This window comes from Paralichthys olivaceus, chromosome 19, assembly GCF_024713975.1.
Source record: "Paralichthys olivaceus isolate ysfri-2021 chromosome 19, ASM2471397v2, whole genome shotgun sequence".
NCBI lineage: Eukaryota > Metazoa > Chordata > Actinopteri > Pleuronectiformes > Paralichthyidae > Paralichthys > Paralichthys olivaceus.
Genome location: NC_091111.1, coordinates 7,738,759 through 7,803,244, shown reverse-complemented (window position 1 = coordinate 7,803,244; position 64,486 = coordinate 7,738,759). Strand labels below are relative to the sequence as shown.

Here is a 64,486-nt window from a genome sequence, read left to right as displayed (position 1 = left end):
AGGAATTCCTGCCCTCTAGGGGCCAAACACCATCAATGCACATCTGGGAGAAAGGCAGCGGTGGCCAGCTGATGCGGACGGAGGGTGAAGCTGTTCAGTAAATCCTTAATTTGATCTACTCATTAAGTATATTAAAATTCCTAAATGCAATCTCAGCCCACTGCTAAACCGTGTCATTTTAATGACTTCCACAAGGGACTGCAGGTAAATTATTTATGTTGGGGAAGTAATGTAATAAATTAAATTTAAGAAAACTTCCACAGGAACATCAAAATGTTGTTTAGACCCTTCCTTTTTTGGATCTACCAAAACTGGACTTAAATTATGCAATACTTTAAAAAAAAGATTGAAATCTAATTATGAAACAAAAGGAAGCTGTCTCACCCTCTACAGTAATTTTGATATTGAGCTAAAAAAATAAAAACAAGGAAGTTATGTCATTGTCAATTTAATGATTTCAATGAGGGGGTGTGGGAGATTTACTTGTGTTGGGAAGGGGGAGATAAATCGTATATTTACCTTTGTCCATTCCTTTTTTGGACCCTACAAAATGGGTTTCAGTATTTTCCCCCCAGAATTAATTAAAAATATATAATCATATAACAAAGGAAAGTTTAAACACCCTCTCCTGCTCTCCAAAATAATAGAGTACACTTGCTGAGAGAAAAAAAAACTTGACAGCATCATCCTCCGTAGTAATTTTTCCATAGTCCCAAATTCCTGATCCAAACTCTACTATATTGGGCTGAACTAGACAGATGGGATCTCAGGTGTACCATTGCCCCAATAGGACCATTGATAAAACTCAGGTGACCACTTCGCCACAGAATTCTCCCAAACATTGCACCTAAGGTCGGTCAGGTTGAGCAGGAGAGCTAGAAGTCCCAGAGGCCTCAGGTCAGTCTCGACTTTTTTAAAGTGTCTTAAACAGGGAATCTGATCAAACGTTCAATTTTGTGTCGACTTCTGCTCTCCTGTCTGTCAAAGCGCGATGGTCTCCAGCCCCCGACAGCAAAAAGATTTAAACAACATTTACATCTCTGCCGATAAACGCTGCGCAGTCATTTCTTCTCTAAACTCATAAATTACAAATAAACAGAAATCATCAATCCTGGAGAACAAAGAAACAAGATATAGTTCAATTAGACACAGTATTTCCAAATAAGTTAAATTGAAATCTTAATATATTGTACTGTTTACTCCATTTAAATATTTTTTTTCTTACTTTAAATATAACTATTACAGATCTTGCAAAAATACTACGCTGTGCATTGGCTGTCTGCTTGTTTTAAAGAGTGCCCAGTGCTTCCTGGATTCAGATATGTACACTTCAATAGAAATCGTCTGGGAGTTTTCCTCACTGCTTTTTATCCACAGCCTCAGGTTATACGACGGCATCGGCTCCCTTCATTCTCCTCTCTTTCATTTGGTCAAATCTCAATTAACGCTCTGATGATTTTAAAACTAATTTGTGATACAGAAATAAATAATAATGCATATTCTTTGCTTGATCTTTTTTTAAGTTCACTTTCCAAAAATAGCAAGTCTAAAAATATATTGCATATGCCATCTTAGGAAATCGAGATAATAAAATATTCTTAATAAGGAGAAATTGTAAAGTAGGAGAATATATATTACTTCTTTGAAGAATCTGGGCTTTTGAATAGAAACCAAGAAAAAATACCTATTGAGCAGGATTTGATTTTGGGATCTGGGCTCAAAGTCATGCGCGAATAGAGAGAAAGTTAAAGATGGCTTTAAAGTGTTGGAAGCTTTAACTGCTTGTCCGATAACGATGAAAATCAGGGCATTTGCTGTGTAGGAAAGCAATCGGGTACTCTTTTTTTTTTTCTCTTTTTTAAGGTACACACACTCCGACTCTTTTTGCTGAGTAACAGTAAAACACTTGCAGGTTCAAAAGGCAATGAAAGAGTTGCGGTGTGAAAACCCGCTATAACTCAATTAAGCATCAACCCCACCCCGACCCCCACCCGCAACCCACCCTGCAATCCAAACACACGTCTAACATGGTGCTATGTTCATCCCATAGACTGTGCATAAAGATGGATGACATGAAGGCTCCCCAAATGTAATGCCAAAGTATCTCAAATGCCCTCTAGTGGTGGGATGCAGTATAGCTCATAACCCCTACCTCCTCCATGTTAGTGAATGAATCAAACTAAAAAAGTCAAATAAATAAAGGTGATGATGGTTTCTGGAATATTAGGTAGTTCTTTGTTTCACCAGTAAATTTGGTTTGAATTTGTTCTTCAATGCTTTAAAAACGGGGTGAAACGTCACGATTGACAGCTGGGTATGACTAGCGACTGGTCGAGCATGTGTATCTGCAGGACCTCGCGACCACAGCTCCATTCCCTGATCACTACTGTGGACACTCTGGCCCCAAATGACATCATCAGCACAAGATGGCGGTGTTCATATTCAAGATATTTTGGCTTCGCTTCTGGATACCAGGGAGACATGTCGTCCATCTTTATCTACAGTCTATGAGTCAGGCCTCATCCAGATCCCTTTCTGAAACCTCATCACATCAACAGTGTGGATACATAATACACACATACATATATATTGTATATTTATATAAGTATGTCAGAGTTGATTTAAAAAAATCAAATGGAATGACTAGTAATATACATATACTGTATACTATGTATACATTCCATGGGATTCAACAGGTTGTGCATCAGGTAACATGACAAACACACTGGCCAACTCCTCTACTGGTGAAATTAGAGAAATATACAGTTTGCACTGACAAAAGCAGCCATGACATTGTTACCATTTCCTTCACACACACACACACACACACACACACACACACACACACACACACACACACACACACACACACACACACACACACACACACACACACACACACACACACACACACACACACACACACACACACACACACACACACACACACACAGTATGTTTCCCCCCAGGACGATATTAGTAGCTAGAACAAATGGGAAAAAAAATCATGTTTGTTGTAATTAAGGAATGGATTAGTGCAATATAATAAGGGAACGAGGGCAGAAGTGCTGAAGAGAAGAAGTGCGAGGGAGGAGACAGGGACTCTGGCTTGTGTGACATCCTTTGGTTTGTCTTTGGGGAAAGAGGAGGAGGAAGAAAAATCAGTATGGGTGTAGAATTAGAACGGATAGAATAGACATTTCCCAGGTGTTGTGGCACTTCAGGACGCAAGGTGAGCAGCTAGAGCAAAGCAGGTCAACAACATGAAAAGCGTCTTTCTAACCAGTGTAGAGCTGCAACGATTATTTTGATGATCTAATCCTCATTGAAGCCATTTAAAATAATTAGAGATTTGATGTTTTTTCCTCTACATGATCATAAAAACTGAAAATCTTTGGGTTTTGAACAAGACACTTTTTCTGACACAGGCCATTTGTTGGCATTTTATCAATAAAACCATTAATAGATGATGAAAATACTTAAGTTGCAGCACTAAACCAGTGCATTTTCATGCCACTGCTGTTAACTGATTGGCAGAAAAATCCTACTTCTCAGGAGAGTAAATCCAATCTACCACTTCCTAGTCGTATGTGGTAAGACTAGCTGCCTTAAGTTCTACCTGCAAGTCATAAGGCAATTTACAGGGAACAACTCTTCTTAATACGCCTCTACAGGGCAGAGGAGGGTCTCACATCTTCAGCCAGGGCTCTCTCTCTCTCCATTGGATCCTTAAAGAGCCTATTTGGGACAAGGGCTTCTTCAAAGAAGGGCTGCGCTGAGAGGAAAAACGAGTCTGATGATCAATTGTGGCTTTAGGCACAGTTTGGACTTCAAGTTTGGGGCTTCACAAAAAAATGTGGGGGAAATGTAATGTGTAAAACATCAAAACGAAAATAATAATTAGAATTCCAGCAGGTAAACTTTCATACCCTGGCTAACATGTGTGATGGACTAATTCACATAGAAACCAAACTTGCAACACGCACACAGTTTGCTGTCCTGCACAATAAACCGCAAGATCTTAGTCACCCTGTCTGCAGAGAACTGTGTGCCCATGATCATGATCAAAGAGAAAGTAGAAAGTAGAGCTCTATGTCATGAGTGTGTATAAAGATTTTAGTTCATTTTGAAACTGTGGCTGGATAAATTGTCACAGCCTTCACAGTCTAAATTATTCAAGGGAAACATTGGTATTATTTAAAAAAATATATAGATGATAATGTATTTTTCGTCCTGGCCTTATGGAGCTTCAGTGAGCCCCCCGGAACCAAACCAAACTGTGCCTGTGGTCTAAGTTGAGTGTGTTTCATTAGTAGAATCAGTTTAGTGTCATGACCCTAGGTTAAAGAAACTGTAATCTAGAGCTGAGACTCACATACACCCTTTAGGTAATTTAGTTTAAGCGGAGCGTCACTCAAGATGAAAATGTCAGTGTCAGTGAGCTGAAGCACAAAGGAGAGAGGAGGGAGGGAGAGAGGGAAAGAGAGAGAGAGAGAGAGAGAGAGAGAGGCCCACTTTCTCTAAAGCTGCTTGTTTGGTTTGATTGCCTGAAAGCCTCCTAAAAAACCATCACACACACCCACATTTATCCATTTATCCATACTGACAACCCTCGCTCTGCCCACACACACACACACACACACACACACACACACACACACACACACACACACACACACACACACACACACACACACACACACACACACACACACACACACACACACACACACACACACAAACACACAAACACACACAAACACACACTCACACTGAGACAAACTCAAATCAGGGGAAATAAGACGACACTGTCCATTAGCTGCTCCTCCACCCTGGCTGGTTGAACACCGTTAACATCGAGCTGACAGTGCAGGCTTGTCTTCCCCAGAAGCACCTTAGAGGCAGACCATCCCTGAGCCATTGGTTTACAAATGGAACAAACATGATTGTTGTGCTAAGATGCTTTGGGGGAAACGCGGTCCTGACAGTAGCCAAGTTCAGCCTGGTGTTCAGCATTCCTGGCAGGCAAAGGGGAGGGGGAGACACAACCTTTTATGTAACCTCGGAGTGCTGTGGAAGCCAAAAAAATCCAAGCTGATGGACGAAAGGTCCCCTCCTCACTGTTCCAAAGCAGGAAATATCAGTGCCCTGGCTGAGACAGATTCATCTATCACATTGTAACCCCCCTCTGTAGTTGACTAAAGGGATCTGTGCTTTGTAAAAACACTTTTTGCATCACCAACCCAACCCCATCCTCCCCCTTCCCTCTGACTGTGAGGTCCCCAGCAGAAAAGACCAGGGGTGTTTGCTCCTTCGGGACTTTTGCGATGATTAATTCATAGACAAACCCTCTGCCCTCTACTGGAGGTTCTTCAGGATGCGTCCGTAGCGGAAGTCGTAGACGTGCCGGCAGAGATACACCAGCTCGGGGTCAACGTCTGTGGGCACACAGCGGTGGGAGGGGGGGGCAAAGTCCGGGCGGCAGGGCACCATGCTGGCGCTGCCAGATGGGGCACCTTCGGAACGCCGCTTCACCAAGGCACAATATCTAGGAAAAGGAAAGGAGAGCGCAAAAAAACTATTGACACTGACATTTAATATCAAATATGTCCTCATGTTAGTGTACAATTATTTGAAGAGTACAAGCAACAGAACTTGAAACTGATATTTGCAAATGATTTCTAAGCAAATGTTCATGGCCCAGTGTTCTCCAAAATTCATTTACAGTTGCAGTGTCACTGATGTGTGATATGAAAGTCAGAAAAACAACAACTGAGGTGTTAATTAAAAGGAAACCGACTCTCTGCTAACATGTATTGCTGTGAGCATGTGTTTGAGTGTGTGAGTACTTACCTACAGTACTGGGCTAGTGGGAGAACATAGCATCTGTCTTCTATGCAGGCCACACTATTTTCATCCTGATGCCGAGAGGCGAAAATCTCATTCTGAAAGCAACAGTGGGTGGACAGTGTCACATCAATATAAATGTTTACTATTGTGCGGGCTGAACGCTGAAGAAATGACAAGGTTTTTATTCCATTGTGAGCACAGAGGGAGCCATAATTGTTCATGCAGAATAGGACTGTGTCTGTGTTTTTACGCTTCGAGCTGAGATAAATGCAAACACACACATATGCTGTAAACATGAGAAGTGTTTCACTTTCTTTTTCTGTTTGACTGAGGCAGAGGTATCATCATTGTGCTTACGCTGAAGACTTAACCAACTATTGACAGTTTCAGGTCTGTGAGAGAAAGATAATGATGTCTCCTGCAGCAGTCTGCGTCCAGATATTTGTTTTACTACGAGAAATTCTGTTCAGCTCCTCGCACACAATATCTCAGAACATTATCCCTCACTTATATAGAAATAATTGATTATCACAAAATTTCAACAAAGCAGATCAATAAATATGTAACACAAGTCGTGCAACTGACAATACTGGCTCTGATCTGAGGGAATAATCTTTTCTAGCACACTCAAAAAATAATATTCCAAATAAAAAACTAAAATGTAAAAGCACAAGACGTTATTTGTCTTAAACAGATTATGAAACTTACTCAACAAATCATAGAGAATTTTTGACCTGTCTTTGACAACACTGGGTTGTATGTGTTCAATATAACGGGACAACTGTGATCTGGATATACTGTATTGTACGGCTGGGCAATAAAACAATATCCATAATTATTGCAATATAATTATCATCAATAGTAATACAACAAAAATATATATAGATAAAATGCTTATGCATTGTGTAGGCACAGTGAGGACGTATAACACATCATTTATATATCTCATATTTATAAATTGTGTTGCTGTTCATCAAGTGATGAAGTTTAAAACCACAACCTTCACTCAGGAGCAAATGTTAGTCTTTAAACCTACTGAAATACTGAAGAATTATTGAATTGTATTGAGTTCATGTTTTATAACTAATGATTGAAAACAAGAGCTGCTTAACATCACAGTGACCTTGACCTTTGACCACCAAAATGCAATCAGCTTTAATTTGAGTCCAAGTTGATGCTTGTGCCGAATTTGAAAAAATTCCCTTGAGGTTTTTCCAAAATATTGTGTTATTGGGAAGCAATAGTTGAGACAGACAGAAAACCCCCAAAAAATGCCCCCAGCTGTAATGAAAATGACACTTTAAAATTAAAATAGCTGCAAATGAATCCAAATAACTTGCAGCATAATCTGCTTTAGTGAGGGAATCAGAAAACTTTTTTTCTGAAAAATATCAATTATAAGCAATTATTTCACAGTGTTATGTTTTTGTGTGTTTTATTCATTCAATATTGCACCTTTGGGTCTCCTTAAAGGTCTGAGAAAGCATACTGTTAATTAACTGAATCATATAAAATCTGATAATTATTTGCTTAATTGTACAGAAGACTACACACATAACAGTTTACAGTTAAATTACAGGTAAAGTGGTTTGTGTTTAAGAGGGCACACACAGCTTTTCTGTAAGATGGTACTGTTTTCCTGCTGAACTGTAATTTAAAAAAGGAGGGAAATTAAGTATTTGCTTTGCTCCATTCCAGCCTCACCTCACAGTGTGCACTGGGATCTCGGCCTCCCTGGGTGTGCTCAGGTCGGTAGTACCAGAAAAGACTCATCATCAGCTCTCCTGAGGCAGCAAATTGACAAGAACACAGAACACACAGAGGTTAAAGGTAAACAACCTTTGACAGATACCTCTTCATCCATCCACGCTCACAAACCATTGCATCGTAAATGATCTAGCCCCCTCCTCTTCTCATTTACCTGTTTTGGGGTCCTCCCACAGCGCTGATATCTTGGCAACATATGGGAGGGATTTCTTCCTGGGGCCCGATCGTAGCAGCACTGTGTCTCGGACATGTATCACTTCACCGTCCCTCTCGACTCCTTCATAACACTGCCGTAGGGCTGTCTCATCCTCCCCCTGAGACAGACACATACACACCGGAAAGAACACATAATTATCATTATAGGGAAAAGTAGATTTAGTAATTTTTTGCACATGAAATCAGGAGTTGTGAACAAAAACATGCCTTTTGAGAAGAATGTAATGAAATGCCACATTGAGATGAGGTCACAGTGACCTTGATCTTTGACCTATGACCATCAACATTTAATCTTTTCATCTTATTTTAGAGTTCAAGTAAATATTTGTGCCAAATCTATATATATCTTCATATATTGTGTTCAAGAGCCCAAAAACGTGTGACTTGAGTTCACAGTGACCTTTGACCTCCAAATTAAACCAACTCCTGCGTGTGTCTATGTGAATGTTTTTGTCAAATTTGAAGAAATTCCCTCAAGTTGTTACTCAGATATCGTGTTCAATTTAATGGGACTGATGGACAACTGAAAAAATTATGCCTCCAGCCACGGCTGTTGCTGGTACAGAGGCATGAAAAAGAATCTGTCACACAAAGCTGTGTGGTCAAAACACAATTATCTTCTCCCACATGAGCAGATTTCTTTTTGCCAGGCAGCTGTGTGGATGCTGAGTTTTCTACTAACAGGGTGATATCACGTAACAGTGTACAAGAGAGTGAGAGAGACAACCAACAGTAGCTCATCTTCATTGAACAAAGACACATTCAGAAATACCTACCGCAATGAAGACCTCCCTTTCAGTGGGCATTCCAACAGGCCGCCAGCCGTTGGTGGCACGTCTGCGGCTGATCTTCTTCTGTTTGGTGCTGGTCAAGCTTGGCACGGGTGAAGACTCTTTCTGAGGGAAACGTGTGCGACCTATGGACAGAGAGCCATTGGAGGGCTTGGTGCTCTGAGAGCATTCCCTGGCCAGCTTTAACCTGGCCTGGGGCTGGTCCCGCCCAGACAGGGGGGTCAGCAGGTGGGGTTTAGTCTGGGTGGAGGTGGGCACGCTGGAGAGAGGGCAGCTGGAGATGGGCAGGGATGGGGAAACCAGAAGGGAGGAGCTGTGGTCACCCTGAGGGGAGGTGTAACCCTCTGCAAAGGTAAAGGATTAAAAGTAAATCTTAACACAGATGGCAAGAAAGCAAAAATAAAAAAACAATGATCCAAAAATGTTATTCAAAACTAGAATGGCACAGTAGAGCACATACCTCTGTCAAGACCAAACAATCCTTAATATGTCTGTGTCTGTTTTGTGTGTATCCTAAGATATTCATTATCTCAACATCCACCAGTCAACATGGTAGTTGTCAGAAAGTCTCAACTGTGCACTGCCCTCAAGTGGATGTATTGTTTAACAACCGTGACAACGTTAAAGTTTGTGTGCATCATTTGTCTTATTCCTCCTTGTTTGGTTTATTGGTGGGTGGCAACCAACATCAAGGTGCATTAACACCATCCACGGTATCTGGACATATCATTTTTTATTTATTTATTTATTTATTTTTACATAAAGGCAGCATAAACTTTAAATAAGCTAATGTTACTGCGTGTTAACACAATTAAGTTGATGCTATTCAGCAAAGGTAACACTAACTTTCAAATGAGCACAATATGTGATTGACCTGAAAAACAACGTGCTTCTCTTATCTTATTCATCAGTCATTAATACATGTACTGTATGAACACATTACATATAAGCCTCTTTATCAAGAAACATCTGAGCCAGAGCCTTGAGCTATGGACAACAAAAAAGGCAACAAAAAACTGAAATGTTCACACTTGTTCAGCAACACAACTAGCTCCAGGCACACATTCACCAACAAAGGAATCTTAAGTTCTGCAAGTAATAGCTAAATCCAAGCATAACACAAGGATAAGGGTTTCTTTCATAATAACAGCTGTACAAAGAGGGCTTAAGATGAGTGAATCAAAGAGGCCCAATAACAATGAACTTGCCATCATTTGGGGGAAACGCTCAACCTGCTCCACATTTTACTGAAAAATGCTACATGTAGCTGTTGCAACACTCTTGGGGATAAGTGGTCAACATGATATTACTATTTACTGAAGTGAGACTAATCTTGTGGAATGTGTCAGTACAGATGTGTTTTCTTATGTAGGTCTCTTTAGCTCCTTTGGCCTTGAGTAGCTGTATAAATTTGAGTTACATCTTTATGTCTTCACTTAGAAACCCTAAGGGGCTTTAAATTCTAAAAGAGAGAACTCTGTTCCACTCACCTGTTTTGATGCTGTGTGTACATCCAGTGCATCCTGTGCTGAAAGAGCAACCCCTGCTGGTGACGGGAGGCATGGCTCTGTAGGTGTAGCCATTGATCCCGCAGGCATCACCATAACAGGGCGAAGCCACAGAGTTGCAGTAGGCGGGGTGAGCCAGCCCTGAGCTGTGGGACATCCGTGAACCCAGGAGCTTGGAGCCAGTCATCCGGTTAGGGCACAGACTGGACTGGGCAAAGTTCAGAGGTCGCGGGGCCAGGGATTGTGATGTTGTTCCAGTGTGTGTCGGGTGGGCAATGTGGACGTAGTAGCTGGAGAAGCAGTGGTCAGCGGTGCAGAGGCAGGGGTGGGAGCTGAGGGTTAGGGCTGTGTGCGGATGGGAATGGGTCAGGGACGGTGAGGTTACGAGGCACTCGCGCTTCACAGGGGTCATGGCTGTGTTAAGCGGCTGTTCGTCTGATTCTCGATAGGGCTGCTGACCCAGAAAGAAGGCCAAACGGTGGCAGTATTCTACTGAGCCCTCTGGTGGACAGCAGTAGTATGGGCTCAGTTCAGTTTCCAGCTGCTCCTCTTTCACTTGCTTAAGCGGGTAGGCTAGCATGCTGCGTGACTGGTAGCCTGGTTTGGTCAGTCTATGTGTGCAGTTGCTTGTTTCCCACTCAACTTTGGGCTCAAAGTCCGCCTTCTTCTTGCAGGCTGTGCAACCGCTGTGTGGGGAGGGGGCCTTCTTCCCCTTCTGCTTTTGTGATCGCCCTTTGTGTTTGTGTTTGACTCTAGAGTCCTGTATTGGGGTTGAGACTGCAGCCGGAGCCTTGCAGTCTGATGTGATAGTAGCTGTGGGTGCAGCCTTTAATCTCTGTTTACTGGTAGCAGAGGAGCTGGTTAACTTCAGCAGGGCTGCGGCATTGAGTCCAGCCAATCGTCTGGGGGCAGGAGCATCCAGACTCTCCTGACTCATCTCCCTGCGCACATCAGCACGACTGACTTTGGCCCTCTTGACTGGCTTAGAGCTTTGGCACAGTTCATGTCTTTGAGATGAGGAGACTTTACTGACGTTACCTCGTGAAGCCTTCAGATTTCCAGGGACACCACTTCTGGTTGGCTCTGCATCGGACAAACCCCCTCCATTTGTGGGTTCTATCTGTCTCCTGGCCTGTTTGGCTGCTGGCTGAGGGTCAGAAGGCCTTTCAAGCAGTAGACTGTTCACTGCCTCAGCATTGAGAGAGGCCAGCCTGCGCTTGCGTGGTTGTAAGACAAGAATACCCTCCCCATGACTTGGGCTAACTGACTTTGATTTGTTTTTTGGTGAACTCTTTGCCTCTTTTCTTTCGTTGCGTTTCCCTTTTTTGGGTTTACTTTTCAGGGCTGAATGTCGACGTGCATTGTTTCCTTTCTTTTCTTCAGAACTCTCTTTTTCACGGATGCTTTCCTCTAATCGGGTGAGGAGGACGTGGCAGCTGAGCCCCTCCTCACCTGAACCCCCAGCCCGCCCTCTCAAGGGATACAACTTCCTGTCCAATTTTTTGTTGCGCCGTCGGTCGAGTTTCCTGTTCTGATCAGATTTTTCTCTTCTCCCTCTCTTGTGAGTCATCTTCTTGCCCATTTCTTTCCCCATTTTGGTGACGTCACTTATCTTCTTTGTCCTGCCAAATCTGAGTGAGCGCTCAGGCCCAGTGCCGCCCATAGTGCCACCATGTGGCCCAAGAGGACAGTTGTCCCACCACTCAGCACTGCTGCGGCTCTGCCTGAGGGAACCCTTCTGCCTTGCGTGAGTCATCACATGCTTCTCCACGGGGCCTAGAGATAAGAGACCAGAAAGTGGTAAAAACTCAGTTTGTCCTAGTTTCACCATGTCCGAGCAATGCTCACAATCTGCAGAACAACAACCAGTGATCTATACAGGACTTCAATTCACAATCAGGGCTGTTAATTAGATCCATAGAGAGTCGATTCAGTACTAGACACATTCAACATCTTTGGAAAGTTTTGCTTCTTATTATCACACAGAAGCTGTAACATTTTGTATGGTCATTGCTTAAAATTAAATAAAGCAGAAAGGTTTTTTGATGTGTGGAAATAACTGAGAACATGAAAACAAGACGATGCCAAAAAGACACAAACACAACTAAGATATATGTACTCAAGCCTTTAGTTTAGATTTAAACAGCAACTTCTGATTAAATAAAGAAGCCTAATGAGGAGTAAATTCAGCTGAATGCTTTTGTAATCAATAGCTCCAGCTATTATACACCTGTTTCCTCTCATTACAATGTGCTTGTGTGGCTGTTTTATGTTGAATGAAAGAATCTGATACACTCTGTCATTCATTCACTGCGCTTGTTGCCTTATTGCCTGATGTGCAATCCAGCATGTAAATCAAACCTTGTTAAGGCCAATTGTTTCGTCTGAAATATTGACTCTGACAGGAAAACATCTAAAAGGATTCACTACAACATCCAATTCCACTGAGTAAAATAAGACTAAATAAACAAGCTGACTAAAAGCCTATTTAAAACAAGCTGCATTTTGTACCTTTAATTTCATGGCATCGAATGACTCATTATCTCTATGTTACGCAGAGGAAGAGGATCTTGTGCATACATCGGTATGTTAGAGCGTAACTATTCCCAAAGCTAATTGTAAAATCATTTAGTAATTAAATGTACAACCAGCAGCAGATAATGAGCTCGGGAGTTTTTGTGAAAAAAATGAAAAAAACTAAGAATTAAAGTTAGAGCTGTGCATTTCTATAGTGAAGATCATAAAGATTTATTGTTTCCCTGATGACATGGACAAACTTGTAAAGACTTAGAGCTGCATTTAAAACTGTGCTTACAGTCCTGCTCCCAAGAGAAAACACCAAAAACAACTATATTTTCTATTATTCAACATTCATTTTTTAACTCAAACTGTTTTTTCCAAAATCCAAAGACTCCCAAAGTCCCACCAGATTACTTCCTAATTAGCTATAATCAGTTAATGAAATCCCCTTAAAGACTATTGACATGCATATTTACAGCATGTGCCTTCTAATCTATAAAAAGACAGCATTTGTGAGGTTTTTCCTCAATTGAGCTTGAAATATTCATCATATCAGTCATTCCAGGTCTTATTAGAGCTTTTTAATGTTTCCTAATTCTTTCCATATGCAGTAGCACTTCTGAGTTATGGGTCAGGGCATCTGTTCAGACTAGCGTGGCTGTGTGTGGCACTGAGAGGCCTGATGCACATAACTCTGCAATTTAATCACATTCAAGACCGGAGATTTTGGCACAACCGACAACTCTAAGGCAGGCGAACCCCGGCAAGATTTTTCAAACATGTTTGATTTTGCCTCATCTGAGGGCTTGTGCATCATGAAGGCTCAAATGTGAGTGATACTGGCAGTAGGGTTTAGCTGCAGGGTTAATGATAATTGAGGCAATTTGAGATTTCTTATTTAGTCTGTTAAATTATGTATAAATTGATCAACAACTTAAATAGGAAGAAGCAGCCTTGTGTCTGGATCCACTGCGATTAAATACACTGCACTTCACAAAACACTAAAAACAAGATTTGCATGTAACTAATAGCTTAAAGACCTTGAAACAACAACAGAAAAGAACTATCATTGTTTGATATGTGTGAACCTTCATCTTATCTTTGCTCTGTCACAGGACACCCAACTCTAGACTGCACTTCACAGAGAAGATCTAATCAGTTTCATGGTGGGACCTTGCTGACTGGGACTAAAATGAAATACCCGAATGGCACCAAAAAAATCAAAGGTGTTTTCATTTCATGTTTAACAATCAAACGCTCCTATTTGTATGTTAATTTAAAGTAGTTCTCTGACATCCAATCCAATATTTCTACTCAAAACTGCCCTACTTCAATAGCCTTGAAACCTAGCTTTTATCGTGCCATGAAAGCATGTCAGAATATTTTCCAGCAGCTTTTGTGGGACACTGCTGAGAGGTGTAGGTGGGCACCGAAAGAAATAACCTGTAAGATATTATCTCAGGTGGCAGCGCTCTCTGGTCAAATGGCAATTTGGCTCTTTAGAAACAGCTTGGCCCAGTGATCCTCAGGAAGTAATTTCACATTTATAGCAAGATCAATGGCCCTGCGCTCTGACTCTAATTGGTTAGAAAACAGATCATCAGTTCCTCTCGGAGCATCAAGCAGCTAGCTCACCAGAATCATTTTTTATGGTAAGACTACGGTCAAAACAGCAACGGAGATGAGTTTAAATAATGACACTACAGCATCAGGACACGCAAATGGAATTCAATTGTCAATGCTCTGCCACTCAAACACGAATACCAGCAACACAATCATGCATTTGTGGTAACTGGCCACTTGTTAAATAGCCTTGTGGTTGCAAAACTGGATCAAGACCTCCCCATAGGTCCATACTCCCTGAAATCTAAGGGGTCAGTAATAAATGAGATTGAACTAATCTGATACTGAAATCTGTTTATTTTTTTGTGGTAACAATGAATTTAACCCCTAATTGAGCTTTTAGAAGTAATAAATGAACAAACATAGTATTATAATATACTATGATGTAGATGGGTTACTCACAGTTGCTTTGCTTTTAAGTGTTTATTTATTTTTACTTATCTTTGGTAACAACTAAAACTCATCATATAAATCATCTGTAAATGGTATATTTAACATTTTATGAATTCTTGTTATTAGTTATAACCGTACTTCTTCAGTGGTTTCCAATTCATTTAGAAACTTGCCTGAGAGTGTTTTTAATTTTTTTGGTTTGTCCCGCTTTAATTCAAGTCCCTACATCTGGGTTATAAATCATTGTATGTGTTTGTAAAGCATATCAATATTTATATCTATATATTATATTATTACTATGTTAACTTCAACAAATGTGTTTATTCTGTAATTGTTGTATTGTTATAAAACACCTGAAAAAGGGACCTTAAGTTGGGTAAAACCGTCTTGTTAAATGAAATCACAGGTCAGTTTTTAAGCACTACTGGTACATTTCTCTAAGGGACTCATTTTTTTACATATTATAATATATTTGTGGCAGACGTATCATAATGTCTTTTTTTCTTTTTGAGTGATGCACAACTTTGGCCTTTAAAAGCCTCTGAATGAGTGACTCAGACCCCGGTGCTCAACACTGCTGGTGAATTTAACAGTGCAATAGTTTCACACCAAAATGTAAAAATATTCTTTTAAAAAGTTGAGAAATCTTCCTTGCCCCCTAAAGACACGAAAACTTAAAAGAACCACATAACCCAGCCCCTTTTATTTTAAACCCCTTTATCCACTAATAACTTTAACACAGTCCCTACTTAGTTTTTCTTCTTTTTAAAATGCTGACATCTTATGAGCCTCAAAAGCCGTCAAATGAGACATATCTGATGACACACCACTCATGCAATGAAGGGTCACATACAGGCTCATTTTAAAGAATCACAAACCACTGAGTTAACCAACACACGTACACCTTCTGGAATAAAACTCAAACTCTGCACCAGATCACTGGGACACGGAACTGTGCATGCCACAGTCACAAACACCTCCACTGCTACACCTGCACCTGCAGTTAATGCTCCATCCACTTGTTGTTTTTTCCTCTTTTTTTAATGTTCCTGCTTTTCAACTTGCAGGTGGAGGCAGCCCACATCAAAAATAAATAGCCAGCCCTGGTAAAGAGAGCCCACTGGGTCACAGAGAGAGGGCTCTTCTTTTACATGCTCCATGTCACAGCTGCTGACAGGCAGGTTGAACTGGAGGCGTTGGCATGTTGAGGGTTTTTTCCTTTTTTTTTATCAAGAGCAGATAAAAGACAAGAAGAATTTCAAACATTAGCTGGCTGGGATTGTTCTTGTTTTCCTCCCAGACTTGCAGCCTTGAGCTTGATCTACATGCACTGAGGTGTCGGGGGTTTGCATGCATGCATGCATATACATCCACACCACATGCATACACATATACATTAACATGTATAAATGTGGATAAGGAATACAGTAGGATGGGAAACAGTGCAGTTTGACGTAGCTTGCCCATCTGAAGTAGCCAGCCCAGGCTCTAAATATGGGCTGGAGAGGGGAGGGGGTGGCTACCAGAACACACACACACACACACACATCAAGCAAATATAAAGGGCAGTCAGCCCCCCACCCCCTCCTGATCACATTTACTAGACGGATCCCTCATTACCGACAAGGCGGCTGTTCGGATCCCCGGTCCTGGTGGCGGAGCCCCGTGAGGACACGGCACGTAGCGGCAGCCCCTGCGAATCGCTTCTGGTGCACGAAGCGGAAAAAATGGGCTCTGCGCTCCGCTCCTGGACGGCTGGGCAGTCAGAGCAACTTCAAACATCCAGGGCCGAATAGCAGCGAAAAATAATAATAATAATTTTTTAAAAATAAGAAGAAGAAAAACGAGAATGTCGCCACAACTTACACGCCGACACGCTTCCCCCTCTCCTGCCCTGCTTCGCCTCGCCTGCCAGCAGCGGAGCCGTCGAACAAATCCGCGGCTCTGGAGGAGGAGGAGGTGCGGGAGAAGAGCCGGACTGGTGCGATGGCAGAGCTCCGTGAACTGGGAGAGCTGGGGAGGAGTGGAGGGAGGACGGTCGGTGGCGCTGCCTGCGAGATGAGTGCGTGTGTGCGCGTGTGTGTGCTCTTCCTGGTTGGGTTTCCACCGATCAGTAGGAAAAACTTAATCCAGCCTTCCTGCTCGACACCCCCCGTCCTCCGGTGACGGACAAGCAGCTGTGTTTTGTGGAGGACTGCTCGGTCGGCGAGGAACTAAATATTCGCAGTAATCGAGGTAACTTGCCTCCAACACACGGAGCTAGTACATCACGGGCGATGGATGTGACTGCCCTCCTCCTCCTCCTCCTCCACCCTTACGACGGCAGCCTCACCCTGTCATTCGACGTGACCGAGCCACGACCAGCCAACCACCGCTACACTCCTCAAACACCGTCCGGAGACGTTCGTGTGGAGGTGAACGCGGAGGGAGGCCATTAAAACCGATATCAACAGTGTCCCATGTGGTGAGAGGGACACATGGTTTTTAAATGATCCCCATTGAACAAAGTTATGATGAGTTGATCTGCACTACACTCAAGCGTGACTCCACCAGTTCATAAACAGAAAGTAAGGTGTAAGGGGTTCAAATAATCTGAAATGCTTGAAAAATAATAATAATTGGGATCCATTTAACATTTCCTGAGAGATTGGTGAAATAACAACCAATCTGGTATGGCTAGAAAAAGTGAAAAACAAAACTTGACCTTGATCTGCTCTTTCTTGGCCCATGCCCCATCATACCATTGAGATCCCTTACATAGTTCTTTTATTATCGTGCTGAACACCCACAGAACAAACAACCACCCAACCAGAAATTAAATCAAGCCACACCAAGCTGCACAAACTAAACATCAGTCCCCTGAATGTGCCTCTTGCAATGTTAAGGAAAGTGATAGAAAATTCCTGCATCTGTCCCATTGTCTGAATCTTGGCCAGAATTGAATGGATTCTTTCTTGGCCCAATCTTTCAACCAAGTTTCTCTGAGATCAAACCAACCAACCAGCCAAAGAACGACTACAAACAAACAAAATAAATTGGAACTCCGTAGAGCACAAATCTCCACCAAGGCTTAACACTGACGAGAACATTCCTGGACCCACCCCTTTGTCCAGATCCAAAGTGAAAATTAATGGATTCTTTCTTCCACCAAGTTTCTGTCAAGTAGTTTTTACATGATCCTGTTGACAAAGCCACCGATAGGGGTTAAAACATAACCTCCTGAAGGTAACAATACATATCCTAAGTTATGAAGCTGACATTCATCATTAAATGGAGGATATATAGAATAAAACTCTATATAAGCAGCTGGAGTCGAAAAGAAAAATAAACCAATTAGGCTGCAGATCAAGTTCAGATGGGAGGACGTATGTGTTCTCTCTACATGTGGAAACACAAGCAAACCCCATTGTGCATTGTTTATCTAATGACAATACACATACTGTCAGAGGCAGACTCTACACAGGCTGCAAAATCACACTATAAAAGTTACTCACAAGTAAAAATCACCGTAAAGTAGTTTTATCACTAAAATATAAAGACATGTGCATAAATTAACATGGAAGCATCAGTTTAGTGCTGTACCTGGTGGAAGTGGAGCGTATAAATATCTTTTACAGCTTTATAACAATCATACTTAAGAGGCTCAATAAAAGAGCTGTATTGAAATAGTGAGACAATAAGTCTACTCCCTCCTCTTGTCTTTATTGTCGATAAAATGCTCTAATCATATAGATTTTTTAGTTTACAAGGTTTTTTATAATGTGATTTTTATTTTTCAACAAATAAGATACTTCTCCACAGGAAATTGAAGCATGCCTTCACTTATTTAATGACTTTTTAATATATTCAGTATATCTAAAATACCCACATTGTGTCAATATTTAAATGAAACTCAACACAGGTCTCTAAAACCTCAAATCCCAAAGGTAAAGTCAGAGAACATGACCTCGGCATCCTCAACTAAAGCTACAGCCCCTCTGAATTTTTTATGTACTTAAATCTGTTAAATAAACCCGTAACTCGGCTGTCAAATAAATGTGTAAAAGAGAAAAGTACGATATTCTCTTTAATGTGTAGTGGACAAGTGTAAAATAGCACTGAAAATACTTGAGTAGAGTGCAAACACCTCAGATTAGTAGTGGGTATTAGAGTACTTAAGTTACTTTTCACCACTGCTGACTGAGCACAGGGAGGGAGAAGTACAGGAAAGATTACTCAAGTTTGTGATGATGTAATCCATTACATGAAATAGAGTAAACTGCCTTTTGACAGTGGATTGAGGATGAATCTAGAGTAGTGAAGGCCACGGTTTAAAGTCACACCTTTTTAATACGGTGGAACCACTAATGTTTTGACATGTAGCATTACAGGAACAAAAGGCAACAGCAGAGCTGATTAAATTATCTGCACCCTACTAATAGAAGTCTCCCATAGAATGGAAAAGTCCTGGGTGTTGCTCTCAGGCGGGTGGCTCTAACTCAGGAGATAGAGCCGGTGGTTCAATCCCCTGCTCCTTCACTCTGCATGCTGTGAATGGTCTGGGATAAAAAAGCACATCATGTAGTAGCACTGTTTGAATATGTGTGAATGGGTGAATGTAGCTTTGTAGTGTAAAGCACTTAAACATCGATAAGACTAGGGAGTTCTATATAATACAGTGGATTCACCATACTGCTCTACAGGATCGTCCACAAGTGCGTCATCATCTTACTCAGATGATGACTCATTTTAAGTTATTAAAACTTCATCATTTCAAATCCTGCCTGTTGGCCGTGTTTGATATTGATCTGATACATTACCGAGCATATATGTAAATGAAATAAAATCAATATTCCTCATAATTACCCAGAATATTTTTAATTCAAGTTACTGACTTTTTAATTTGCCTTTCAGTTTGATGACAAGTACAGCCTAAGATCCACCTTTCTCAACACAGTCTACACCGGGAAAAACATGTCATACATGCACTGAGCTCCGCCGGAGAAATGTACGCGTGAACGCAACTGAACAACTAAGAGCCTCTGGACTTTCTCTGGCCAGCCCCCTAATGTCAAGTCTGCAGAAGGAGATCCTTTGCAAGATTCACCGTGAGCGAAAATGAAAGAAAAAGGAAAAACACTATAGAAAACAAATATCTGTCATGAAAAAGTGGTGCCATACACTTAGAAGAGACCCACGAAGATGTCAAGAGAGCCTAAAATAATCAATACATTATGTCCTGCCTCTGTCTGCTGCACCACCCCTCAACTGATCGCCCCTGACATTTCTGTGTTGTTGTGAACGTGTTTAAGGGAAGAAACGCCGGCTGTGCTCTTCATGTGTGAAAGGCAAATTCTGGAGATAGTTTTTAGAACATCCTGCGGAGGTCATGTCTGAAAACGGCTTTTGTTTCTCTACTTGTTAAAGACACTTAGATGCTCTTGATCATCATAATTAAAAGTATCTGTCTTAATTTCCCCTGGCCTGTGTAGAGCATTAATTGATGGTTTTGCCCCTTTCATTCCAGGGTTGAAAGTCATTTTTGGTAAGAGGTTATATAATTTAAAGAATCCAAACTTGCCACCAGTGACGGAAGCCAGTCTGCTACCAATCCAAACCCAGACTATTTTTAATGAAAGAGCTTTGATTATACGTGTACAGCCTTACTTAATGAAAGAGTTGAATACACAGTTATTACTTTTAGGCAAAGTCTTCAAAAAGGTGCCTGTTACAGGAGGAGTCTTTTTCTGTTTGGGAAAGAAACCCAAGTGATTGTCACATTGTGCAATATCAGGTAGTCAATAGCATCCAATCTGTTCTATTGTCACATTAAACATGAATCACTGTCTTAAAGACCATTTACATATTTTATCATACAACTAATGGACAATGAGGATTTTACAAGAAATCACATCAGTGCTGTAGAAGCTGTAAAACAAAGAAATGATCTGGTCTGTATTGATTATCGTCCCCGGGGACGAGGTGGGAGGTCATCAGCAGAAATACAATTTTGTGTTTAAAGTGACCCTCAACCCTCATAATCTACATTCCCACTACAAAATACTCGTTCTGTGAAGACCTGAAGGAAGGAAGGCTGTGGTCAGCCTGGATTCATGGCGATTACAATTGTTTCTAATAGTGACTCATTTTTATGGCATGGAAACATCAACAGAAACCTCTAATACATCCTTATGTTCAGCATGTTCTTAACGTTCATATTCCCCCAGACCACAGGAGTTATGTTCTTACTGAATGATTCTGCAGGACAACCAGGAAGCTGTGGTGTTGAAAGGAAAGCATGTGGCGGTCATGTGTTCAGCTTGGACACTGGTCATCACAGTTTATGCCACATAGCAGAACAACTATTGATGTCTGGGATTATTTAACTACTGAACAGACATGTGCTTTGGGAGGTGGTAGAGACCAAAGGCTTAAAGTAGAGCAATATCTCTTTTACACCAAAAGACACAGGGTTTTTAAATGCAGGTAAACCTGCAAAAAAAAAAGCGGTTGACTCCTTTTCACATACATGTAGCCAGTAGAAGAGTTTGCCTTTCTGTTTTTATCACGGCTGTGTTTGAAGTCACGAGTGCAGACAACTGAAGCACTCTCTCACCTTGCCCTCTTGCCTAATAAGCGTGTTCACCTGGGTGTCATGTTTCCATCACACCTCAACAGAGCTGCTGCCGTTAAAAACCCTTAAAAGTCTACTGCAGAGTCACACGACCCGGGAGTGAATGCTGATCATATCCATTCACACTGCAGACAAGGCCACATGTTAGTGGGTCATAGCCTGGTTTTTAAACAGTTGGAAAGAGGGTTGGACTTAAATTCGTCAAGTGAACAGAAACACAAATCAATCAATATGGTTTTTAACCATAAAGATGATATTTTAAATCTTACAAGTTGTAATGCAATAGGAATAATGAATGAAATGTAAAGAAATTAACCTAGAGCGGGATGATATGGGCAAAAATTATATCAAGATAAAAATGATCATATCAGTCAAAACGATAATTATCATCAGGATAATGTCAAATTATTATTTCTATTAAGTTGAAAGACTTTTGGTTTCTTAATAAAGACAAGAAATCTATGAAAATCATACTCCAATAATTATCGATATTGTTAAATTATTGATATTTTTTAATTGCCCTGCCCTGGATCAGCCAAAATCCAATATTTAACATTAAGTAAAGTTGATTTAATATAGCATTTAATGTAACTGAAGCCTAGTGTCTCAAAAGCTGAACTGGAGATGATAATTCATGCTCTTATATCTTCCCAACTCGATTACTGTAATTCCCTTTTTACGTGCCTCAGCAAATGGTCCAGAACACTGCTGCAAGGCTACTGACTGGATTCTGCAAGATGACCCATATCACACCCATTTTATATTTACATTGGCTTCCTATTAAATTCAGAATTTATTTTAAGGTTCTTGTTGTAAAATACAGAGAACTCCATGGCCAGGCACCTTTACACATGTCCTACCTGTTGCTACCTTACATCACCAGCAGGTCTTCTGATCTGATCTCCCTCCCACACGATTAAAAACAAAAGGTGATTGCATATTTGGAGCCATGACTTAGACATTATGGAATGCTTTTTCTATTGACTTAAGATCGGCGGTCTCTATGGACACCTCCAAAAAACCTATAAATTAGTTTATGTGTGAAAATGCTTGGAGTGTTTCTTTTAACAACTGTGTGACTTGCTTTATCAAGGGTGCTACATAAAATGTACTTACTTGCTATTTCACAGACAAGGCTTGAAGTTTTCTTTGAGGTGAAGGGTGGAGAACCACTTAGTGCACATGGAGCATGATTGAGTTTAAGTTTGATAGTTTACCATGCACCGCACACTTAGTGACACAAAAATGTAATGCGTCGCTGCCGAGATTCTGGGTTTTGTTTATAGAAGAGGTAATTGAGTGAACTGAAGGAGAAGGTTGGAGGGTAACGGAGCTGCGCGCTTACACTGTAAGAAATTCAGGATACATGTCAGAGGACGTTTTGAGATTTTGGATATGATCGAAGCTGTTATGATAACTGTGAATCATCACTGTGGGAGAAAAATGCGTGTTTCAACAGCCATCTTTCAAGTCTCTTAAATGTTTTCGCATGAGAAGAGCTGATCTGTGTTGTAAAAAAAAAAATCACGTGGTCCCTGCAGCGGTTGCTCCACCTCACACCTAAAATATGAGGATTTGTGACTGTTGTTAATGCGTGCGTCTGTGCACTGTGTTGTGCATGTGTGAAAGGCAAACTTTCGATAAACGCCATGGCCAATTCTCCGGATTTTACTCACAGGTCGAAACGACTAAACAGAGCAGCTGTTACAACTTTAATTTTAGCATATGTCAGAAATAGATGTTCATGAAAACACTCAACTTTCAATGAAAAACCTTCTATATTCTTTATTTTTTTGGCACCATAAAAAAACATTTAAAAAGCGCATTCACTGTCATGCAATGTCAGTAATTATATGAAAAACTGAAGATTTATTTGGGACAAAACACTGACAAGGACTGATTATGAACTCACTTACTCAACGTGTATTGGTCGGCTGCAAACATGAAAAGACGCGACCTAAACACGCTTTTACTTAGAATGTATTGTAAGAAGACCATGTAGGTGAATATTTTTCTAGAGTTTCTTCCAAGAAAAGCAGAGTGTTCGTCCCACTTCTAAATGCCATTTTAAACAGCTCATCATCAGCACTACGGTGAACCCCAAGCATGGCAGGGCATCAAAAATTAATTCAATAATTAGGCCACAGCTTCTATAGTGAAAGGGCCACCATGGGTTAATTAAGAAATTAAACATATAGCCCTGTAAAAAGGACGGAGTCACGGGCATCAAGCCCCGACACTCACAAGGTGCAGTGAAGTATGTAAAACAAGAAGTTGTATTCATTTTAGATCATTTAACTCATAGACTTGATGTTTAGGTACAAGGTTTCTTTAGAGCAATGACACTGAATGAACATAAACAGGCCACTTATGAAACCAAGTGACCGAGACTTTAATCCCATCGCCTCTCTTTTTTAGGTACTGATCAAACAGCCAATGTAAACAGGTCGGTGCACAAGATGCTTAAATAAGCGTTTACTACCCACTTTAATTTAATGAATGGAAATTAAATTAAAGAACCAATAAGATTTGACAGAACTCTGATATTGAGAGTAGGTTGTATCATGTAGCATCATTAAATATAAAACTGCCAATACACCATCTTGTTCAAAATCAGCTACACACCTCCACACTGTACGTTACATAGAGGCTTGTAGAAAGGCGGCCTCCAAAAATCCAATACTGTGTTATTTCTGTTGAACAGTGCAAGAAGTAAAATTGGCCTTTTTCTCAGCTCCAATGTTACTTCAATCTCAAAATGTTTTACACGAGTTTCTACTGTGTCTGTCTACATGTTTGTTTGAAACAGTGTGCAATGGTAATGGTTTTCTTTCATTTGGTGGGTGTGTGTTGCGCAATCAGCGATGACATGTATAGATAAAGTTATCTACTGCTGCTTGGTGTTTGCATCAATGGAAGATGTATGAAGCAGCTTTTTCAGACAGCAAAAACACAGTGTGTGTCGTCAAGCTTGTTTAGAAGAGTTAAACTTGTACTTAAACCCATGTCATCTACTGGCAGTGTTGAACGCACTGCTGTTTTTGTTTAAATAAACATTTCACGACATTTCATCCAGGCTGAACGCAGTGTTTCTGATCACATTAACGATGGCTCTGCTCTGGAATTAATTTTATTATTAACACCCGTGCTTCTCTTGCTGTCACATGTCTGCTGAGAAAAAGACCCATTACAGCCAATGTATTATTAACAATGCAAATGATGTTATACAGAACTAGAATAAAATAAATGAAAACGAGTATATGCATTGAATAAGATGTGGACCCTCTACAGAGATGTTTCCAATATCCAAGACAGGAGATTGGTCCAAAAACATTTCAAACAGCCCAATTTTCTTTGAGGATTTAAGCATTCAGATTTGTATGTTGGCAGAAATCCATTGCTAATCCACAGCTGATTGCCTTTCCAGTAATGGCTCAGTTATTAGTCTTGCTTGGCTATTTAACGACAGGTCTGAGGTGTGAGTCATTAAAACACTTTTATATTAAGTTTTACGACATTTACAGTTTAGTGAGGTGGGGTGTGGTGGTCCGCTGCATCGCTCTGAACGAGTGCAGCATTGGGGAAGTATAAGTCCGCCCACTGAGGAAACTCCAAAAGATTAACGTTCAACTACAATAAACTGGGGTGTCAAAGATCGGCCCGGCAGATCAGTTTCTTTTTCATCTACACTGCAGGATAACCTCATGTCACAGTTGAAAAATTAGACTTGGTAGGAAAAACAAAGTTTTATATGACAGAGTGAACAAGATAGATGTTAATACACAGGTCGGGGTGACTGTTTATCAAAACTGTTTAATCAAACATGAAAAAAAACTCTAAATGTGTAACTAGTTTAGGAAGTTCTCCTTTAACTGAGATAGTAAAGCCAGCACTTCCTCTAACATTAAACAAACATTTTATTGGTGAACTAAATACACTTACTCAAATACTTACATAAGTACTTATAAGTACAGTCTGTAGTACTTAACTTTACTTGAATGTTTAATTTCTCAACACAACTTCTTCTCCACTACAACTTCACAATTAATGTTGTATTTTGTGCTTAGTTACATTAATTTAACAGCTTTGATTACCACATGTCTTTTGAATTAGGTTTTCACATCAAGTTTAAAAAAAATATGATCAGATGTTTTTGGCCTGTGATCCCTTACAAAAAACAGCCCAGTGTCTGGTTTGTCACTTTTCTGTCCACCAAAGACACATCTCCCCTCAAAACTTTGCACAGCAGGGTCTTATTGAAATAACTGTCTGAGGCCCAAAGAGGTGGAGTTATCCTGAATTTCACAGTAAAGAAATACAATCTGAAAAAATGAATTGAAATTTGTGTAATAGAATTAGTTTTTTCATGGTTTTTGTTTGCACTCACTCTTTTCTTGTAAAAAGAAGAAAAGAAGAAAAAAAACCTCACGTAAAGCCCTTTTGCACACTTGTATTTTACAGTGCACATACTGTATGTGCTGAGGATCATACAAACCCAAGCCTGGAGCCTCAGGGGGTTATCTATGATGTCATAATGTCATCATCCATTATGAGCTCATTGCTTTTTACGACCTAATTGACAAACTGTGATTTGGGCTAATTGCTCTGGCATTTCTGAAGCCTCTTCATTTACCTGAGCAACACACACGTTTGCACAGCTATCCTTATTGGGACATTGTTTTGACTTCCCAGCCTAACCTAAACCACATCCCTAACCTAAACCATGAAATTAGGTTTTTCCTCATTAAGACTTGGCTTTGGTCCCCATGAGGTGCGTTGGTCCTGACAAACTCAGTGTTTTTACTGGAAAAGGCCTTAAAGAGTCAACAAAAACAAATCCCCCCCCCCACACACACACACACACAACTCAATTAGTCAAACCCTTAAAGGCTTAATATGCATCGCATACAAATCACAGCCCCAAGAAATGCCACAGGCAATAAGTAGCATAAAGTTAGGAGCCCCTTGTGCCTGTGTACACGTACACACACACACAGTATCCATTTCTTCGGGGGGCATTGACTTCATCGAGACTTGTTCAAACCTAAACCTTACTATTTGCCTAACCCTAACCTTAACCTAAGCCTAACTCATTTACCTTACCTGAACCCTAACCCCAATCTTAACCTAACCTCAACCTAACCCTGACCCCTAACCTAAACTTAATCCTGACGCTTCACCTAAACCGAACCTCAAACATAAAACAGTTCTTCATCTTGCAATTTAATGATTTATGTTACATGGACTTGTTTTTGTCCCCATAATGAGAGTGTGTAAACTGATTTAGGTCCCCACATCATAAGTAATACCTGGAGCCCCCCTCCCCACACACACACATGGACTGATACCCAGGTGAACACACAGCGCATCCATCATAACATCAGTGATCTCAGAGGCCATGTGTTACTATCATCGACCCTGTTTGAGTCTGTGTGTCAGACATGAGACTTCGGTGGAGGCTGCTGGTGGCACAGAGGGGGGGCAGACAGAGGAGGGGGCTGGCTGGGATGACAGTGTGGAGCCAGTCCGACAGACAGAGTACCACTCCCTGGGAATCTCCTTCATCATCATGGACATTATCTGCCTCTGCAACGTCCCCCACACAGCACTCAAATACAAATGAAACAAAACCCACGGAGCAGAGGTGGCGAGAAAAACACACAGAGAGCCGGAATGAGCCGCGGCCACTTACCGTAACGTAGCTGTGCGTGGCTGCCACCGTCTCCGTCTGCTTGTCAGCGGCGAGAGAGGAGCCTGAGTCCGGGCACCTTGTTTCCCCCCACACGGCCACGGTAGGTGAGGCGAGTCCGCCCCGGCCGCCTGGTTAACCGACGCAGCTTCACTCCACTGGGGGAAATAAACACGACTGTGGCCGATGTTTCTCCTCCACACTCGAGGGGACCCCTTCGCTGTCGACGAGAGGAAGAGCGAACAACTCGCTAGAAGAAGAGGCAGCGCTTCTTCCCGACGCAAGCAGGCGGAGGTTTCTCTTTTTTTACATCCGCTCCTCCTGCACCGACACGCGGCTGCAAGGCTCGAGAGAAGCCGCCGGAGACACACACACACGTCGCTGATATCCGTCACTTGGCATTAACACACACGGCTGCTCTCAGTTTGCGCACCAGTCAGTGTGTGTTCGCTGCTGAACAACAACTCGCAGCACACTGACGGACGGGCACACGCACGGCGGCTCCTCCTGCCTCGTAAAGTCAACGAACCTCCCAACAACAAGAAACTCTCACAAGCGCCTTCACGATATAAGTAACAAACGCGTTTTACATAACGAGGACATCCTCATCCTACTTCTGCGCTGGAGCATGTGATGGCAACATGGTGAGCCTTTTAAAGGCGTATCCACGCGTAACTGCGGCCAGGGGGGGCCGCCTCTCACTGGATCCACCCCCAGTTCACTTAGTCTGGAGGATGATGTGCTGTGCTATTAATTGGACATGGAGGTGACTAGTCTTTCAGACCACAAGAACCTGTACACAACACCTGCTGTGTGTCTCGATAATCATTCATTCATTCATTCGTTTGTCTGTCTGTCTGTCCATGTGCGCAACGAATATCTGGCAAACCGTTCAACTTCTGCGTTTCACATTTGCCCAAAACTAACCTTAACGGGGTAGTTTACAGGAAAAGTTTAATTAACTTATTATCTACTCACCACTGTGCCGATGGAGGGGTGGGTGAAGTGTTTGAGTCCACAAACACTTTTGGAATTTCAGGGGTAAACAGTGTTGCAGATCAATTTTGATGTCTGATTTTTATATTGCACCATATCGGACTGTTGAACTGACTTGTGACAGGTGCTGATCTATGACCTCTGAAAAAATAACAGCCATTAAGTAATCAGCGCACATGTGAACAGTAATAAAGCAAATGTAGTTTAATTTTATGAAAAACATTGACTATAAAATATGCATTGCAGATAAACCAGGTAGGATGAACAGAAAGCTGACTAACTTCACTGTGCAGCACACAAACTATAAAATGTGACAGTATATTGTAGAACTGTTGGAGGAGGACTCACTAATGACAATGCTTATCATTCTGAAGTAGCTTCACAGCATCAACACAGGACATGAGAACAGTCCATTCCAAACAGGCAGGATCAGAACAGTTACTGCTAAAGCAAGAAGCCAGGAGGCTTTGACAAGACATTGAGTGTATGCCTGTTGCATTATTCACTCTAAAATGTTAATGCTTATCGTGCAAACACTCACTTTTTCCCCTTTTAACAGTGCAATATTCATCTCTGCCTGTGTAATTCATGGCTAATGTGCAACTTCTCCACTCATATTCTCACACAGTACATATTCTGTTAACACTGTATATATCACAGCACTCTGCATGTTTACTTATTACTCTTCTGTCTATTTTTGACTATGCTCTTAACTGCTGTAACACCGGAAATGGCCCTGTTGTGGGACTAATAAAAGATAAAAAATTATGTAGCTTGTACTTTGACTTTTTAGTCCGGTCTGTGTCCCATCCACCAACATGGAGGAGGTAGGGTTCATGGCCTATGCTGCAGCCAGCCATGTGATGTGCTCCATCTTTGCATACAGTCGAATAAGTGGTTGTAGTACATGTTGGGAGTCTTAAATTGTACAAAATGTGTATTATCTGCGAATGGGGGATATAAATACATATACATTTAAACCAAAGGTCAACAAGTTGGGTCCCAAACCCCCCATTTTCACAGTTTGTCAGATGTTTGTAGGTAATTCTATTAAATTCCGAATTCCAAAATATGCAACATGAAAATGCAGCTTTAACTTAGGAGGATCCTGCAGTAATCTCATGTCCACACCTATAATAGATTTTGGGTGGTGAAAACGTGCAGGCCTCAACCAACACATGTTAGACAGGATGCATTTTCTCTCAGTCTTCATTAAATTTCCAAATCAAATGTGTATTTCAGTATTGGTGTCTCTATAACCTCAATTTACACTCATAATTAACTTCACAGAGAAGTTCTTTAAGCAGCTATGACTTCACCACAAGTCAAACATATTTGATATTTTCATTAACTGTTAATTAAATGTTATTATTCCACCAAGCAATATAAATCTTGAATAGCAGCCAACAACGTGATTGGCAATTGTATTCTGACTGCTGTTGCCCCTGCATATTAATGTTGCATAAACTTTTATGCAGCTTTGTGGGTTTGTTGTTGTGGCTCAAGTCCAAATAGAGTTCAGATCTGACCTCAAATAGTCAAGGTCATGTGCAAGTTAACCCTTGATGTGTGAAATCCAAGTCCAAGTCTCCACTTTGAATAATCTATGTAAGGAATATATATATATATAATAAATAGCATTTCAACTTGTAATAGGAGACAAACCATATTGAGTTTCTTTCCTTATTCACATTCAGATTTTTCAAGGCTTTCACTCTGAACACAGCTCCTCTCTGTCAAATAACCCATTGCATGTAAATTAGCTCTGCTCCTGCTCAAGACTGTTTATCTGTGCTCAGATACTGCAATATCTGTAGATACCTGCCATATCTGCCTTAGTATTTATTGACATTATTTTCTAGCATCTACGTTTTAAATCTAATTCAATTTTATCTGTATGCATTTAAATAAGAACAAATTAAAGAGAAATTCCATATAATCACTGATTAATGCAGTTTTCAATGTTTAACATTTACAGCTATGCTGTGTAAAAACATCTTCAGTGAGAAAATTATATTTCAATGTATAGTTTCTTAATGCATATAAAACAAAAAACTACATTTCCCAGCCAATAGATAATTGTTTTTTTATAAACCTAAGGACTAGACTTCAGGAGAATAAAGTCTTGGACTCTTCTGTAACTTAAATTGCAGATCAACTTACACTGCAATGTGATGTCTTCTATGTCCTTTGTCGAGGAATAAAGAATAACGTTTGGTGTCTGTCTTACAGTCACTCTCCACTTTAAAACAGTATTTAAAGAACATACAGCAGATATGTACTTGTTATTGGGACTGACACACTCAAGCAGGTGTTCTCATAGGATCTCTGCTCAGGTTGAAGGTGGGTGGAGAAGAATTACCCGGGGCCACAAACTATGTCAACCAATAGGAATGACAGAAATGTAACGCCGCCACCCTATCAGGTGTCAAAACACTAACAAGAGGGTCAAAGGTCAAGGTGTCACAGCATGAACGTATAAAATGTACATAAAGATGGCCGCTCCGCAGTGGCTGGCTGCAGTACAGGTCATAAACCCCACCTCCTCCATGTTGGTGGATGGGATGTGGGACAAACATCATATGATGTATGTTTTCATTGTTCATTTTGCTGTTTAGTGTGGTTTTAAGTGGTTCTTTGATTTCACACTATTGGGTGTTTAATGTCCCATTCTAAAGGAGCAGGAAGTTTCAACCAGTGCGTCTGGTTAAAAACACAACTGACAAAAGTGAACTCTGGGTCCAAATACATCAAAAGCAGCCATCTGAGGAATATGGCTTCAGTTTTTAACGATTGGAGGAAGTGGAGATATTGTGGTCCATGTTTATATGGTGAAAACACAGGTGTAGGTGGATCTTAGGTCTTTTAATCATCCACACTAGCAGTTTAGCTTGTTTGTAATGTTTGGTCTTTATATCACTTTAGTCCAGACCATTTAAATCAGATTAGGTGGGTATAATTAGTTTTGGGCTGCTTAAACAAATTCTTCTTCTATAGTAAAATTGTATGGCAGTTTGAGGGTCTCTTGTGAGCTACTTTGTGTCGCTCAAATCTGGCTGACACAAATGAACAATTGGTGGCACTGTACAAATTGACAAACACATTCATGGTTGCCAGAGGATGACACATATAATGAGAATCCTATAATTTCCTCTGACGCAACCATGAGGTTGACATTTGTGGTTTTGAGTCTCAGAGGTGGAATGTAAAATTTGGAGTCACATCCCCTTAGGTGTAATTGTACCATCTTTAACATTGCATCTAAATTGTCCAATCGTTTGGTTTATGGTTTATGGTAAACATTGTACCTGCTTAACATCATGTTAGCATTATCACAACGAAAATGTTTGCATGTTGACAGTTAGCCCAAAGGAACACTGCGTCTACCTAAACACAACCTAACAGAGTTAACAGCATGGCCGTAGATTTATTTATGTGGTTATACCAGAAATGACTTGAGGGTGCCGACCTATAGCCAAAATCTGTCTGTCAGTCTAATATGGGAGGATTTGGTTAGTGTTTTCCAAAAATCAATAAGTCTGTATCCAAAATAAGGAAGAAGTTGTGATGCAAGGAAAACTCCAACTGTATTAAACTGAAATAACAATGGCTTTTGCAAAGGGTTGGGGCTATTATTTGAAAAAGGTCAGTAACTTCTGTAAAACATAAGCTTTAAAGCAACCATTGTCCAACACCTTGTTATAATTTATATTACTATTAAACTTGTACATGCCATTTGATCAGGTTTCTAATTATTGGATGGTGAAAAGGGACTGAGCTGTCCAGGCTCATTGTGCAACACTCAGTTTAACCGTAAACTGCCAATGTAGGGCTTATCCTTAATTACACACACACACACACACACACACACACACACACACACACACACACACACACACACACGCAGTATACACACAGTGGGATTCACAATTAAGCTGAATCAGTATATGGGATTGTTGAAGAGAACAAATGCTACCTAGACAGTGGAAAAGAGGAAAAGAGGCAAGCTGGAACATGAACTGGTTCTGTGACAACAGCAGGGTCCACAAGTCTCTGTCCCACACACACACACACACACACACAAAGACAGACATATGGTCACACCCAGACACATTGTTTTCTTCTTTTCCAATTCCAGACCTTATATTTCAACCCTAAAATAAGGAGATTATTGTGCTTACGTCCATCACACTGACTATATTTGAAACGATAAGTAGTTTGTCTTTTCTCATATTCTGTCATATGTTTACTGCCCCACTCTAAAACAGGAACAGGAAGTTTTAACCAGTCCATCTGGTTAGAAATAGAAACACACATTACTTGAGCTCTCTGTCCTCCTCTCTTTCTCTCTCTCGTCTCTCTTTTATACTGTACATATATATATATAACTTTGACACAGTCCCTCAAACTGTCCTCAATTAATAGAAGGGACATCAGAGTTAACATGCTTACAAATGGGTATTAGGTTGAGATGTTAAAATGTTTCATTGGACATTGCATTATAAGTCAAAGTGTGGCATGTTAATTAAACCACAAAATGACAAAAATTAGGTGGAGAACGTTCCTGTTCTCGCAGGAGTTGTATTCTGTGATGTCATCCAGTGGAAAAACATGTCACTCCTTCAAGTCAGACACAAAGCTGGTCTCAAGATGGAGCTTTGAAAAGCTCAAAGGTAAAACGTTAATGACTCCCACCCTTCAGTGTTTCCAGCATCCTCTTGTTCTCGTTCTCTCTATAATGAGCGCAGCCAATCATCAATCCAGATTCTTGCCACCTTTCAGATCTTGATAACAAGGGTGTGTGGTCAGTGATGCAGCAAATCATATCTCTCCCGACTTCTGTGACAACAACACAGAAGTGACTTTTTTGTGCGATCTATAATATCTTTTATAATATGAATGGAATTTCTGTCAGCTTCCTCAGCTTGAGGATCTTAATTTCTTGCATTGGACTTGTGGGTAATGTAATTCTCATCCTCTCCATCATTCAGACCAAGTTCTTCCGAGTGAAGTCCTTTGAGTTCTTTCTGCTGGGACTGGCCACGGCCAACCTGGAGGAGATTGTCATCATGAACATCTACGACACTGTCATTCTCGAGGGTTACTTCATCATCACGAGCACATGGCCGTGTCGCATTCTCAAGTTTCTGACTGTGTTTGGGGAAATCAGCAGCATCCTCTTCACTGTCCTCATCAGCATCTACCGCTACCAGAAGCTGCGAGACGCCAGCAAGAGGGCCAGTCTCCCGATCTGCCTGGACAGCATCAGGTCAGCGTGGATGATGAGCGGGGTTTGTGTGGCGCTTTCACTGCTGCTCAGTTTCCCCAGTTTTGTCATAAAGCTGCATGGCCCTGCGCACAATGCGACAGGAGACAGAGGCAGCTGCCCACCAGACTTCTTTCAGTGTGATAAACATTTTTGTCCCCTAATCAACCGTATCTACAAATACATGTTCCTCATGATGTGCAACCTGCTGCCTCTCATCATTGTCACAGGCACCGGCTGCCTCATCATCAGAGTGCTGCTGAGCCAGGGGAAACGGGTGACATCCGTGGCGAGCGTGAGCATGTCGAGCCAGAACACCAAGAAGAGTAAAGGTCCGAGGCTTCAGCGAAGCTTGATAGCTGTGCTGGCCGCTATGTGGTTGTTCCAATTAGACTGGACTCTCTACCTGATCTTCCAGCTGGCTTTCATGCCCACTGACTTGCCTTTTTGGGATGAAATGGAGTTCTTCATCTCAGCTTCTTACGCATCCATCAGTCCCTTTGTGTACGGGATAGGAAACAATCTGTTCTCTGTCAAAAACTTAATGAGGAAGTGGGGTTAGAATAATCAAATTTTTTAACATTTTCTTTTGTTAAATTGTGATTTTAATCACAATTTAACAAATCAAATAACTGTTTAAGCTCATCCACAAAGATATGTTTTATGAACTACAAACTGCCTCCGGTTTTTCACTGCACTTGTGAACATAACAGCTGTGATTGGAAATGAGCATTACACTGGTGCATAAACCAGAATGACCTAAAGGGTTTAGAGAACCAATGCTTTTCCTCACTTTCCAAACCAGCAGATTCATAACTTGACCCTGTCACTTCTTCATCTTCTACTGTGCTATCACTGACATGTAAGTACAGACTTTGTGGATAAGATTTGAAGCTGCGTGCATAGATGTGTGCAACTGAACTCTGAAGTGCTCAGCTCTTGACAACTTGTCTCATCCATGAACATTTTGTCGTGACATGTCGCGTGCATTGACACCTTCGGCCTAAATGTTAGCTCAGCAGAAAATTAAACATGAACAACTAAATTTTATGATTCTGTCTTGATGTGGGACAAAAAGAGGATTCAACTTGTGGTCAGGTTTTTCAACATCACTAAAAAAGAAGAATGTAAACACAAAAAAATATTTGATTATAAAAATACAATGAGTAGAATCTGGTTTTAAACGTGTAGTGATTGATTCAATAGGTTATTATATCATTTCATGGTCAGTTTAAACTTGGTTTGACAGTTGTGACAGAACTCACAAAGGTCATATACAAAGTCTGTGCACAGTTTATTGTCTGCGCTGCCACTTCTGATTTTGTCTCAGTGATATCACATTTTGGTAGATGTCCTCACATATTGTTTGTTATGCAAAAATGTTACCAATAAGAAGAATAAAAATCGATGGTGATAAACTTCAGACTTTACACAATGTCTCAAGAAGTTAATCTTAAACTTGAAGTTTTTCTTATAAGCAATATGAAAAATGACAATTATTAATATTTAAATGTATATTTAAGTGTATTTAGAATTACAAACCTGTCTATTGGGACAGCTGTGTATGTGTGTGTGCACCCTCTGAGTTATCTGTCTGCTATTTTACTGTGTAGTAATTATTTTATGTTTAATGTATAACAAATAATATGGTCATCCCAGCACATTTATCTGGAAATTGAAAAAGCCCCTGCAGTGAGCATTAGACTCACTTTTAAGGGATTTTATGGGGGGTTTACCACTCAGGTGTTGTTTTGCATTGTAAATATCTTTATATTCATTTATTTATTCTCTTCACACACAGCTTGTATGTAAAAGGCTTTCAAAGTCCATCCCTCACGACTGAATTCAGCTGTCAAAGCAGGAAAACCCCACAGGTCTGATTATAGATCTGCTCCAGGATTAAGTGAACATGAGGTGTTGTCAGGAACACACTGCAGCGCGTCACCACGAGACGTCCACGTGGGTCACAACCGACGGGTTCACGTGGATTTCTTTCCCCCACTTCCTTGTCGAGATTAGACTCCGCCTCGTTGACATACACATCATATTACATTTGATTTGATCGTAATTTCGTTTTTTTTCATCTGTATTCGCTGGATATTAACACAACAGTGAACTCCACCCATTCAGAAAATGTGAGTGCCTTGTGTTTTTTTAATGGCACACGCGAGAAATGCCCCAGATGTCTTTATCTCACGATGCATGGTGTCAAACACAACAGCTGTCATGCATGCTCACCACTTTTATATTATTATTTGTATTATAGTCATGGAGGCATTGAATACATCTCAGCCCCCTCCCCTCACCATCTATCAGAACAACGGTGGACAGATAACATCTTCAAACCACAGACACTTTTGACAATAAGACAAAAGAATAAACATTAATGAATTTTACATCGACTCCATCAGTTCGCTGATCCATTATATTTGATGAATCATGTGGCTAAATGGATGGTCAGTGGCCATATTAAGGTTAGACATAATAATATTTGGGGTGGGAAATACAGTATATATATATATGTGTGTGTGTGTGTGTGTGTGTGTGTGTGTGATTTCTGTTGATTTCTTTATTTATATGTATTTAATTCACTTGAAGAAATGTATAATTCCCAGATCAGATATTAAATTAGATTAGCATGTTAGTATAATATTTATATGAATCAATTGCCTGTGTACATTAGAATTTAATATTAAGGCTAAGCACGATTTACAGGGTGTGTAAATATTGTACATATTTGGCCATCAAAAACTATAGGTTACCGCAACCCAGTAAATAGCCACCACCCAATAATCGCCGTGCATCAACTTCCTGTACAACTTTTTTGGTCATTCTTAGACGGTGATAGAATAGCTTTGATTCAGGTTATCAATATTCAGCTAATTTATTCAGTCTAGGTGTTTATATAAAAGTATATTAAAGGTTATATAACTTAGCTGAAGGTTGTGTTGTTGTGATTGTGGTTTGGATCATTGATTAGCCTGTAGGTGTAATACTTAACATGTAGCGTAAAGGTACTATAGGGCCTATTTAGGCAAAATAATAATGAATAAGCGTGTATTACCTTATTTAGTGAAGACTGAAAAACCTCAATATTTAGTTGGCTGCACCCCAGTAAATAGCCACCACCCAACACCATGCTACAACTTCCTGTCCATGTGTGGAAACTCTTACGTGACGATAACTTATGTGGTTATTTATATTCAGTGTTTTCGTTATCACAGATGTTTGCACTACAGAAATGTTTGGGCCATGTGCGATGTTTTTATTTTTAACCGCGACTACTGTCGCCATGTTTGCAAGAGAAAACAATGGTCACCGCAGTTTAGCTGCGTGTCCACGAAAATAGAAGTTTATAGGTTTAAAGTGCGCAGGTCAGATTGGACGATCGGGGAGCAAACACGTGGGTGTTGTAGCATTTATGATATTTTATAACCAACTTCACACGTGCAGCGGTTTATTTTGGGTCGTCTTCACTCCGGACAGTGACACGAGGAAAAAACAGGTCGTAAAAATCCTCCGGAGGGAGCGTGAGGATTGGCTGCAGGAGCGCAACCGCCATGGTGATCGCCTGACGTCACGACCCGAGAGCACGGATGTGTGTGTACGTGTATGTGTGTGTAAGTGTGGGGGGGGGGCGAGAATAGAGACGTGATCGTCAAAGGTGAAACAAGTGAAGAGGAAGACAACAGTCTCAGGTGTGTGTGTGTGCGTGCGTGTGTGTGTGTGTCAATAACACAACACACACACCCTCGTGCAAACTTGTTGTCCTCACCGGCTCGCGCACGGACTCCCGCTCTCCTCGCGCTGCTGGCGACCCGGGAAACGCGCGCCATCGAGGAGAGAGAGAGAGGTGGTGGGGGGGGGTGCTGATATTCGTGCATGCGCTTTGACTCCTCCGCGTGCACGCTCGGGTCGGTCGATACGAGCACACACTGGCGTGGCTCTCGGCCTCCATTTGCCAGTTCGTGTTTATGTTCGAGGACCCGCGACGAGGCTCGTTACAACCGGCGAGACGTGCAACAGTCGCGACTCTCCGCCGGGAACAGTGTCTCCGCCGCCGGCCACGAGGAGCTCCAACCGACGGGTAAAAGGTGAGGCGCGGGGAAACCTGCAACTTTCCCCAACTTGCTGAGTGGAGGAGCGGACGGCCTTCCTCTCCTCCTCGCGCTGTTAAAGCTGGTGTTAAACAACTTGAACCACCAGCCCGGCTTCATATTTGAATTGTTTACGTAGTTACGCGGTGAATAGTTGTGTGTTTGTGTTGTAAACACGCCGGTAGTTGGTCGCTCGAAGCGCTCGCTCGGCCGGTCAACACCTTTTCCTCAGACCCCAGCATCTGTGTGTTGGTGTGACCGTGTGAGATGAACCGTGGGGCAGAAAACAGGTTTCCTCCGTGGTACCTCTGTCGTCGACGGAATTGAACGCGTGTGGGGCTGCTCAGGTGGGACACCGTGCACGATATGTGTTTGTGTGTTATCTGTAGTTAGAATCGCAGGCCCCGTCCCAGCATTTCAGCCATGTCCTCAGCTGAGTGATATCTGCCAGGCCATTGGTCAGTCACACCGAAGAGGTCTCGCAGCTCCGTCCAGGAAGACAAAGTCCAGCTCCCTCACACAGCCAGGAGAAAATGATCAAACTGAAAAATACTCACACATAAAGTCAGTTTTGATTTTTAAAATGGAAGTACAACCAGTCACATGTCATCCAATGGAGATTTTAAAGGGTGCTGACCTAACCTAAGGCAGTTACTGTTTTTCTCCTCCAGGGGTTTTACCCTGACCAGGTTTAATTTAAAATCATTTTGTATTGTGTTAAATATGTATATGCAACATCCTTCCAACTTATCAACCTACTCTGTGTCATGCCACTAGGGCTGGGCAATAAAACAGTATCAATAATTGTCGCAATGTCATTTTCACATATAGCAGTATCACAACAGCCTAAATATTATATAATATATGAAATATATTTAATATAATGTATAACAATATTATCTTATTCATATAGCGCTTTTCAAAACAAAGTTACACAATGGAAAACACACAATTAAAAGTACATAAAAGAATAACAAAAACACAGTCATAAAGCAAACATGTGACATAAATGTCATACAATAATAAAAACTACAATTAGGTAAAATCATCTTCTTCTTTGTTTGGTTTATTGGCAAGCTTACAGAGTCGGTAAAAACTAAACCAGAGCCCTGTACTAGGTAAAATCATGCATTGTGGTAAAAGTAGGTTTAAAGCTTTGATTCAATCTGGAACTGTTCAAATGTTTTGAATTCTCTTATATGTGCAGGAATCATCACAACAACTCAGCTCACCCATAGTGTCACACAAGGGCTGGGCAATAAGTTGAAAAACCTAATAATCATTGTTATTTATAATTTCTTTTCTTTGTTTTTTCTACGTATTCATCATTGTGAGAACAAGTCGCCAGCAGCTTTTCAAAGGATGAGCTTTGGCCCCCTCTTGTAAATAAATGATCATTTCTCCATTAGCAGCTAATTTATTTTTCAGGAGGGTATGGCCTGATAGTTGATTCTCATTGGAATTCTTATTTGACATAAAGAGCTCTTTTATGAATCATGCAGATCAGATATCTTGAAATCGTCAGTCGCCTTTTTTTATTTTACAGTCACACCGAGAGCAACCACAGAAACCGAGAGTCGAATGCCCACTAAATTTGTGTAATATAGAAACAAGGCTTTGATATTGACTCTCTTGCTTCTTAGGTTGATATTTAGAGCAGAGCTGCACATTGTTTGTTCTAATCGCTGATCATTGTTTACATTTGTTGATTTATCTTTAGCAGCTTTGTCTTTCTACCACTTTTTGCTCTGCTTGATTACGCTGTAATTGCTTCTCTTAACTTTTGTTGTAATTATTTAAAACAATACTTCTTGACCTGGATTTGTATGCTCTGTCTTGTCTGAGTAGGTTAATATCTTTGTTATATGTGTTTTACCTTTGGAGCACCACTCTACTAAATGAATAACATTATTATTCTTGTATCTTTTTTATGTTAGGTATTAAATGAAGTGGAATAACCATATCCGTTGCTGATGCCGGCAACAGACTCTGACCTCACGTCCATGGAGGACCCCCCTGCAGTGGAGGATGAGAAAGGAGGCCTGACTGACCTCCCTCCATCAGCTACTCCTGCTGCCATCATTGTTTCATCTCCTTTCCCTACCACTATGACAAATTTCACTGGTGAGACTGAGATGGAGAACAGAGCTGTGTCCATGGCAAGTCACAACTGCAGCTCTGCTCTTTCCTCACCTGCTGAAGCTAGCCCAGCCAAGCCTGCAGTAACATCCCCGAATACATGTGAAGGGACTGTTGAAACGAGCCCACCTACCTCAAACATAGCATCAGCCTCAGACTCTTTAAAATGCACAGGGACCAATCTTGTCAACATCACAGACTCATTACCGTTGTTGTCCGAGTTGCCATCCACCACGTTTGGCAGCGCAGAGCAGAAAAATGATTTTTCTCCTGTGCTAAATTTCAAAGGCATCACTGTCTCTCTGGAGAATAACAGCGTGTGGAAGCAGTTTAACAGCTGTGGAACTGAGATGATTCTCACAAAACAAGGACGACGCATGTTCCCGTACTGTCGGTATCGCCTGGCTGGCTTAGATCCTGAGCGCCACTACATCCTGGTCCTGTCCTTACTTCCGTCTGACCAGTTCAAATACCGGTGGAACAGATCCCACTGGGAGATCACTGGACCAGCTGAAAACCAGACCCAGGGTCTGATCAGGGCCTTCGCCCACCATTACTCAACTTGCAAAGGCTCGCAGTGGATGGGCGGCCTGGTTTCTTTCTACAAGCTCAAACTGACCAATAATTTCCAAGACCATGACGGTCACATAATCCTACACTCCATGCATCGCTACATTCCAAGGCTACATGTGATACCTGTCCCAGATGGAGTCACAACCACACCCGATCAGCCTGTGGTTATGGGACCGGAAAGCATGACCTTCACTTTTCCACAAACTGAATTCATGGCTGTGACGACTTACCAGAACTTTCGGATCACGCAGCTGAAAATTAACCATAACCCGTTTGCAAAAGGCTTCAGAGAGGACGGACACAACCCTCGTCTAATCCGGGTCAAGGCTGAGGCTCAATCTGTGGTGAAGATAGAGGCTCAGTTTAACATGTTGGAGCCAAATGAAAGCAAAGAGGGGATTGTGGATCTGAGGTAAGTTGTTGTTTTTTCATCTGATTTGCTCTCTTTCTTATACATTCATATTCAACTGACAAACCATTTGACAGTTTGCTGCCTGAGATCATTTTCATTATCAATTGAAATAATGTGGTTTATATTTGTATTGTGATGTTGGTGCTGAGCACACATACTGACTCACTGATTTTAACCTATTATAACTACAGTATTAACTCAGTAAATCAACCATTATTAACGTCATTAAAGTAACAACAATTCAATTTTTAAATAAATAATGAGAATAAATTCTGCCCGCGGACTTACACAAACAATCAAATTACAGAATGTTAAAAAACTGAAAACATGTAAGTGAATTCTTTTGTAAGACCAACCACTCATATGAGCTAACACCTGTTACACAGTCTTCACTAAAACGAAGAATTGTGTGTATTCAGTATATTAATTACATAACTTAAACCAGTATTTGCTTTGCCCTTCCAGATAGAAAGCAATTTGCGCTGCACTGTCTGCTGGTTTCAGAGCTAGATAGGTGGAGTTTGCATCAGTTTTTTTGTTTAGACATTTTCCCTACCAGCAACAAGCTACCTGACTCTTAACGCACACCTGACATACCTACTTGATTTGAAATGTGTTTCCATGATACTGCTTCCCTTCTGGTGTCGATATACACATAAACAGATTATTCAGGGAATTCAGACACACACACACACAATATAATTTTTTTTCTCTATTGTGCATTCCATGCCCGACTGGAAGCTTAGGTTGTATGAGATGTATGAGTGTTAGTCACAGCGAGCTTGAGGGCTCTCCAAGCTGTGTGCTGCCCTATAAGCAAGCAGTGAAAACCAGTCCTTGCGCTATTGAAAAGAATGGGTTTCAGAGTGCAGCAGTGCCTTTGTTGCATTCTATCTATAGATATAACATCCAAATCAGACTGTGTCATGGTTACAAGTTTTAGCATTTAAGCCTTTAATTCAATTATATGGACATATATATATTTATAGTATAAGGGAAAAGTGTGCTAACTAAACTACTGGAATTAGCTTGTTTAAATACCACCAACACATGTATTAAAAATTTATATATTTTAATGGAGATCATCATTAAATTTTCAAAACTTCTTCATGTTTACTATCAATAAACAATATTACTTTCAATTTATCTTACAGCACAAAGAATCACGTCGCCCCTGCCTCCGTCTCAAATGTGCAGGAGACTCGGCTGGTCCTGAAGCCCATAATGTCGACACCTAATAAGAACAAACAATATGTCCGCTGCTTACGAGGCAAGCATGCTCTTGGTGACCTCGTGCTTGTCGAAAAATGTCCACTTGTGGAATCCACGGAGGAAAATCTCCATAACAGTGTAACCCCTAAGTTGCAGCACAGCTTCAAAGCAATCTCCACGACTCCCACTCCATCAAAGACCTCCGTGGGGTCATCACCAAGGACCCGCAAGAAAAGGAAGAAGATGAACAGACGCTTGACGAATCGGGGAAGAGAATGGAAGTCTGCAGCTGCCACCCCTCCCAAGGTCGTCCACAGCCCGTCACTGACTGTGGCTTTGCAACCAGAGCTGGACGATGTCGAGGGCCTGTTGTTTGTCTCATTCACCTCAAAGGTAAAGCCACTTCAGATGACTAGCGAAGAATGGGCTGCACATATCAGCACAGCTCTGAAGGTTTATTTAATATAATCCAGGTGTGGTTCCTCCTCCAGTGATCCAGAGAGCTTGCTGACTTTTCAGCAAAGCTGCACACATTCCTGAAATGACATTTAGTTTTTCTGTAGCAGAAGGACTATGAGTGGTCAGCGGTTGAAGTTCTGTAAAGTGTATAGGCTTTTAAATGTCTTTTTTTGTCACAGGAAGCTCTTGAGGTTCACGTCAGGAACAAGCCACCCAATAGCACAGCACCAGTATCTCCAGTTTCCCAAATGAGTCAGAAGCAGCTGAAGCAAACAGGTGAACATGTAGAAGAGATTGTATTTCTTCACATTTTGATCTGTATTTGAACCTTTATGATACTGTTACAACCTCGTTTTATTTTACTCAACTAACAGTAATGCAAATGTTATGCTTGTGTTGTGATTTGTAAACATTTCTGTTGTGTGTGTGTGTGTTTCAGAGGAGCTGATCCCAGCGACTGATGAAGAGAAGATCGTTCAGAAGGAGGCCGTCCTGCTGCAGGACCTCAGAGTTTTCAAACACAGACAGGTCATCCACCCTGTGCTGCAGGAAGGTGAGTTAATACAAACACACACAATCATCCCATTGGTCGACCAGGTTTTACCAAATAACATATTATGAATATGATCTGTCTCTAACTCCTTTCTGTCCTTTTTTAGTTGGTTTGAAGCTGAGCTCTCTAAACCCTACCAAGTCTGTTGACCTGCAGTATGTGGGGGTTCATCTGCCTCTTCCTCCAGCGAATCTACCAGAACAAGTCAACTCCACAGCCCTGTCTCTTGGTGGTAAGTTGGACTGATTGATGGTATATTGTCATTGTACACTTAATTTGTGCCAGTGTTGCCATAATAAGAAAGTAAATAAAACAATTAAACCCCAAGATTTAACTTGGGAGTTTCTCTTGTCAGACAGTCTGACCATCTGGGGAAATGGGATTGTGTAATAATAGACAGTCTTAATCCTTATTGGTTTGAATATAGGATCGAAGACCCTTAATCAAGCAGCCTCAGGCTCAACTTCCTGTCTAGTATTGCACCCTTAAGTCTTCAATTATACTCCCTGTTGGTTGTGCACACAGACAGCTGCAGACGCCACAGATGTATAGTTCAAAATAAATCAAAGTCCATGTGGTCCATTTAACTTGGGCACAACTAGACATGAAACAGTCACCCGTTTCAATGTGAACCACAGTCGAAATGGGTAATATTGTCTTTTTTCATGAAAATCACGTTTGACCACGAACTCTTGGTAAATATGGTCAGTATCAACCAAAGTTAGCAACAAGTGTGTTTTGTGCCAATGAAAATATGGCAGAAAGCTGTGACTTATAAGAGGACCAGGTCTGAAGTATATTCGTATTTTGGTTTTATAAAACTACAGGTCACATGCGGTAGAGAAATTGCTGGAAAATGTAATGTTCAATCCAAGTACATTTTCAGCACATTCTTCAACACCTGAAATTATCATTTCTGTCACTATTGTCATGTTACTGAATTTTTCACAAAATTTGATCTTAAAACATGATATTTTAAGTTCTGAAATATCTAATTGAATGTTCTTTAATAAGTTAAGTGTAGCCACTGTGCAGGTTTGTCTTGTTTGTGCGAATCTGCTCTGTTAACACACTTGTAACAAAGAGAGTCAGGAGATTTGTTATGATTTCAAGAAACAACCGATCAGAGTGTAATCTGATGTCTACACGAAGCCTTGCCATGTGATGATAAAATGAATGTCACGTGACCCTTGCGGGCCCTTGATTACGTATTTGCAGATGCAGAAAAAATAACTCTAGCTTAACTACAGGGTCATTGCTCAGAAGCCAACCTCGATGGAACAGAGATAATAGTGATTACAAATATGAGATTAGAGCCTTGTATGACTGAAACAGTGTGTGGCTGAAGTTGTTTAAGAAAATGGCCTACAAATAGTTTTGAAATGCCATTGGATCAAACACGTCACAAAGAAATTACAAACTAACAAGTCAGGAGGGCCTGGCTCAGAGTGGTTCCCAGGACACCTCTGCTTTGTTGAGGTGAATTTATCAGCCTCTGAAGCAGATAGAGACATGAAATAAGAAATATTTGATAGCTTACACTTTGGCTCTTATTCTAAATCATCACTTTTTCCCTTAAGTTCATGAATATTAAAAAAAAAATTAAGCTGGCTATTCTTTGATATTCCCCCCTTCTTCCTCAAACGCGTCACATACCCCAACCCCAAAGGCCAAAACACCTGATGATGCTAAATCCACTGGAGTCCGTTGCTAATTGTAGTTCCAATCTTGTTCTCCTGTGAACAGTTATTACTATCAAGGATTGCGGCTCAACTTAAGCATTTTCATGTTTTCCTTCGGTGAATACATTGTTTTCTGCAATAATGAGAATAAATGTAGAGAAATCCGTTTCCAAAATAGCACTTAAACCCCCCACACTCTGAAACATTTTTTTTTTAGTGTGCTTTGTCCTTAAACTGAAGACTAACACAGAATATTTCCTTCACAGAAAAGAGTCTACCCTTCATCTCCAGGACGGGGAAGACAAGTGACATGACAAAAATAAAAGGATGGAAAAACAAGTTCATAAAAAACAAAGAATCATCTTTTAACACTGATGGTGAGGCTTGTTCTCCTTGTTGTAGTATCTGCTGTGTCCCTTTTATCATTCACTGGGATTAGTATAGTCATTGTAATTACTAAAAGATTAACTGAATTGAAACCAGCTGAATATATTAGTGTCTGATTCATTATTAGTGTCTGATTCATTATTCCCCGTTGATAAATTAAAGTCTCTTTATTCTTCCCCTCCAAAAGGATTACAAAAGAACCTATCTGCCTTCTGCAGCGACTTGTTGGATGAGTACTTGGAAAGCGAAGCTCAGCAAATCAGTGAGCGGGCTGCCGCCTTCTCCACGAACTCAGAGGGCTCTGTGGCCTATCAGCTGCCCGCTAAAGGCTCCAGCTATGTGAAGACCCTGGACAGTGTGCTCAAGCATCGGAACCCTGCTTCCAACAGACCTTGCCCGCTCTCCCACAAACCCCTCCTCTACTCTGCCATGACGTCACAGGCTCCCCCTCTGCCCAGCCCTGCCACACCCATTCAAGCCAAATCTCCGTCCACACTGACAGAAGATGCAAAAGCCGCTTCTGGGTCTAGTGCTTTTTCAAACAGGTACGCAAGAACTATTTTCTTTTAGTGATCTTTTAGTGATTGCCATGGGAAATGTTTTTGTATACAGGCTTTCCGCAGGTTCTCAAAAAGTCTTAAATTTAATAACGTGTATTTTAGGCCATAAAAAGTCTTATATATGCATTGAAATATTATGCACTATTACATACTGCTACTGAACGTTGTTGTGGCAGCATGCATAGCTAGTAACGTCTCAGATATTGGCACGCTGAGAGTCTACAAACACCTTGGTCAAAATTGATCTCCATTTACTTGGCTTGACTGTGTGAAAGACTGTGGATACTGTAGTTTGTGAGATTAGGTTGTGTATCAAGGGTTATTTTCTACTTGGCTGCTTCATCTATTTGAAAAATGCAGTGCTGAATCTGAAATCTTCAGAAAACTCCTCAAGCACCACCTCTTCACTAAGTCCTTTGGCCTAAGTTAATGCTTAGGCCAAACCACCCTGCTGCTAAATTTGATCCTGTTTTGTATTATTACTTTTTTCTTTTCTCTTCTGTCTTGTCCTCACAAACTTATATAAAGCATCCTTGGGTCCTGTGAAAGGCGCTATATAAATTCAAGCCAATATTATTATTATCTTCAATTATGGGGGAGTGTAAGTATTTCTGTGACCCTGATATTTATTCATATCTGTGGTAATTTAATCCATTACAGTCTTAAAAAGTCCTATATTTATCTTGTTGAAACCTGGTGTTACTGAGATGCAGTTTTTTTCATTTACTAGTGCAGTGCCTGTTCTAAATCTGCCTGTTTGGAAAGGGCTGCGATCTACAGAAACCTGATCAGAACAAAATTTTGCTTAACAACAAAAGTATTGTTCGGCTTTACAAAAAGTGCAATAAGATGGAACAGTTCTTGAGATATGTGAGACTCTTACAGACAGACAGACTGGAATTATTTGATAGATGAATCGTTTCTCGGCCCATGTACGACCCGGGGGCCAAAGGGTTCCCACCACCGAGCAAGAGAAAAGGGAAACTGCCGCTCAAAACATTATTCTGCACAGTTATCTGTAATTACTTTTCATTTGTTCTTTGTTCTTGCAATTTCAAGTTTCACAGCTTTTACCAAATGTGTTCAAGTCTTTAATCTTTCTAAGAATAACTCCTGAGCTTATGTCTTGCTTGTTTGTCTGTGTTTGTAGAACAATGTAAACATGCTTTCCTTGAGGAGATGTACACAATTTACAAGTTCAATCTGAATAAGCACTTTTTTATTCAAACAAATATGTTCCCATGTACACTCCCCCTCATCATTCTGCCTACAGTCTTTTATCTCATTGTTTTTCCCACTAAATTTCAAACCACACGGAACATAATTTGTTACTCTCTCTCTTCAGATCATCTACACACCACCCAGCGAGCTTTGGGCAGAACCAGGGGATAACACACAGACCTTCAGGCTTAACTAAGTTTGAGCTCAAAATGTCACAGATAGAGGTCGAAGCCCTGAACAAGGGTCTGAGCAGAACACAGCTGACTCCAGATAGACTGACAGTGGCTCTGTCTGTACTCCTGACAAAACAGGTATGTGACATACTGTGTTCCCACAGTCATTTGATACCAGTGATGGGCTATGTCTGGTCTGATGTCTTTTTTTGGTCAAGTAAAAAGTAATTCTTCATTTTGTAATGCAAAATCTAAATCAGAGAGGTGTCTGTCTTCTCCTTTCCTTCTAATCAGATGCATATTCCAGGCCTGAAGGTACCTAGTCCACAGTTTAAAGATGCTGGACTAGAATGTGGTCAGGAGTTCTGCAGACTGGGCTGTGTGTGTTCCAGTCTGCAGCATCTGAACAGTGGTCCTCTCCACTGCCGCCGGCCTGAATGCATGTTTGGTTGTGCCTGCTTCAAACGCAAGATCACCAAGCACATTTCTGCTGGGGAGAGGGAACCAGATATCCAACCTGTTTACTGTAAGATTTTTTATATTATTTATTTTTATTCTGATGACTGATAAATGATTATTTCATTTTGTATGGCTTTTGATTTATTTTGACCTTTTTGACTTTCTGTTCAGTTTGATTGCAAGCCTCAGTAACTCACAAGTGTTAATGGAATGCTTTTATCCCTCCTCAGCTATGACTAATATGCAACATGTGGTTCAACCTCGCCCCGGCTCCCACACTAATAAACTGTGGAAACGCAACATTTGTGATGTGGATGCAGAGCCGCTCTTCGTCCCAGAAAGTCCTCAGTATTTGGTCTCTGCAAAGAACGTGAAACGCAGCAGTGTAACTCGTCTAACACAGCCGGTAAATTAAAATCGTCCTTTTCTTGGGTTTAATCGAAGCTTTCCAAATGTTTGTACTAAGAGCTCTTGATTTATTCATGAGATTCTACTGTTTTATTTTTTTAATGATCAAAAACTGAATGCTCATGTTTTTTTTTTCTTTAATCCATTTTTGATTATTTTAGATTAGAGAGGAGGACAAGGATCCAGTGTATAAATACTTGGAGAGCATGATGACATGTGCACGTGTAAGAGGGGTTAACAGCAAGCCTCCTCCAAAAGTTACCATAGAGCCAAAGATCCCTGATGCGTCTTTGGCGTACACCGTAATGAAACAGAAGACAACAACTGACAACCTGCAGGGAAACCATCCAAGTTCTTTTAAGAAAACAGGTAAAGAAATGTCCATGCCATGGTGTAATTAAAACAGTGTATACCTACATTTTCTTAAAATCCTTATTTTGTTGTTTTGTGTTTTCTTTGAAAATAGTGTGTCCTTTGTGTTGGCTGTATGTACCCGACTGTATGAAACTGAAGATATTTGCCGTTATGCATAACCTTATCTCCTCATGTCCCTCAGCAGAGAAGCCCAGCCAGGAAACCATAGCCGGTAAAAAGGAAGCAAAGAATCAAATCCAGATCCAGTCAGCATGTCAGTGGAAACAGGACCACAAAATGGTCCTAGAAGCTTTATGTGAACGCATGAATCAGAAACGGTTGTCTAAGCGTTTCCGCATCGGACCATACCTCATCTGCCCACTCACCAAGATATCCATGCAAAAGCCCAGTGGCTCGACTGTCACATACAGGGTAGGTTTCCAGAGAGCAGTACAAACTCTCAATGGTTGTTCATTAGTTATGCTTGCCCTTGTTTCATTACTTGGATTTAAAAAAAAATCTCCTACTCTCCTCCATGTTCTTGTAGGTGCACATAAGTAAACCGTCAAAAGCCAGTGATAATGAGGAGGATGAATGTGACGACAGTGATGAGGAAGACGGCCTCAGTGAAGAGTTGGACATGCAGGTTGGAGTCATGCCTTTCCTTGGTGGAGTTTTACCTGCAGGCAAACTAAAAGCCAGGACCAAACCTGCTGGCAGCCAACCATGTGCACTTATACAGGTCAGCCTCAAGGGAAAACATCTTTTAATTTTGGGTTTACATGGGGGGGGGGGGTACTAGTAGTAAATGACTGTTGATAATGTGTAAGTGTTGATAATGGTTGGGTGTGCTGTATTTACTTGTAATTGTAGAGTTTAACATTCTCATATATATATATATTTCTTGGCAGGTGAATGGCAAATCTTACAATCAGGCCAGACTGTTGCTGGGAAGAATGGGATCTCTACACCCAGCTAACCGCCTTGCAGCATATGTGACAGGCCGACTTCATGCTCCTGCTGACATCATTCATAAAAACTCTCAGAAGCCAGACTCAACACTAAGGAACAACAGTCCTAGTGCTCTGCATGTGAAAGCCACAGACGGTGTAGTGCCTCAAAGCGTCACTGCAAGGAAAACCACTGAGCTGAAGATTCCAACCCAATCACCAGGTAAGATCGTCTCTTCTACGCCATAGCACACGCACGTTTTTGAAACTGTTTAGACAACAGCACACCTAAAGTGAAGCCAAATCATATTGATCGCCCCCTAATGATTGGTTGCAGTATAGGTCATTAAGACCCTGGTTCCTTCAGGTTAGTAGATATGACCAGGGTCAAACTAAAAAGTATATATCAAATACATTTTTCCCAAGGTGCCTGTCATTTTAAGTTGTTCTTAGTGTTTAGTTGTTCATATAACTGATAAGTTTGGTTTTAATTAGTTATTTGATGCTTGATATATCTGTTACTAGAACAAACAAACAGGCTGAGAAAAAAGCCGCATTGTAGTTATATCAGCATTAAATTAAACATTGCTGCTAATTCACAATATGAGAGAATCCAAGGATAAACCTTCATGTTTTTTGTTCTCCAGAATGTTTCTTCAAAGATTGACTCTAATCAAGCAGGATCATTATTTCTTTGTCTCACTGCCCTGCCTTGCATTTTCTGTTCCTCAGTTCCATTGCATCTCAACTCCTGGAGAAAAGGATCCACCACCTTCCCACAGCATTCACAAAACTCCTCCTGGATTAACCCTGTCCAAATGTTCATCTCGAGCCAGCTCAGCTCAGTCCAGACCAAGTCTTCGCCTGTCTCTCTCACTGTCTCCCCCTCATTGAAAAACCCCAGCTTCCTTGGACAGAGTGGGACTTATTCTTTCAGGATCTGCCCTCCAGCTAACGAGAGCACCCGAGGCCAGAATCCACCAGGAGTGGCCTTGCCTGGGGGCTTCACCATCATTGACCTCCCACAACCTGGATCTAATGACGCTCCACAACCTTCAGAAACTGTAAAGACTACAAACATGGCTGCTGTTAAAAATAAAAGTCTGCCACAACAAGATGCCTTGTTCAATTTTAGACAATCTGGTTGGGATGCAAACTGGCTCACTCCATCAAAAAGTACATTAGAGCCTCGCTCCTCATCTAAGCTGGTGTGTGGTGAAAAGATGCCTCCAGGTGATGACACCAACAGCACGTGGATGGAATCAAACACGGATTTCACCTCAGAATGCTTAAACTCCGAAGACTCTGACTACTGTGGAGACGGTGACGAAGACGTATGTTTAAAATGTTTTTATTTTATGGGGTAAATTGGTAATGTCAACCTGTAGTCACAGCTTTAACAACATTCTGAATGTTGTTTCTTCAGGAGGAGCCATTGGACATTGAGACAATAGAGGAAGAGAGACAAGAAAAGGCCATCGCAGAAATGAAGGAGGCTGCTCTAAAAACATTACAGGAGTCACGGTAATACACATGAGAACGTGTGTGCTGGTGAATGAAAAGATATAGTTGTGTGTGTTAAAGTTTGTATTATACTCTGAGAGGTTTTGAAGATTTTTTATTATTTTCTGCCTTCAGAAATTCCAGTCTCTTCCAGTCCAGTCTTGACATGGGACTGAACATCCAGGTACTCACAACCAACCATTTAAAAAAAAAAACTTTGCCATGTCTTTTTAAGTGAACGACCGTGTTGGTGTTGCATGTGTCGCTCATTATCTCTGCTGTCTATTCCCATCAGGAACAACAGGACAAAAAGAAGCGAACGAACCACACTGCGCTAGAAAGGCAGAGACGCTCTGAACAGCGGATCCTCTTTGACAAACTCCAGAGCATCCTTTGTGGTGACCTCGGTGGCACCAAGCCCCCCAGGCTCCACCTGCTCTCACTGGTCAGTTCCACAGGCAGTTCATTTTGTCCAATTATGGTGGGCCACAAACATAGAGAATAAAACCCCTTTTATACTGGCTGTGTATCCCCAGAGTGTCCCAATGAAAATGTATGCAGTCCTGTAAGCAGCTTTAGAACCAACACCAACACACTGGAGTGCCAGAATAAGGCCACTGCAGTCATTATGATAAGGAGAGCAGTAAATCTAAGTTTAACGTTTAGACACATTATTTCTAAAGAGTTAAACAAATATCTGATAATCTGCATCGTCATGTATGGCTGTCATCAGATCAGATGTGATTGACTGTGCTCTGGCAACATGAGCAAACAACTCCATAGCTCTCACTATATTCTGATTCAAATATTGCAGAATCATGATTACTTCACAGGAATATGTTCACCCGTTCCCATTATTTTTATTATGCTTGCACCAACTGTGACGTTGATCCAACGCTCCTTTCTACTCACGCAGTGACTCTGTGCAGTGTTTTCCTAAATGATATGTTCAAGTTAGTTGTTGTGATTGGGGACAGAAACAGATTAATCAAAAGTCCTCCATAGTGCACATGGCATTTGTGATGTAATGTATACATTTTTGGAAACAAGTTGCAGAACAAGAATAATTGTTCACCAGATCCCAAACAACTCTATGCATGTTGTAGATTTGTGCTTGGCAGCCCACACAAAGTCTGACAGGATAATCCATTCACTGATTTTTTCCGTCTTCACAGTAGTTTCTGGGGGGGGTTGTGTTTGCAGGCTGTAAAGGAAATCCAAAAAATGGCTGAGATGTCCAAATTCCTCAAGGAGAAAAAGACGAGATTGGCTCAGTTACAGTCGGACTATCTGAAGAAGCTCTCCATTTTGTCTGGTATGTACAGTTTCTGTTCCTGCACGTTGCCATGTTAAATTCAATAAATAAAATGCAGCGGCTCATGTTAAGTTGAGTGTGTTTATTCCAGCTGCCTTCACTGAAACCTGTTTCATGAGAAATGTCACCATTTTTTAGGGAAGTCCGAGATGCTGATCAAACACAAGCTGAGTGCCATCTGCAGGAAGCAGAAAATGAGAGAGAAGACGATGAAATGGAGTCCATTTTTTTCCCAGCTCCTCCAGTCCAGAGCTGCTCTCCTGCAAAACAGAGCCCCCCAGTCCCAGCACATGCCCCTGTTACATCCTGACTTCATTCCACACAAAACTGCTGCCCAAACAAATGCACAACCCATAATGGCCGTGCTTGATCCTATCTCAGCCCAATCCAGTGTAAACCCTCCCAAACCCCTGTCCACACTACTGTCCACACCACTGTCTCACCCTCAAGCTGCGTCCACGCCTGCCAAGGCTTTCCTCACTGCAGCCCTATCACAGGGAGAGAATCAGGAACAACCTGGAGCTCCAGCCCAGGGCAGCGTGCCTAATTCACAGTCTCAGGTCCCGACAGGTAAAGACATCCCTCCGACCACCGCAACCCCTGTAACTACAACACCCAATCCCCAAAACCCCTCCACAAACCCTTTACCGTCCATTTCTCTTCCTCTGATTCGCTCCAAGACCGGCAGACTCATACTTCCCTCATCTATGAAACCAAGTAAGTTGTTACATTGCGTAAGACGTCCATGAAGCACTTTGTTAACTTGTTTTTAAAAAAATGCTATATAAATAAAGTTTAATATCATTATTATTATAATTATCTACCCAGGTCTTATTGTTTTATTTAAAATGTGTAATTATCATTTTGTTACATGCATATTTTGTTTATCTTCTCACAGCTTGTCCAGGCTTCTTCACGCTCATGCTAATGGATGCAAAGCTGAAGAGAGGAGGGAATGGGGTTAGCACTTTAGCTAATGTGCCGTCTGATGTGGCTGCTATCATGCCTTCAGTGGCTGTGCAGGACAACCAGGAGGGTGGCACAGTGGCAGGTTTGAGCAAAACACTGCCAGCTCCTTCCAATCCTAAACCTCCTGGAGTGCACCGCCGCAGAGGCAGGCCTCGAAAGAACCGCGTCCCTGTGGAAGATGAGACCAGGCAACCTGTCAGTGAAGAGAGACAAAGTGAAACAAAATCTTTGGAATTGACCAAGAAACGAGCTGCGGACAGCCCAGCAGTGGCCAGTGATGCAGCGGACAGTCCTGTCCCGGTGAAAAGAAGAAGAGGACGGCCTCTGAAGCAGAGGCAGCCAGTAGAGCTGTGGATTCCGACTGCACATAGGAGAAGAGGTTCTTCTAAATCCAACGAGAGCAGCCCTGTCAAACTGTCTTACCTTTACAAAGGCCGAGATACAGAAACTGCAGAAAACACCTTACTGGGCGAGCCAAACACATCACGGCCGTTAACGCGCGGTGCTTTAGGAAAGGACCTCCCCAGTGCCAAGAGACGTTCGTGGATTGATATAGAGAAGGAGCTGGAACTAGAGCTGGAATCTGAATAGTTCACTTCTTGCTGCTATAAAAAACCAACGCACACGATTATTTAACCTCAGTCTCACACTGAAACCACATCCCTCTCTGAGGAAGACAAATCTGTCCGACCATCATCCTCCCAGTCTTACACATGTAGAGGGGCTTGTCTTAAAAGCTTCACCAAACGTGCCTGTGTTTAAATCCAAAGGACCAGAGACCAGCACACAACTCAGTGGACTTCTTTCATACTGTTGAGATGGGGCTGTTTTCTACGGTGACCGAAACGTCTCACACAGGCACATTTATGGAAAACACGAAAGCAGGAGCCAGAGCACAAATGCTAAAAAATCACAACAGTTTGAGGGACAACGGATATTGACAATGAAATGAGCAGAGTTGCTTACTGCGGCCAAGTTGTTCTTGCTGCAGTCAAGAAAGCTGTCTATGTGAGGTGTTACGGTACAGGTGCTTGGGGCTCCCAAAAAAGGACAAACGCACCTGTACCGTAAAGCGTCAAGTAGACAAGCATCAAATTTAAGTGGCAACTGGTGTGTGTGTGTTTTCACAAACATAGGTCCATGACTTGATAACAGTAACTAACTGCTTGTTTCATTGTCAACATACATTGTCACTCACTTCCGCTGTGGTTGTATTTCCATTGTGTGGTTTTGGTTTTTGTGTTGAGGCTTTTGCATTCGTGTTTTTTGTTAAAGCGTCCATTTTAGTTTTCTGGTATAAAGACGAGAAAGCATTAGGTGACCTGCTGAATGTATGAATGAAATCAAATTTTGATATTTTCTTTGTTAAATTAACTCTTTAAGTGACGCCTACTTACACGTTTATTTCTTTTCAAAAACAGTACTAAGATTAATTCAGATTGTTTTTGTTTAAGTCATTAATTACTAATCTGTCATATGCAAATGAATATAAAGCCGTACAGATGACATTAATTAATCTTCAGCCTTCCAGTGTGAATTAAATATCTGTTTCCTGAAAAAATCTGACTATACACTGTGTCATTAACTACGTGAAACTTTAATGTTAATGTATTTTATTTTTGTTAAGAGCTAGTCTGATGCTTATTTCCTCATTAGAATTTCTTCTTTGTCACTAACAGTGAAAATCATCTGTAGGAGCACTTTATGGTTCTTTTAGTATCTGACTCATCTTGATCTGTATTTAGTTCAATGATACATAAAGCCGATGTGTCACAAGCAGTCGATAAGCTGTTAGTCATGCATCTATAAAAATAACCTGTAAATATTGTATTTCTTTTTTTATCACTATATATCATTCTCAAGAGGGATTTTTGAAACACTGGTTGTCCTAATACTTTTGAGTTCTAAGTTGAAAATGTGAAAGATAATGTGGCCTTTGACATTAATAAAAATGTTCATGCATTTATCACCCTTCAGTCTGTCAAAAAGTATTTAGACAGAATTGATTTTCCTTTTGTGAATGTGGATCGAACACTTCTAGAACAAACACAACGGGTCAGGGAATTAACACATTGTTTTTAAAATCTGCATTAAAAGAAACCAAATTTAAATTGGAATTATTGTTTCTGTTTTATTCATTTTACATTCATTTTTTATTCAGTTCATCGTACCTTGGTTATTTTGTGTAAATCATTGCCTGCCCCTGAAACTCAAGCACCTTGGTACTCTGTGAAAGGGACAGACTTGTAATCTCAGTGGGACTAACCAGGTTAAATTGAGACAAATAATAATTTACCAGTGGCCTGACGTCACTGTGTGGAGGGGGCGTGGTCTGTTTTGACAGGAAGCCAAATGGAGGGGAGCACGTGGTCAGTCAGAGTCAGAGCAAACATTTTGAATCTGTTGAAATCGCCTCAAACTGATAATATTTAAGTAGCGTTATGATCTGACCGCTGGATGATAATGAAGTGACCGAGACACTTGACACACTATAACTGTGCTGGCTGCCTTTTATGGCTCTGTCTGATTTTATTGCATATGAACTAGATGGAGTCTCTGTGTGTACTGAGAGCTTGAGCTGTATTACAACATTTAATATAGATTGATTAATGATCCTCATTCAATTATCTGAATACAGTTCTTTTCTGTTATTTTTATGTTAATGTTATACTGATTTTACTGTTATTGTTTTAACTGTTGGTATTGACATGCTTAAATTGTTCTATACTTTTATACATAGCCTGATTACAGACTTATTATATATTAACCAGCAAATCACCTGATTGGCAGATTCGTTCAAGCCAATGCATTCATTAATATACACATAAATAAATGTGGTGTTTGCAGTTGAAAATCTAAACAAAAACAAAGGTAAATAAGTATGTATGCATTATTGAACCGTGCACATCATAGACCAGTCACCTATAATCAATCAGCCGAGAACACAATGAGCTGTGGTGCCTCAACATCCGCCAATCAGTGCAGAGAGTCCACAGTCTCTGTTTAATCCTATTAAATCAATTAGCAAGAACAGCAACAAAAGCAATCATTGATGTAATCATGAGACCGGAGCAGATTAAAACTGTGATGTCACACACGCAGGCAAACAGCTGAGCAGCAGCTTCCTCTCCTGGATCCTGGTCTGTGCGCAAAACGCACCGAGGCTGAGGACCTGTCTCCAGCAGCAGCAGCAGCAGAAGTCCAGAGGATTAAGAGAGAGAAGCTGCAGGAGAAGAAACGAGCGATCAGTGTCCTCATGTCCCTGCAGCAGCAGCAGTGTCCAACTCTGTAAAAAGATCCACAGATCGTCTCCTGTCGAGGGTTTGGTGGATCATTACGCACGCTCACTTCTTCCTCTGGTGGTGGATCTGTCTTAGTGGACGGTCGGCAGTGTGTGTGTGTGTGTCAGTGTGTGAGTGTGTGTGAGGTGGGGGTCTGCAGACAACATGCCGGGAGATGGATTCACAATCAAAAGTCGCATCAGGAATTTGCTGCGCTCTCCCTCAACCAAGCAGAAGAAGAACAAGAGGGAAAACCTCAGCAGCAAGGCACGTATCTACACACACACACACACACACACACACACATGCACACACAAATGCACACCTCTTTAATTGACCTCTACATTCAACAGTATACTTAAACAACTTTACTTATATGCAGCAGAGAAAATATCAAGGCCTCCAAGATAAAGCTAATGGTCTTATTGATGGCAATCAAATCATTTATATGAATCATGAGACATTAACAAGAACAACTTCTGGGTGGCAGATTAGTAAAAGATACGTGACGTGCTTGGAATAAACTGTTAACAACTTTAATAAACATTTATGAACGATAGATAACCTATTATTAAACCAACCTCAAACGTGTTCTCTATAATAAAAGTTTTCTAGTGAGAAAGTATTATGAGTACTATTACTTTATAATATTAGAGCAACGTGGAAACTACAAGCTCACACTACTGTTTTTTGCCTGACTGATAGTGCTGTTAAATATTTGCTGCATGTTATAATCATAATATATGTGTCAGGAGGACAGAGTGGACTCAGGTACATCCATATGTCCCTCCAGACAAATCAAAGACACTAACAGCTGCTGTATAGATCCCCACACAGACAGACAGCATGTCCTGCCAAGCCGGCTGTTGCATCCTCTGTTTGACTGCAGAGTTAAACCTCATCTCTGACATCTTCATTTACTTTCTTACTCTACAAGAAAAGGAGGAATAAAAAGACTTTATATAATATTTTAAATGGAAATTGGACTGTGTTTATACAGTCATATTATATAGCATGTCACATTCCACCTTTCACACACACACATTCGTACAGTGCCTCTATGTGCTTCTCTTTGTTGTTTGGTTTCACACACTGACGCAGCAGTCGTCAGAAGACATTAAGGGATCAGTACCTTACTAAAGGGCACTTCGGCATGAAGACCAGAGGAGCAAGGGATTGATCCATCCAACCTCCTGAGTTGCAGCCGCTTGACTACTGTAGTCCAAAGCTTCAGTTTGGAACCAAGGAGATGCCCCCTGCTGCACGTGAATCTTGCCAGCTTGTTTAGCACTTGTTTGTTTATCATGGGGACAATAAGTCGCCATTGAACCGAACCGAAGTGTCTGGTCTGCACACACCAGCAACCAGCACATCAGTGGTGTTTTATACAAGGACACTTTTAGAAAGGAGAGAGACAATTGCTTTTTTGTATCTTAATATTCATAATGAATGTTTTGGAGAGTGGTTTGATTTAAAGAGGCCACATGAAGCCCCTCGTCTTTGCACAACACAGCACACAGCAGCAGTCTATTTCTGTCTTTCACTCATTGACGAAGCTGCTTGGTTACATCACTGCTGCGTTGCAGTTATCCCGATGTCAACCAGCTGTACTCGCCCCTCTCGTTGAAAAAAAGTAAAATATAGTAAACGGTGTAGTGAAGGTGACTTTTCCTGCTTTGCGTCTCCACAGGTGACGTTGGAGAAGGTTCTGGGCATCACCGCTTCAGGAAACAGTGGTCTGGCCTGTGACCCCCAATCTGGGCTTGTGGCCTACCCTGCTGGGTAAGAGGAGAGACAGAGACCGATCATTATCTAAACATCTGACCTTTGACCTATCAACAACTCCATGCATGCACTGCTTCCTTATCATATCTACCTCACACAGACGTTTAGTGTGCAACTTTACGTGTGTGTGTGTGTGTGTGTGTGTGTGTGTTATCTCAGAGGAACTGAGGAGAGCTCTGTGGGCTGTCTCATCAGAGAAGCTCCACAGCATTTCATTATCCTCTCCTCAGGAAGTGTTCCTCAGTCAGTGATACACTGATCTAAAGAGCACTGTGTCGTTTTTATTCTTTCTGTGCAAACACTGAGACTCACAATGTTAAGTAAAAAAATAAATAATCCAAAGCGACATCTGAGCTGCAGGTTATTTGGGGATTTATGTAGATCTACGGTGGCCGATGCTCAGGGGCCTCGGAGCTGCTGCACCACCAGTGTGAGAGTTTCAGAACAAGCAGAGTGGCTCCAGAGAGAACTGTGCCCTGAGCCTCTTTTGTGTTAATGCTATAAGACGTTGGAACGGCTGGAAAGCAGAGGAGATTTAGAGTTGTTTATTTTATTGCTGTGTCAGGAAGGGTGATTGATTCTACCTCGATTTGTTCATTCTTAGCATTTTCTGCCATTCATCTCTTGTGTGCAATGTTGATCCACAGTTTGTGCCACTCTTGAACAGGATGGAAAGAGGAAGTTTTACGAATAGAAAATGTAGTTTTTTATGAATTTGATTATGGAAATGAACAACTGGATAATAAGTGTAGAGTCACAAGATGTTGCCAGTGAAGTCTGACAAATTTGAGGCTATAACCATTAGTTCTTAGCTCAGCATTAAGACTGGAAACCTGATACCTCTGCATGCAATTTAGAGGAGCTGGGGATCAAACCATAAACCTGATTAGTGGACAAACACTCTACCCCCATAGGCATTATCTGTGTAATATTGAGAGTAGTATCAACCAAGTATTGTAATTATGTTTTACAAATAGTAACACAGATAAAATTAAAATGTTAAATAATAGTAAAAATGTTATTGATTGATTATTGATATCTGATGCGTTTTAAAACTGAGTTTTGCTATTTTGCTTTAAAGTTCATAAATGCTTCTAATTAACACTCAGCCTTTTTGGATCTGCAGCAGTGTTCGTAATATTGATTAACTTAAGCACGCTTCATTACTGAGTGAAAAGTATTATTGAATATGTCAACAGAAGAATTAACACAGGAATGAGTGTAGAGTTAATATATTTAATACCTGAGTCCTCTGGAAAATACGTGAATAATTGAATTATGTAATGACAGGTGAACTGAGGTTAGTAAACTCTGGTTTACTTGTGTACAGATTAGCTGCTGGTGCAGTACTGCTGTTTGGATTCCTGTGTAAACATCGGAGCTTAATTGTTTTTCAGTTCACAGTTATAATCTGTACCATGCAGTGCAATCATAATCTGTTATTTTCCAATCAGGTGTAGACAAGTGTTTGCATTTCCTGAGAACACAATGACTAAATCAATACAGAAATGTACATTTACATTAAATTCTTACCTCAATATATACATAACATTATAGAATTTTGGATTATAGATTCAAATATTTGTTCATTTCCTCACACATGTAGGTGTGTGGTTGTGCTACTGAACCCCAAAAAGAACAGACAGCACCACATCATCAACACTTCAAGGTGAGTCACAGATTCAGTCACATTGATTACACTGTGTAAAGTCAGCCAAGCAGAACATGAGCATCTATCCTCCGTCTCTCTCACAGAAAGACCATCACAGCTCTGTCCTTCTCCCCTGATGGCAAGTACCTGGTCACAGGAGAGGTGAGTCTTCTAACAGGTCAAACTTTATTACCATGCATTCGTTCATTGTACTGTTCAAACTCTCACCTCCTTACATTATTTTACTCTGGCCTTCATGTGGTGAATTTGACTGCAGCAACAGGGTGGGCAAAGTAGGCAATTGCCCGAGCTGAGAGGTGACCCCCCCCCCCCGAGAACAATTGATTAGCACCTTATCTACTGGTCAAAAAACTCACTAACACCTGCCAACATCTGGCCTTTGTCTGCAATGAGTGAATACAATCAGCATTCACTTTCGGGATAATTGATTCTGCAGTAGACAGGTTTTCATCGGCTCTGACTCCAAATAGGCTGAAGGAAACTTGAAACCCAGAGAGAGAGTGTCGCCTTTTATGTATTAAAAAAATTTGGGGGTGTAAAAAGGTATTATTTATGTGTATGCACAGTTTGCACTTGTGTGCAAAATGTTTTTCCTATTCAAAGAATTGGACTGGATCAATGTGGTGTGGTATTATGTCCCTTGAAACACTCCTAACTTTAGGATAACTGTAAGATTAGATATTTACTGCAGCTTTTAGCCAATTCGATCCTTCCAGGTTCCACATAAGCAGGATGAAGGCTTTCTGCAGTCATGATTATTAATCAGTGAGGATAATAAAGCATCCAGAGTTTTCAACTTTTCCTCAAGTTACAAACTAATGTGTCTCTTTTATCAGTGAAGTGTCCTGATCCACTGTGAATGTGCTCACACACAACATGCTATCTTAATCCTCCCCCCCTGCCGCCAATCAAAGCCGATGAATGACTTCTCTGTGTAAGTGGATGAGCACGCTGTAGTTGCCATGACAGCAGAGAGCAAAGTTCAAAAGACCAAATACGCAGAGGACAGGCTGTTCTGCAACCAAATCCCAAATTTTGCAGACTCACACCTTTTTTTCCTCACTCTTGTTGAGGGTTAAGGGCAGAAGATGTCACACCTTGTTAAAGCCCTATGAGAAAAATTGTGATTCGTGAATATGGGCTATACAAATAAAATTTGATCGATTGATTGACCTTAGTGTCTGAAGAGGTGTTTTTGAGACAGGGCCACGGCTTATTTTAAAATCAATGTTCTCATTTAATGGCCAGTTCTCCAATGCAAATGTTGAATCTGTCTTATTCATCTGCAAGAATTGTTGTGGTTCTTTTGACTGCGATATTTTGAACCTCTGAGCATCTCAGCTCCGTTCAAGGATTTTCTACACGAGGTGAAGAGTTTAAGATATTCCTGAATGATCTGATAAGAAACCAAACAGTGGCTCATTTACGTAAAGGTCAGGCTGACAGCAGACGTCTTTCTTTCTTCCCTCTCTCTTTCTGTCTGTTCCTATTGGATGCTGCACTGCCTTTAGTTGAGCATTCTCCATTTCCAGCATCCTCCAGGCTGCCTTTCCTCTCACCTAGTAACTGACCTTGGAGAGGTCGTTCCACCATATTAAAAAAAAGAGGCGACACAAATAGCCTGCTGACCTTGTGATCCCCGAGAGGAGAATAATGTGAGCGGGTTGAGGGACAAGTGCAGTGAGCAGAGGTCAGAGGACAGAGAGGATAATCTCTCAGAGAGCTGGATAGACTGCAGTGACAGGTGACTGCTGCCTGTAGCCTGCCGCAGTGGATTTAAAGGAGACATAGCACGCTCATATTCAGGTTATTATTTTCTAATTTGGGCACACATATAGTTAATAGGTGGGTTTCTACCTGTTTGTATGCACATAATAATCAGTGTGGAATCACCAGAAGAACATGTTAATATTGCAAAAGAGTTTCATTCTTGGCTGAGGTGGAAAACTGGAAGTATCAACAGTAAATCCTGATGTACACAAACATGTAGCTTAAAAGATGAATGTTATGTTTATAGGTTCATAAGGTTCAAAATTTAAATATGGGCTGTTACTTGAAAAAGTTTACAAGCTCTAAAAACATCACTCTCCTCAGTGTCCATTGCTGCAGCTCCTCTTTTCATCCTCTGTCTGTAACGCTTGGTTTTAGCTCCTGTCTCTTTAAGCCAAGTCTGCTCTGATTGGCCAGCTGGCCCGTCTTTGTTGTGATTGGTCAACCGCTTTCATCATGAGTAGGAAAGCTCGGTCCATGCATGAGGTTTATTTGTCTGTTTGGGGGCGTGCAAGACTAGCTGCTAGGTGAGCGTTATGTTGAAGTCGGCGTTGTGATGTCATCAGATTAAGGTATCGGCTGCAATATCGATGGGGCAGTTTTTTTTGTTACTCTTTATCGTAGACTTTGGACCCTTTAACTTTGCAGAACATTACATACACAAACAATGACTCACTATAGGAAAGAAAAACTGAAAAAGCATCATACATCTCCTTTAAAGTGATGTAATGGAGACACACAATGATCAAATATCAACACATCCCTCTCCCTTTCACCAGAGTGGTCACCTACCAGCAGTGAGACTGTGGGACGTGGCTGGGCGAAGACAGGTGGCGGAGCTCCAGGAGCACAAATATGGCGTCTCGTGCGTGGCCTTCTCTCCCAACAGTAAATACATTGTCAGCGTGGGAAACCAACATGACATGATGGTGAACGTGTGGGCCTGGAAGGTACTTCACACTCATTTTAAGCTCCCAGCCAGCTCCTCTTACCGTCGGCGGAACGTTAACATGTATGGTTGTGTTTGTTCTCTTGTAGAAAGACGTCGTTGTCGCAGCCAACAAGGTGTCGAGTAAAGTGACTGGTGTGTCTTTCTCTGAGGACAGCTCCTACTTTGTGACTGTGGGGAACAGACACGTCAAGTTCTGGTATCTGGATCACTGCAAGGCCAGCAAGGTACTTTTATCAACACAGACATTTGGGCTATATCCTCCTGGACCATGTTTTTTCTATAAAGGAGATTATTGTGTAATTTTGTAGAAGTCCTTGACTTTGCTTTGCAGTGTTCAGAGTTGTTCCACTGCCTTCCGAAGAATCATTTTCCTGCCAAACACTTTTGCACAGTGTAGAAATGTTTCATTGACTTGAAGATGAACTAAGCCAGAAAAACAATCACAGCAAAGTCAGATTTTTTTGTTGATGTTTAAGGATGTGTGTCTTCACATCCTTAGACGTTACACTTTACTTCACAAATGCTCAGTGAGCAATAACTCAAACAAAGACACTCAAATAAAGAAATGGAAAATTATTTAATAATTCAAATCACAAATTGAATTGTGAAAATGGGATGTGTCTAATCTGAGCCATGGTTTATTTGTTTCAAAGATAATCTTTACAGATGCACACACAGGCATACATTTCAAAGAGACTAGAGAGCAATGCAATGTGGATGCAATATCACAGACTAAATAAAGATGGACGACGTGTTTCCAGTTCCTCCCTTTGTACAAAAATGAAGCTAAAACATCCAACATATGGGCGTTTTGGCTTCACCGTCGAGGAGCTGTCATGTCGTCCATCTTTATGTACCATCTATGGTGTTAAAGCATTGTGCATTAAGTACCACAGTGTGAGCCACCTCAGCTAACCCTCATCCTTCTGTGGCGTTCAGACCAGCGCTCCCGTCCCTCTGCTGGGCCGCTCGGCGCTGCTGGGAGAGCTGCAGAACAACTTCTTCTGCGATGTGGCCTGTGGGCGGGGCTCTAAGTGTGACTCCACCTTCTGCATCACCTCCTCCGGCCTGCTGTGCGAGTTCAACGGCAAGAGGATGCTGGACAAGTGGGTGGACCTGCGGGTGAGTGACAGGGGACGTGTGTGAGTTTAGATACTGGTCCTGTTTTGTGAAGACAGCGATGGGATGATAATGATCGGGCTGTGTCACTACATCCATCAAGGAACTTTATCTTTGCAGATACACAACACTGATTAATCAAAGTGTTTGTCTCCCTGACAGAAAGTAAATAAGCACCTTTGCTTGAGTACAACTTATCTCTCCAGCTTTATAGACCTCTCCATTTGTGTTAGACACTGCCTTCAGATGAATGTTATATTGTTGTTTTTGTTGTTATACATGCAACATCTATTACACGTCTGTCCGTCCTGGGGGAGGAATCCTTCACTTGTGACTCCCTCTGAAGTTTCTACATTAAAATTGTTTTTTTTTTTTGTGGTAGTTCATCTTTACTCTAGTGGAGGGTTACAGACAGAGGGTGTCACACTTTGTTAGCTTTATGTGGCACATTGTGATTTGTGAATATGGGTTATAGAGATACAATTCTACAGTTACTTTAAAATGTTTTGATTTTCATGAATAATGTGTTGTGTTGCCTCACAGCAAAAAAGGGTTTGAATCCCAATTCGTCCAGGGTCTTTCTATGTAGAGTTTGCGTGTTCTCCCCCGTGTCTGTGTGGGTGCTCTCCGTGTACTCCTGCTTCCTCCTACAGTCCAAAGACAGGCAGTTTGGGGTTAGGTTAATAGCAGATTAGGGGGAATGTGAGAAACACTAAAACCCTAAAAGGATGAGTGATATGGATAATGGATGGATTGAGGAATCGTGTTATATCCCCCAACCTAATCATTTCACTTATCTAATTTGCCTTTTAAACACTGAGTGAATTTACTGTATGTATCCATCGCTTTGGTTCTGAGCTCTGTACCAGTCATGTGTACAGACAGTGTCCAGCTGTGGTGTTTCATTAAGAGGTGAGGATGAAGGCGTTCGGCTGCTGCTCCTGCCTTCTGTCAGAGGATCACACAGATTAGGACCAAGGACAGGATGTGTTCCACTGTCACCTTTATTTTGAGCGGCAGGCTCCTGTGGACGCACCTAAGATCAAGTGTCATATATGTTATTTTCAAGGATAAAAACAAACTAGTTTTTAGGGTTAAATGAGTAAAAGTATGAAATATATAGATATTTCTCCGAAAACTATAACTTATCACGCCATGTCCTGCTGATTGTCACTAGAAGCCTCAGTTTACATGTCTTTCTTTACTCTGGACAGATTTCCCTGCTCCACAGTGTTTATCTTTAAAGTAC

At 41.2% G+C, this 64,486-nt stretch overlaps 4 protein-coding genes across 10 annotated transcripts in view; 3 read left to right on the top strand and 1 right to left on the bottom strand.

The window, feature by feature from the left end:
* Nucleotides 1-3,890: 3,890 nt before the first annotated feature.
* Nucleotides 3,891-27,632, bottom strand: LOC109632379 (bromo adjacent homology domain-containing 1 protein). 3 transcript variants are annotated; one of them, XM_020091611.2, is made up of 7 exons: nucleotides 26,974-27,632; nucleotides 10,115-11,908; nucleotides 8,610-8,968; nucleotides 7,772-7,931; nucleotides 7,555-7,634; nucleotides 5,854-5,945; nucleotides 3,891-5,548 (listed from the first exon to the last, which is right to left on the bottom strand). In XM_020091611.2, exons 2-7 carry the CDS (start codon nucleotides 11,886-11,888, stop codon nucleotides 5,359-5,361), a joined length of 2,655 nt encoding a protein of 884 aa, XP_019947170.1. In that variant the 5' UTR covers nucleotides 11,889-11,908; nucleotides 26,974-27,632; the 3' UTR covers nucleotides 3,891-5,358. The 3 variants fall into 3 exon arrangements, with proteins under 3 accessions (XP_019947170.1, XP_019947171.1, XP_069371003.1); XM_020091612.2 differs by lacking the exon at nucleotides 26,974-27,632 and adding an exon at nucleotides 16,535-16,972; XM_069514902.1 differs by lacking the exon at nucleotides 26,974-27,632 and adding an exon at nucleotides 16,289-16,693.
* Nucleotides 27,633-32,861: 5,229 nt separating this feature from the next.
* Nucleotides 32,862-33,794, top strand: ora6 (olfactory receptor class A related 6). The gene has a single exon (XM_020091567.2). The coding sequence runs from the start codon at nucleotides 32,862-32,864 to the stop codon at nucleotides 33,792-33,794; it is 933 nt and encodes a 310-aa protein (XP_019947126.2).
* A 3,018-nt stretch (nucleotides 33,795-36,812) lies between these two features.
* magl (MAX dimerization protein MGA-like) lies at nucleotides 36,813-54,775 on the top strand. 3 transcript variants are annotated; one of them, XM_069515006.1, is made up of 22 exons: nucleotides 36,813-36,930; nucleotides 39,267-40,453; nucleotides 41,608-42,058; nucleotides 42,304-42,400; nucleotides 42,564-42,677; nucleotides 42,784-42,909; nucleotides 44,626-44,736; nucleotides 44,934-45,291; nucleotides 46,652-46,838; nucleotides 46,995-47,226; nucleotides 47,390-47,565; nucleotides 47,729-47,936; nucleotides 48,124-48,353; nucleotides 48,469-48,663; nucleotides 48,833-49,094; nucleotides 49,604-50,205; nucleotides 50,298-50,395; nucleotides 50,510-50,558; nucleotides 50,670-50,819; nucleotides 51,578-51,689; nucleotides 51,828-52,406; nucleotides 52,588-54,775. In XM_069515006.1, the coding sequence occupies exons 2-22, from the start codon at nucleotides 39,303-39,305 to the stop codon at nucleotides 53,247-53,249; spliced, it is 6,150 nt and encodes a 2,049-aa protein (XP_069371107.1). In that variant the 5' UTR covers nucleotides 36,813-36,930; nucleotides 39,267-39,302; the 3' UTR covers nucleotides 53,250-54,775. The 3 variants fall into 3 exon arrangements, with proteins under 3 accessions (XP_069371107.1, XP_069371108.1, XP_069371106.1); XM_069515007.1 differs by lacking the exon at nucleotides 36,813-36,930 and adding an exon at nucleotides 36,959-37,326 and having other exon boundaries at nucleotides 48,127-48,353; XM_069515005.1 differs by lacking the exon at nucleotides 36,813-36,930 and adding an exon at nucleotides 36,960-37,326.
* Nucleotides 54,776-55,742: 967 nt separating this feature from the next.
* Nucleotides 55,743-64,486, top strand: part of LOC109632376 (mitogen-activated protein kinase-binding protein 1) — a 24,369-nt gene continuing 15,625 nt past the window's right edge. For all 3 annotated transcript variants that reach the window (XM_069515010.1, XM_069515009.1, XM_020091603.2), the window contains exons 1-7: nucleotides 55,743-56,206; nucleotides 57,630-57,721; nucleotides 59,331-59,393; nucleotides 59,480-59,537; nucleotides 61,946-62,116; nucleotides 62,205-62,342; nucleotides 63,058-63,240. In XM_069515010.1, coding sequence (XP_069371111.1) covers nucleotides 56,105-56,206; nucleotides 57,630-57,721; nucleotides 59,331-59,393; nucleotides 59,480-59,537; nucleotides 61,946-62,116; nucleotides 62,205-62,342; nucleotides 63,058-63,240 — 807 coding nt within the window. In that variant the 5' untranslated portion in view covers nucleotides 55,743-56,104. The remainder of the gene's footprint in view (nucleotides 56,207-57,629; nucleotides 57,722-59,330; nucleotides 59,394-59,479; nucleotides 59,538-61,945; nucleotides 62,117-62,204; nucleotides 62,343-63,057; nucleotides 63,241-64,486) is intronic.

What these genes read in the sequence shown, in the direction of transcription:
- LOC109632379 (XM_020091611.2), bottom strand. Translation starts at nt 11,888, where the DNA reads ATGACTCACGCAAGGCAGAAGGGTTCCCTCAGGCAGAGCCGCAGCAGT. An exon ending in AAAGGGAGGTCTTCATTGCG is followed by an intron (nt 7,932 to 8,609) that starts GTAGGTATTTCT and finishes TGTCTGTCTCAG; the next exon opens with GGGGAGGATGAGACAGCCCT. An exon ending in GTGGGAGGACCCCAAAACAG is followed by an intron (nt 7,635 to 7,771) that starts GTAAATGAGAAG and finishes TTGCTGCCTCAG; the next exon opens with GAGAGCTGATGATGAGTCTT.
- ora6 (XM_020091567.2), top strand. Translation starts at nt 32,862, where the DNA reads ATGAATGGAATTTCTGTCAGCTTCCTCAGCTTGAGGATCTTAATTTCT.
- magl (XM_069515006.1), top strand. Translation starts at nt 39,303, where the DNA reads ATGCCGGCAACAGACTCTGACCTCACGTCCATGGAGGACCCCCCTGCA. An exon ending in GTGGAGACGGTGACGAAGAC is followed by an intron (nt 50,206 to 50,297) that starts GTATGTTTAAAA and finishes TTGTTTCTTCAG; the next exon opens with GAGGAGCCATTGGACATTGA. An exon ending in GAAGCTCTCCATTTTGTCTG is followed by an intron (nt 51,690 to 51,827) that starts GTATGTACAGTT and finishes ACCATTTTTTAG; the next exon opens with GGAAGTCCGAGATGCTGATC.